Genomic DNA, 72,089 nt, shown 5'->3' on the forward strand with positions numbered 1-72,089 from the left:
ATTTCCCTCTTCCCAAAATACAGAATTGTATTGTACCCACTTTTTTTTCAATGTGATGAAGCTATTCAAGGATGTTTTGCCTGAGAATCTATCTGCATGAGGATTGATGGATACCTGGAAGTTTAGAGTATTGTTGGCATCTCTTGCTGTTCTCAATAGAAAAAAAGATAGTGAACGGCAGCCAAGAAATAAGGGATAAGGATTAGTTCTCTCACAGTCAGAGAAAAACAACTTGATATTAGACCTGTCTGTTGCTAAAATAAGAAATAGATGGAAACTGGGCTTGCTGCCCAAATAGAGGACCATCTAGCTTCTTGCATAGTTCAGGTGTGAGAAAGTGTACACAACTACAAATTTTGATATCATTGTAAATAGAATTGCATTTGATACACTGCAGTTTCTGGAATTCTTTTGTAATGACTTACCTTTTTCTACAATAAATTATTTACCAGAAGTTCCTGGATTCCTGTATGCCTATTAACTTGGTTTCATCTTAGTCTGCCCAGGAGAAACTTGACACAGAGCTCCAAACACATGTCAGACAAAAAAAAATAATGGTGTAATACAATGGAGTTCACAGATCACCAATCTTTTAATTAGAGATTATAGCTTAGTCGTTCAAAGATCTAGACATTCAGCTGTCGTGCAACAGATACCAATTACAGAAATCAAACTTTCTTGACAAGCATCTTCCCTTTTTAAAGCTTATATTAACTTCTGGGATCTGATTATCTCTCCCAAACACATGCAATGAGTATGTTAAATTCTTCATGCACTATGCAATTTGTGTGCATGTTGCTGCTGAGCATACAATATGTAGAATAGTAACCTATAAAAATCTGTACTTGAGTAAATATTTTTCTTAAGCCAATTACAGAAGACCCTTAAGGTGAAATATGTAAGACCAGCTTCTTCTTTCTTCCATTCAATCCCCATTTAGCCTAATGAAATACTTAGCATTTCAGACATGATACCCTTCTAATTACCAAAGAATATACATGTTAATTGTTGCAATGAAAGCAACAAAGAATCTTGTGACACCTAAAGCTTAACAAATGTGCACGTCATAAAAATTGTAAGGACTAAGTTGATCACCATAAAATGTGATTCCTGTCCCTGCCATTTAAAAACAGGATAGCAGGATATTTGTGTGGGAAAAGAATAATATACTCTATTTTGAGGCAGATCATGGGAGATTAAATAGAGTGTGCAAAAGAATCGCAAGATCTTGTAACAATATGTTTGCTAAGATTGGATAGCAGTTTTAATGCAATATAGGATGGTGAGAAGCCATGTGATGGTTGCTGTTGTTCAGTTGTGTCCGACTCTTTGCAACCCATGGACCATAGCAGGCCAAGCCCCCTGTCCTCCACTATCTCCCTGATAGTGCCCACTGCATCAATAACACTATCTAAACATCTCATCTTCTGCTGTCCCCTTCTCCTTTTGCCTTCAATGTTTCCCAACATCAATCTTTTCCAATGAGTCCTCTCTTCTCATTTGGTGGCCCAAGTATTTGAGCTTCAGTATGGTACCTATGAGGTAGAAATCCTCAGATACTGTTCCTTAAAATCCTTATCTTTGTCAACTACTTGATGAAGAAGGCATGTTCAAGTTCTTTTTAATATCATCACTATATGACCAGGCACCTTAACCATTGTTCTTCCCATCTAGAACAAAAAGATGGGGAAATGGACTTTTCACCTTTTCCAATGGCAACAAACCTTAACTCCAGCCCAGATTCTCAGAGACAATCGAAATAGAATTGTCGATGATAGAGACAGGTCCCAATGGAATACTCCCTTAAGTGTTCAAAATTTTAGAACCTACTCATTAATACCCCATAATTAAACACAAGTAAATAGATAGCAAAATTTGCTTAACATAAATTCCATGTTCCTGCCTTTAAACCCTGACCATCAGATATGAGAAGATGTCAGGCTTACTCATATAAGGAATGTGAGATCTGATTGTGAAATCTAAGCTCAACACTGAAAACCACATAGGATACCTTTCACAAATCCTTCACTACAAACACTCTTTTTATAACAAGCAAAGCTCATGTAAAACAGTTCTTTACCAGCCCACATCCCCACCCAGCTGACTACAGCATTTCCTAATTAGGTTGCATTCAATCTGTATAATGGCCTGTTAGTAATAGATGTGGTACTAGAGGGTAATCTCCACTGATATTATTCACTTCCTAGGAATGTAGGGCAGAAGCTGCTTTCCAAGCTCAGACTAAGAACAATGAAAGAAAAGCTGATTAATAAAATGGCTTTGTATATACACTGGATGTGACCATGCCATTGTCTATTTTACAAGCTGGTAATTGATGATGGTAATGAAGATGATGATATCAAATGCATTGTTTTAATGTTGTGATGAGCTTCAAGTATCATTTGACAAGTTCTGGCAACAAAGAACTGGAATTGCTTGCTGCATTACAGACTTGGATGTCTGCATGACTTCCTCTTACATTTTTTTTACAACAAAAGCAAAAAAAAAAAGTTCTAGTATAAATAATTGCCAGCAAAATTCTTATATATTCTAATTCATATTAAAAACAGCATATGGCTCTATTCATTCCAGATGCAGAATGCTTTCAATTAACACGAAAATCTCCAGATACTAAAAATATCTACCTATCTATCTATCTATCTATCTATCTACACATGACACACCTGGGCTCATGCCTTATCAAAAACAATTGCTTTTTTTAATCAAATCTTTTAAGCTCAATCAGAGGAAAATAATCTATTCTAGGTACTTAATTCCTGTAAGTACTGTTGGGGAAGCAATAACTATGCAGTACCCAGCCTGATAAAACTCTTGCATCATACTTTCTCTTTCATATTTTCCTGAAAAAGATCATTTGGGGAAAGTGTATAAAAAGTTAAGATGGCAGCCATGACATTGATGCACATCAAAAGGTGGGGGGGATTCAATCATGTGGTTGAGGATGCCCTTCTGACTTTTTAAAGCTTCTTTCCTCCATCCCTGTAAATACTGTGAAATGCTACTGGTTCACTTGAACTGATAGTAAAAAAATGTTTTAAAAAAGTTTTTAAAAAAGGTTCCGACGATCGCACATCAGTCAGCTGATTTCTTCCTCCCCCCCCCCACGCTGTTCTACTTATCTTCCCAAGCCTCCTTTTGGTATGTAATGTGCATGCGCACACAGTGTGCATTTGGTGCAAACTGTATATGCGTGCACGCAGCGCGCACTTGGTGCATAGCGTACATGCGCTGCCAGCGAACCGGCAGCAAACCGGTTCAGATTTCACCACTGTTCCTATCCCTATATGCTGAGATTATCTCTGGTCATTCCTTGGAAGATCTTTTTCTTTGGTTAGTTTTAACTTTGTCAGTTTGTTATGATTTTTTTATTTATTTTCACGGGCTTTCCCTGTGTTTTTTAAAAAATGCATCACATCTATTTAGGTAATATATATTTTGAAAACGCTATAAGAAACCTTTCGTGTTTTTAGGGTCCCAGCTACAACAGAGACTCAACTGCTGGTGTTGGTGATACTGACATGGTGAAGATGTTGAGTTCAGCAACTTAAGGTTATAATTAAATATGGAAAATCTTCATGTCCAGGGAGGCTGTAAATCCCATGGCTGTTTGGTCTTTCCAGGGTTGGTCTGAAGCCTGTTCTCCCATATCCAAATTCCAACAGCTTCCAGGCACTGGGAAACCACCTTAGCTTCACCCAGTTGGCCCAGGGCCAATGTACAGTTTAGGTACATCTGTGTACTGATAATACCATATCCCATGACGGGATAGCTTTATGTTAAATAGAAAGGGAAAGATGGTGGAGTTCTAGGGCACCCATATGGCAGGGGCTTGATCTCTGTCCTACCAATATTGAATTTATTTTTTATTTTTATTTTATTTATTTTATTTGTCAAGCATATATAAGGTAACAGTTAAAAGTATAAACATAATTTGAACACATGAAAAGGATACGAGTCAAAAGGAACATTAGGACAGGGATGGTAGGCACGCTGGTGCGCTTACGCACGTCCCTTATAGACATTTTAGGAATGGGGTGAGGTCAACAGTAGACAGTCTAAGGTTAAAGTTTGGGGGTTTAGGGAAGAAACCACAGAGTCAGGTAGTGCATTCCAGGCACTGACCACTCTGTTACTGAAGTCATATTTTCTGCAATCGAGTTTGGAGCAGTTTACCTTGATTTTGTATCTATTATTTGTTCGTGTATTGTTGTGGTTGAAGCTGAAGTAAGCATTGACAGGTAGGACATTGTGGCAGATAATTTTATGTACTATGCTTAGGTCAGACCGAAGTCGGCGTAGTTCTAAGTTGTCTAAGCCCAAAATTTCAAGTCTGGTGGCATAAGATATTTTATTGCGGGTAGAGGAATGGAGGACTCTTCTTGTGAAATACCTCAGGACTCTCTCAATTGTATTAATGTCCAATGTGCAGTGTGGGTTCCAGACAGATGAGCTGTATTCGAAAATTGGTCTAGCAAATGTTTTGTATGCTTTAGTTAGTAGTACAATATTACCAAAGAAGCTACGCAAGATTAAGTTAACAACTCTTAATGCCTTTTTGGCAACGTTGTTACAGTGGGCTCTGGCACTTAGATCTCTAGAAATGAGTACTCCAAGGATATATTGAATCAGCCTCAGAGGAAGGAAGAGAATTATTGAAGAACAGTACTTCCAGGTCCCCTCAATTGGTCCAGAAGAATACTATGATTGAGTATATTGAAGGCTGTTGAGCAATCATGGAGGATCAGGATGGCTGTACTATCCAAATCACTCTGAGCCCACCAAAAGTCATTGGTAAGTGCAGTCAATGCCATCTCATTACTATAATCAGATCTGAATCCCGACTAAAATGAATCCAGACTCTCTTTGTCCCAGAGGCCTCTGCACATGTAAACTGACCTCCTTCTCCATAACCTTCCCCAAACAGGGAAGGTTAGAAGTTGGATGAAAATTGTCCATAACTGTTGGATCCAGCAAAGGCCTCTTAGGAATGATAAGAACTATAAACATTTGTTATAGGTTTAGAACATTGAAATAAAGTCATCAGAGCAATGAACAAACAAACTGTGCAAAATTTTTGTGGTTTATAGTTATTTTTGTCTACTGTTATTACTCAACAGAGGAAAAAACAGGCATAATTTTTCATCATAATCAAGTAGATTGTATAAAGAATTTCTTTTCTTCAAGACAAGGGGACACAGCCAAGTCTTTAGTATCGCACATATGGCAGAGAAGCAATTGTTGGCTTTGTTGAAACCAGCACAGCAAAGAAGCAAATGTATAAAGTCAAACCAAAAGGACACAAGAAGAGGGGGGGGGGTGTAGGATCCTATCATACAGTAACTGTGCTGCTTGCTTGTTGTCCTGGCCTTAAAACCACCTCCTTTTAAAAAAATGCAGTCTTTATGATCAGTGGGGGGTAATGTCCATTCAGTAGCTATCAGTTTGTAGAAGAATCTGAATTCTTTGTGGAAGAAAGATTTCTTATGCAACTCAGGTCCCAAATGGAACTCTGCATGCTGATTAAATTAAGACCAAGATGTTTCCTATTTAGAAAGGGCTTGAGGGAACTGTAAACCTGCCTTCCTTGATTTGGGATAGATCTGGAACATAGATTACTGGAGCAATGGGTACATTACAATTTTGACTTACTTTTTTGTCTGTTTAAATCAGCTTCAAGAAAGCCAATAGGTAGTTAGGACAGGCCTGGTGAGTGCCTCCTTTGGTCTTCCATGGCTTAAGGATATAGCCCAGACTGGTTCAAACAATTATTTTGGGCTAGCTATTGCCCTGCTACACAACCACCATGGTTCTTTTCTTTCCATGCTGGGACATATGCTTTTTAGCAATTAGCAAAGTCTCAGAAAAAAATAATAATTTGCATGTTTTCCCTATGTTGTGTATTTGGGGTTCTTTGTGTTTCTTTGTAAGTATCTACTTGCTCCCAACTAAAACTTTACTACTGAAAGATTAAATGGATGATGGAGTCAAAGCAAGCCATACACCCACAGACCTTGTGTACTTATAGGATATGAGACAAAATGCTTCTTACTGCCATTGAAAGTTGGAACAATCAGTCAATCTGTCCTGAAGGAGGTTTATTTTGAGTTCAGAAGATGATAATTATACAGTATCTGCGCATACATGTTTTAATGTATTATGTATCCCTAGGAAACAACCTGGTATGAGTTTTAACATACATCCAACTCATCTCTTAACAAGTCCAGAAGTCCAAGCTTCAGTGTTCTTATGGGGAAATATCTTTTACATGAAAACAGTGTACCCATTGGTTTCCATGCAGGGAAAAATATGCATGAAACTGCCTTTGGAGCTAAAGACACTGAGTGATAAATACTATTTCAAAGTAATGATTAATTTTGGACTGAAACAAGTTGGCATTTGGTACATGCAAGGAAGCAACTTTGGAAACATAGCATTTACTATAAAAGCAGAAGAAATTGACTAGCCCACTGGATATTGAGGCCTTTCACGACATTCACTCTGTCTGGAAATCATGCACTCCAGCAGAGAATTGCGAGATGGCCTCGGCCTATGGTTACTTCTGCTACAGAACCAGTTTTACTACAGTTGAGGATTCACCAAACCACCCAACATCCATTCATCCTGAAATGGGAAGAGGGTCTTTAGGAATGCCAATTTACACTGTAATCCATAAATATGTAAACAGTAAAGACTGAAGTATAAATGGCTCAAACATTTGAAGGCCACATCAACCGGTAATTTGGAAGCTGCAGTATTTGAGGGCACCAAGTTGGGAAAGGTAAGTAAATTTTGAACAATGAAAAGGCATTTCCCCATTTTTCTGACAATATTTTGAATTGCAATAGTGTAATTCAAAATAAGAAATCGCTAGGAGATTAATGGTAATATAAGATTCTAAAAAGTGGTTCACAGCCTTCCAGAGAGTTTTCATACTGTGTGTTAGGTATTCAGTTTAATATATTTCAGAGAGGGGTTTCTTTTAAATAATCAGAGCCAACCACATGAATAAACTTTGTATTATTTTTAATAGTTTTAAATATAAAAAGAATGAAAATGAAATCCAGATTGGGATTTTCTGTTTTTAAAATGGCATGAGAAGATATCTATCAGCCTAGAGAAGTACAACAAATTTTATATCCAAATGAAAAAACGTGCAAGCAGTTTGTCAGAGGAAGTTTGACACATTTTCTAAATGGCTTTTATTTTCTGTTTGTCATATCCTAATACAATTTCCTTGGGAAGCTCAGATTTTCCTCACACTCAAGTTATTTATAGCTGACACAAGCAGGCTTTTTAACCAGGCCAAATCAGCAGCACTGAATCTCTTGGAGCTAATTTGCCCTTTTCTACAACATGCTCCTTTTATGTTGGGCTTTAGAAGCAAAATTATCAGAGAAGAAACTTGTGCTGTTCTAAGAGACCAACTTCAAACAAAGTACCTTGGTGATTTCCTATCTTGTCCTTGGCCCAAAACCCAAGCTTATTTGATAAAAAGCAGCTTTATGTAGTACATATATTCTTTATGTGTTATGCTGACTACATAAACTGAAAGAAGAAAAATGAATAATTGACTTAAGCAGATGGAAGCAGATACCAACATCTCTAGTTCTATGAAGCATTCAATTGGAGAACAATTATGAAAGTTAGTGATGAATTTTGAATACAATATATAGTTCATCACAAGGCATTTCCTATTTCCCCTGTGAGCAATTTCCACAGCATATTTTAGGATTCATCTATTTTTGTGAGATATAGGCAGATGTTCTCGTCTTGTGGCAAAATATTAAATTAGGTTGCTTGTAAGGATCTGTCTACATTATACTATCAATTTACTTAATGAAAAACCTTTCATAATGCAGTTTGGGCAACCAGCAGCTCATAGATACATACAACTACATAATCCTTTTTTGTTTTGGTTTGGTTTTTGCAGTTCAAAGTGTGTTGCCAAAGTTTAACCTGAAGCCAGGTTTAACCTGAAGAAAACATTTACTTTCAACTTTTATTGCAATATACTTTATTAGAAATATCTTGAATGCACAACAATGTAACGCCATGTATAATCATGTATACTATTTTTCTTTAGAGTCAAAGAACATTATTAGAGTATTTAATATCCATTAATGAGATATTCATCTGCATTATGCTTTTAAAAGAATGAGAAGCATTTTGAGAATGCTATATAAGGAGGTGGCTTTAGATGTTATTAGAAGTAAAGCAAGGAACTTTCCTGTGACTGTCTCCATTTTTCATTTCATTATTACAATAATCTCTGTAAAAAAATCTTTCACAAGACATAAAGTTTGCTTATTTCTCTTCAGATAGCTAAAGTACATAAAATTGAATTTTGATGCTCTCGTGTGTCTGCTTATTGATATTCTGATAAACGCCAAAGCTAGTTTTAAAATTCTTTGTTAAGAGCCCCCCCCCATGGAATTTTATTTGTACATATTGTTGCAGGTTTAGGGTGATGCAAAATGAAGTTGTACCTTCAAACTGGGAAGCCAACTAACATTAGCTCATATCAGTGTCTCTGAACCGATTATAACATATTTATATTCTCTTAGCACAATTAAAAACATTTTTAAATTATTTTAATTCATGTTAATTTTTTGCAGTGAGGAGAATGAACTATATTTCAAACATAAAAGTCAAATATGTATCTATATGTGGGAAAAATACTGTTTCACGTCTGAGGTAAAAGAAGTTACGTGTATTTTATTCCTGATGCTTGCACTTGGCATGAATATGTTATGTGGAAATGTTTTTTTTAAAAAAATCTCTTAGTCTAAATAAGACTTGCAGCGTATTTTATATTTTCATTCCATTGCCATTTGGCACTGGATTGCCATTGCCAAAGGTAACATATTTTGAAAAATAAACTTTAATAAAACTGTCAAAAGTGTAGTCTAGGTGTTTGCCAATAGAAATTTCTGAGAGTATGTCATTGGAAAAAATTAAAGAATGTTAGCTAAGAAGTATTCACAGTATTTATAAAAAATTCTAACACTTTTAATGCATCTTCTATCCAGTAACCTGCTAGAAATATCTAGGAAGAAATATCTATTCCTTCCTTCCTTCCTTTCCTTTATTTTCCCTTTCCTTTTTTTCCATTCTGGTGAAGCTAATGTTATTCCTCTTAAATTGGCACTATTTCCTTTGCCATTTCAAAAATGACCAGGCCATTTTTAAAACAGATCTATATGAATGCCAATGTTTATAAAATTGCATGTGTCAAAAGCTTGATTCAGCATTAACTATGGTGAATGTTTCTCCATGAAGTGTGTCTCCAATAAATACAAAGTGTTTTTTCTTTAAATCCCAACCATTTCTGAATATTTTCCAGGCATACTATTAGGGAGCCAAAACTATTCACATAATGGAAGCCTAAAACACACTACATTTTAAAGAAAACATGTAGAAAGAAAATTTATATGTAAGAATTGATTTACTTGCTCGGTTGATATATGTGCACCTGCCAGAATCATAGGGGCATGGGAGAGCTCTTACATTATAATAAATATTAATATTTTATTTATTTTATATTTGAATTTATATACTGCCCTTCTCCCCCTAGGGACTCATATGAATATGAATATGACCCAATTGTTTATCTCAACCAACTAGCTAAGAATGTTGTCAAGTGCCTGGAGGCTACTAGGGGTTGGAAACAGGGGTGGGTTGCTACCGGTTCACCCTGGATTGGGCGAACCAGTAGCGGCAGGGGCGGGAGACTCCGCCACCCACCCAGATGTCTCTGCGCAAGCACGCGCATGCCTGCAAACCGGTAGTGGCCAAAATTGAAACCCACTACTAGTTGGAAACTGGGGGAGGGGGGCTGGAGAGGAATAGGCTCCGGCTCAGCTGTGGGTTCTTGAGCTACTCTGCTTAGGGAGTGGGGTTACCTTTGGGGCTGAATGGGCTGCACTTTTTTTATTAAGGCCTGGTGCCCAATGTGGGAGGGTTCCTAGCCTCTCAGCTCCTGTTTAAAGAGCCTTGGTAGTATAGTGGTCTAAAGCAGCCTGTTATTAAGACCAACTGCCTGCAATTACTGCCTTCCATCCTTTCTAAGGTACGTAAATTGAGGACCCAGTTGTGGGGGCAATAAACTGACTTTGTATAAATATACAAAAGGATGAAGGCTATTGCTTAGCACATTGTAAGCCGCTCTGAGTCTCCGGAGAAGGGCGGCATATAAATCAAATAAAAAGTGGCATTTATAGCTAGTGAAGTCTTTGACAGATCCATCTTGTGCCCATTCCTGAATCTCTTGACTCTCTTTAGAGTAATTCATGCCTTAGTCATCTCATCTGTAGACTATTCCAGAGAACTTTACATTGAGTTGCCTTTGAATATCCCTTGGAAGCTTGCAGGTGTGGCAATGCAAGTAGTGATGGACAAATATTGCTATGCTCATCTCTTTCAGGTTTTGTCAAATGTAAGCTGCACTGGTTACTTATAGGTAACTCAAGGTACTGATTAACATTCATACAGTATTACATTACATAGGGCCTAATTATCTAAGAGACCATGTATTCCCATGGTTCTTTCCCACTAGATACAATCAGAGATTTGCATGCTCTGGATTCCATCAATTAAATTGTCATTTAGCAGGATTCAGGAAATGTGCCTTCTCTGTAGTAGCACTTGCCCTTTGCAAGAGCAACCCAGACGAGATTTAAACTGTTCTTATTCTGTCTGTCTTAAAAGAGTCTTCAAAGCATGGCTCTTTTTCCAGGTCTTAAACTAGAGGGATTGTCAGACCCCTTTAAATTGGGTGCTAAGTGAAAAAGAGGGTGTATCCTCTGGATAACTAGTGCCATTTTTGATGTTATGAGGTCTCTTTTTAATTTGTAAACAACCCAGAGTAGTTCTGAAGTTAGGCAACCCTAGAATTGTATTTGGTTAAAAAAAATATGAATGATTGAGAATTTCAAGTACTATTCAAGTTTCATTTTGTGAATTGATTCAAAAATATGAAAGTGAATGTTTTCTTCAAGTATTTTTTTAAATCAAGTGCAAGCAAACTATCAATACAGTTGGAGTCATACCTATATTATTTATAACTTACTTTAATTGTTTGCATCAAAATCATACCAATATTTATTTATGCATTGAGATGTTTTCATAATGTAAAGGCAAGATATGAAACAGAATTTAAGATGGAAAGCATGGTGGTTGTGTGAATGTGATTAAATCTAGCAATTCTACTATTGTATCACTATCACTACACTAGTGGTGTCAAACTCATGTCATCACTGCGGCGTATCGGGATTTTTTCCTTTGCTAAACTGAGGTGGGGGCATGGCCAGCATGTGAAGCATCTGGCCTGGAGTCTGACAGTGGTGGTTGTATGCATCAGAATCCAGCTAAAACTTTATGTTCATGGAATGTATTTGAAGTTTCTTCCCCTGATTTTAAGTATTACTTAGGTTTGGATCATGAGTCTTTCCCCAAAAGAAGGCATGACAGAGCAAGTCAAGAACATTACTGGAATATTGGTAATTGCTTCCAACTGGTACTGAGTTGAGAACTTTTAAAGTAAGGAGAGATTGGCCAATACTACATTCCATTGCATGTCAATAACCAAGGGAGAAAGGAATATGCCTGCAAGATCCCAGCTACCCACCTAAAAGATAAAAACCTTTGAAGGACTATCCTCTTGGGTATGTCTAGTTTAATGAACAGAAGTAGTAGGAGTGACATGATAGCAGTGTTCCAATATCTCAGGGGCTGCCACAAAGAAGAGGGAGTCAAACTATTCTCCAAAGCACCTGAGGATAGGACAAGAAGCAATGGGTGGAAAATAATCAAGGAGAGAAGCAACTTAGAACTAAGAAGAAATTTCCTGAGTCAGAACAATTAATCAGTGGAACAACTTGCCTCCAGAAGTTGTGAATGCTTCAACACTGGAAGTTTTTAAGAAGAGATTGGACAACCATTTGTCTGAAATGGTATACTGCCTGAGCAGGGGGTTGGACTAGAAGACCTCCAAGGTCCCTTCCAACTCAGTTATTCCATACCATTCCATTCTCATTTTCTCAAACTTGTGGGTGTGAAGGTTTCTAATAGTGTAGAAGTAGTTAAGAGGCAATTTCCAACGTGATTAGAGGCTGCTATTCTATTGTACTCTCCCTAGCAGGATCCTCAAGCTCTCCTACCGCCCAGTTCGTCCCAGAAGTAAAGACTTCACTAGCCCAGAACCCAATGACGTCACTCCACCTCTGGCCACTCAGTCCTGTAGTAGCGCGGTGCCGGGGTCGTCCTCCCTCTGCATCCACACAACCCCTAGGCCACGCCGCTCGCTCCTAAGGCAAGCGGAGGCAGCGCCTCGCTTGCTGCCAACTGAGCCGACCTGCCTCTCTTCAGAAAGGCCGGGACCTCGGCTCCTTCTGCATTCTTTCAGCGGGGCTGCTCTTGCTGACGAGGCGAGAAGAGGCAACCTCCTTCGAAGCCTGCAGCAGCCGCCGCCGCCGCCTCGTCTCCCATTCCCTTTTCTGGGTAAGGCTGGCGTCGAGACCGCACAGTTTCCCCGTCAGGGGGCGACGCAGCTACTAGAGAGTGAAGGGAGGAGAGAGAGGAGGAGAAAGCGCCGCTGAAGGCGGGCGCTCCTAGGTGACAAGCGGTCACAGGTGCTGCGGCCGCCTTGAAACACAGGAGAGGCGCCTCCGTGCCCCAACCAGCTGCCGTCGCCGCCGCCGTCTCTGCCTGCCTCCGGGTGGCAGCTGCCGCCGCTGTTGCAGTTCCTGCTGCTGAGCCGGCGCATGCAGGAAGGTTAGCGCGAGCTCGGGATCTACTCGCGCGCGTGCTCGCGCGCTCGAGAAAGCGAGTGGCCGAGGGTGAGTGAAGCCTGTAAGTTGCTTGGTGCTCCCGCCGCCGCTGCAGCTGTTCGTTTCTCTGGACTGGTGCAACTGGCTCTCTTTGCAGTCTGCGCGACTGTCCCTTGGATGTACATATATATATTTGCCCGCCGCTTTGCTGTTGCCGCACGGCTGTAGCTCAACCGGCAGGGAGAAAGAGAAAGAGAAAGGGGGAAAAAAAAAAGAGAGAGAGAGAGAACGAGTAGGGGCTTCGCAGGTCGCGCGCGCCCACCGCGAACGGGTTCAAGACATGGCAAGGCGCTGAATTGACTGGCTGGGAGGGACGAGGACCAGACGGGTTCTCTCCTCCGCCCCTCATCCCCCCAATCCGGCCTGGTAGGATATGCTTTTTGACAACCCACATTTCTTGGCGTGTGCAACCGAGAACGAGGAGGGCGCGGGGAGCCGCCCAGTGCTTGTAAGGATGGAGGTTGCTTTGTGTGCGAGATCGGTTGGTTCCGACGTTGGGCATAACGAGAAGGAATCGGCAGGGTCGGAGGGGAACGAGTTAGTAATTAGCTGAGGAGACACCAGAGCAAAGGGGGGAGGCGGGGGGGAGTGGCAGAATAAGCACGAATTTTGCAGAATAAGCACGAATTTTGCATAGAGAGTTATGGACAGATGTATTGCCAGAATGCGCTTCCCCGCTTGGGGTTTGTTTTTTTTTTTAAGCCGTATTTGATTTTTAGCCGTGGAGGGCACGTGGTTGGGAATGGCTACGCTATCTGTTCACAGCCTAATGGGGAGATCTGATATTGTGTTTATGTGTGTAGTTTTCCAAACCGCACTTCCCTTCCTTATGTGGAGCTAATGTGCGTGCACTTTTCACATCCAGATTTATAATGGCTTGTGACAGCTGATGGTATCCAGGGGAAAAAATGAAAATAAAATCAGTGACTAACTAGGAGATAAAGAGCCTGAGGCAATATGTATTGTCCACGCTATCTTATTTGAAAATTCCGTGAGTTTAGTTAGGAGTTTAATCTGAAAGAGACTGATTAAAATCATCTAGGGTGGCTTTCAACCGGGGAAAGATATATTACATTGAGCCATAATAGGATGAGCTTTATTTTTGCCTCTCATGATGCATGAGCTCAATAATAATGTTGGACAAGAAAGTGATGTTTAGAATTCTGTGTGAACCAAGCCATAGCTCAGCAAACCTTGATTGGGGAATGAAACTTAGCTTAGTCATATATCTGTAAATTAGTTACCAGCCACTATGCTGGAAAGTGCTAGAGATCAGCATTTATGCTCTACAGAGAAACATGCTTACTATGGATGACAGGTCCCACTGCAGCAGGACTGCTTTTCTGTAATAAAACAAAGAACAAAGAGAGAATGAGAGAATGTTATAACAAAGTTTACTAAGAGCCTCAAGTGAACACCTTCATCCCCGTTTTGGATGAAGAATCATCTTCCAATGGACAAAGCCGTTGATGTGTTTGAAAGATATCAGGCATGAGGCCACTGTTGTACAGTGCTGCAGTTTCTTGGAATATTATACTTTTCCCCTAGATTTGTTCCATTCTCACAGCATGGAGATATTGGATTGATGTGGAATTCTTATTTTTTAAGCATCTGGGTAGGAAAAAAAAAACAGGGTTAGCTCTGTCTCTTGACCTCACTTGCAAACTAAATATTCCTTGCAAAACTACATTACAATTCTTTCCTTCAAAAATATTTTATTGAATTTTTTAAAAATCCACACTGTAACTTTTGAAAGAGTGTTCATTTTGCCTTCTTTCTTTTTTTAACTCTGGCTTTCTGGGTGGACAAGTTTAAAAATAAATGTCTGCTCAAACACTGGATTATTGTATAGTCAAGCAGCTGTGACCTTAACTGCCTCAAAGGAAAGGACAGAGAGCACAGAAAACTGAAAGTGAGCACATGGTCCAAATCCTGTAAGATAAAACTCAGAGCTCATAAACCTAGAGAGATACCATATTTCTTCAGCTAAAGGAGCTGCCATATATTTTTTCAACCCTGCTGTGAAGGTGGATATCAATTTGAAAGGAAGTTTGAAATGAAAGGGGGTGTTGCCTTAGCTGAGTTCTGCTCACTGTTCTTTTCATGAGCTTCGTAGTAAGGATATTTCTTCTCTCTTGTATTTTCAGCTGTTACTTATGGGCATTTCAAAAAGTGAAGTTTGGATTCGCTTGTCCTTAAATATCAATGTAAAATCTGCATGAGCTCAGTTGAAGGCTTTTATCTTTTGCTGTCTATCTTGCATTAACATATTTGCAAGTGGACCTAATGGTCAAAAGGCACTCATGAAACAGAAGTGTCTTTTGGGCCCAACATTCTATCTTCAGCTTGACTCGGACAGATACTCTTGGAAAGCTCATGAATAGATAGCTATTCTGCTTCTAGGCAAAGAAGTTCTACTCAGTGATCATGCTTTACAGTGTTGCAAATGCCACCCAGAGTTGCTTCTTGTGGGATGGATCATGGATGGTCATATAAATGTGATTAATAAAATAAATAGCTGTTCAAGACCTATAAAGCCTATAATCCGAGGTATTTGTGCTACTGCCAGAAGACATCTGATTTGAAATTTTGGAAAGTTTCTTGAGAAATATAATCCCACAGGTGAGGCTTGAGCATTAGCGGCGTGACCTTGGCAACTTTGTATTACCAATGTAAATTAAAGGTGTGCTTGAACCCCATAATTGACTGGTGTAAGAATAAAGATGGTCTTACAGCAAGCACAGAAATCTAGAGGTAGCTTGGGCAGTAATGAAAGAAACCTGGATTTCTAATTCAGCAATACTTAGGAGGTCACAGGTTTCTTATCACTTTTATATAAGAATGCTAGGCCCTAAACATTAAGCATAGGGACTTGTGCACTCCAGAGAGAGGCATCCACAGCATCCAATGGTTTCATCAAAATGACCAAAATAGTATTGTAATTCAAGTTTCTATCCCTTATGAACATTAGAGATAATGCATATAAAAGGCATCACAACGTTCATCATGTGCCTTCTAATGGATACCTATGTTCTTAGCAGTTCTCAAACATTTCATTCTCAGAACTCCTTTACATACTTAACAATGATTGAATTTTGGTTTATATGAGTTATATCTACCACTATTGTACTACTGAATTAGAAATTAAAATTGAGAAATGTTAACATATTTATTTGGCTTTGTATACCCCCTCCCCCCCACCCCAGAAAGAGTCTCTGATATCCCCAAGGGAACTGCTGCACTAGACCTTAGCTGAGACTTTGGGGAATTGGAATTCAGCAACCTCTGAGAGTCACAGGATCTTCATTCCCAGTTTATTGAATCCCATATATTAATTGAGTTGGAACATACAGTACTTCATTACATCTGTAGTATTTTACTTTGTGTCATCTGAAAAATAATGATGTGTGTTCTTAAAGCTGTTTGTGATTTTCTTGCATCTAGGTTTAGCCCTATATTTTTTCCAACTTCGTAATTGCTTTTAGATGCAATATTTAATTATAGATGGGATGCAGCAATTAAATTGTCAGAGTGTCATCCTGTCAGAGTATGGGTTAATTTTATTCAATCGCCTATGGCAACTTCTCTACATTAACCCTCTGTTCTTGACAATTTAGTAGCTAGGCTTGCATTTATAGAGATGGCAAACACATTCATACAAATTACTCTGAATTGGAGGCTGTCAGTTAAAACAGAGGATAGGAACAATAATGCATCTGGTAGATGGATCATTCTGTGCTCTTAAAGGAATATGTCAATTCAATTGTATGTGCAGGTCAAGACTTGATCTGCTTTATTAGTTTTATCCACTCTTCCATAATTCATCATTGTCCATCAGAAAAGGCAAAATCAAATTTTAATGTGATGTTGAATCAAAAGAATAAGTAAAAATTGTCAAGTGTTCACAAGATACTGTGCCATAGTTCTCAATATAATAGGTTTGAAGAAAATCAGTAGATTAATGCATTAATCAGTTAAGTCAGGGGTATCAAACTCGCAGCATCACATTGTCGTCACGTGACGTATGGTGACTTTTTCCCCCTTCGCTAAAACCGGGGTAGGCATGGCCAGCGCATGACACATCTGGCCCACGGATCGCGAGTTTGACACCTGGGTTAGGCCTCAGAAAGAGGAATGGCAGCTGCGAAGATAGGAAAGCATTATAAACAACTCATAGTAGTCTTCCTCAGCTTATGCCCGCTGGATAGGTTGAGGCCTATATCTCCAAAAATCCCCAATTAGCGTGGCCAGTGGCTATAATTCTGAAAAAGTGAGTCCCATACATGATAGCAGTTTGAAGAATGCTATCCTATGATAGTGTACTCTGTGAACCCTAGCAAAGAGCAGATGTTTGGGACAAATGTACATGATTTTTATTCCAGTATTGACTATCACTAGAATTATTAAAGGAACAAAAGTTTTGATAAAGCAATTAAAAAAAAACTGGCCTGCATCAGGAAATAATTCATTGAAATAAAGGAAGCTGTATATGGATGATCATAAAGTACCAAGGGTGTTCACAGGAAGGCAGGGACTGTTATCTGAAAGATGATGTGTTTGGCATCACAATAGAAGCCCTGCCCCTTTTGTATGTGCAGGTAACACTAATACAGGTAGAAAAGTGTTGATGTTTAGATTGCGCCATTGAATCTATCTCCCTTCTGCAGATTTTGACAATCCTTACCTCCACAGATGCCACTATAAACTATATATTGGGTTTATTTATGTTGAATCCTTAATAACCTTTTTATTCAAATATGGGGGATGAACTTCGTCTGTGTAGTTAATTTATGGCTTGCATTGCACAAATCTAGAAATTGGATTACTTGAATACTGTAAACCATGGTTTGTTTAATTATGGGTTAATATGTTGCAGGAACACAACTTATATATCATTCTGCTATGTTCTACTGTCTTGAAATCCTAACAAATAGTAAGAGTAGTCTAAGAAAAGGGATTGAGGGCTGTATGAGAGCCTTATATCTGGAGCAATGAGCGGTCCTAGCTGTCCTAACTTTCATGTCCTAACTATAGTGGAGCTGAGTTCAATCTGAGCTGAAGAGGAGGACTTGCAGCATCAGAATGGAAAAAAATAAGCGGAATGTAGTCAATGGGCCTATTTAACTCAATCAAATTTGCTGCTGTCTCAATAGCAATTGCAATAGTAGCACTTAGACTTATATACCGCTTCATAGTGTATTTCAACCCTATCTAAGCAAGTTTATAAACTTGCTTAGTCAGCATATTGCCCCCAACAATCTGGGTCCTCATTTTACTGACCTTGGAAGTATGGAAGGCTAAGGCAACCATGAGCCCCATCAGGATCAAACTCGAGGCTGTGGGCAGAGTTTTCTTGAAATACTGTATTTTAACCAGGGTTCAAGATTATGTTCTACTACAGTCCAACTGAATTGCAGCAATATATAAATTTCATAAATAAATGCTGTAGAACTTTAATATGCATACTAACTACAGCACATGTCAAAAATCCGAAATAAATTTATTAGCTTTGAAAAAATGAAAGTGTTTTTCTTTCCTTCTTTGAGTTGCTTATTTGGTGGTAGGAAACGATAATTCATTCCATGGTTCCTCAGCATTTGTCATATAACAATAGGAGATGAAAGAGTAAAGCAATTTATAATTGTTTTCATGTTTGGGAAGTACTAGAATACAGCAATGATGAAAGCAAGAAAATTAAAACGAACCGACTAAACACATTAACTTAAAAACTCTACCCTTGCTAATTAAAACCAACAAATTTTAAAATGTGTTTAGGGAGGCAACTTTTTTCTTGTTCCAAGTGTGCCTATATTTCTTTTGTTTTTTTAAAACTCTTCCTGATTTAGATTAGGTATTATATTGTCTTCTGAAATGAAGGCTTCTCAGTTAGATCTGATAAGGCTATATCTGACTTTTCACGTGTGTATATAAAGCACAATAGTCTTATCATATTTTTGCCTAGCAAGTTGTGAAAATCTAATCCTTATGATTAGTTTGTGGTTTTATATATGATGTAAATCTAGAAAGCTGAATTGAATAACCATGGTTGAGTTAATTCTGCAAACAGATTCTACTTGGGAACCAGCTATAAAATGTTTTTCTTCCTCTTTATAATTAATTGTTCCAATGTAATTCATGGAACAATTCCATCATCTTTTCTGGAGTCCTAGCTAAGTGGAATGTAGAAGTACCCATTTTAAATGTGATTAAAGTGAATCAAATTACTTCTTTGCCAACTTTATTGCTATTTTTGTACTTTCAGAGATTAAAAAAAGGGAGCTTGATTCAAGGAAGGTGTCAAAGAATTCCCAAAATTGCAGACATGGATATCTTTTAAACATGATTAATCAACCAGTAAAGAAATGTAAGAGTGTAATCTCAGTAAGCAGTGAATATGAAAACAATATTATAGGGTTTTCCTTTGATAGTTTTTAATAAACGATTTAGTATAGGAATTTTTTCTGCAATGTTATGTCTAATATGGAACAAGTAAATCCCTTTAATTTCAGAGTACTTGTATTTTAGATTTTGGTGCTAGTTTCTATTTTGTGTGAATGTATTCAAATCAATGTTGACTCTTGGAAATTTCCTAGAGGAGTCCCTGCAGTTTCCTTGGCAAGCATATCAGAAGTGGTTTGCCATTGTCTGCCTCCTATGGTTGAGAGAATGTGACTGACCCAAAGTCATCTAGTAAAACTATTACTATGTAGGGTAATATGATATAAATTACTTCATGCCTAAAGCAGGACTAGAACTCATAGTCTCCTCATTTCTAGCCTTGTACCTTAACTTTTACACCAAACTCACTCTCTAGTTTCTATTATGCTGTGATCATAATCATATTTATAAAATGTGAACCTCTTTAATTGTAGTAGAAATTCTATATTGCCTGCTTAGGTTTGTAGATATCCTGATATTTAGGAAATAACTATTTTAACATTATTTAGCTTTTAAGGGTTAGTAAAACTATTCTGTGTAGGGTAATACGATATAAATGACCAAGCTGTTTTTGCTAAGAAAATTTACTTCAGGATATTCTCACTGTTACTGTAAGGGAAGACAGAGAGATATTAGTAACAGACGGAATATCAAAAGGCAAGGGCTGTGTTACATTGCCAAGAAAATATCTCTTTTGGGAGCATAGATTTACATGCATACCAAACATAATTTCATGTATTATTCTCTATAATTATAGAGGCAATAGCAGTTACAAACTCTTAATCTCAGTGTGTGAAATTGGTACCATACTGAAATCTAATTACCTTTTACTCGTTTCATATCATGAATTTTGTCAGCTCTGAAAACCTCAGACCAAAAGCATTAGGATCTCTTTAAAAGGCTTTTATGAAATCTTAAATAATTTCTACACTAAGATTTATTTCAAAGAGATTGTATGTGATCTATTTTGGGGAGGCCCACTCTTTGCTGCTTGATTCCTCTGAGAGCTGTTCTAGTGTGAATTGCAAGCCTCTGTTTTTGACCAGTGTAGTGGCCAGAGGGGGGTCTGCTTAGCTCCAAGAATGGTTGGGGGACTACAAAGGAAAATTATTGGCATCACCATTTTGTGGACTTCTCAGGTCACCCAGTTTAGGTAAGCATCATCTATGTGCTAATTTAATCAACAAGAGCACTAGAAGTGGCATTGTAAGTGGCTATTCTACAGTTTCGGATTCTATTCTCAAATGATCTGTCAAATTTCAAGTGAAAACACCGAAAGAATCGATTATTGGGATGGCATTGTACTGTGGTTAAGGAAAGGGAAACAACTGAAAAAGAAATAATTTTTTCCCAACCCCTTTCATGGTAACAAAGCTATGTACAACTTTAAAGATAAAATTAAGTGGGATCTTTATTATGAAATTTACAATGGAAGCCCTTTTTCTTAATAACATATGTGCAGTATCCAGTTTCGTGATGATAAAAGAAAGCATTTGGTACCTGCCCTTCATGGGCTCCATAAGTACCTGAGGTATTGATTGCCCGCTATTAAAAATATATTTCTCTATTGAGCCCTAGAGCCCCATATCTGCATATAGAAAATACTTCAGCTATGCCACTACCGTATATGTTTTCTCCCTCTGTTGCTGGTAGGCATCGAAAAATGCACTTCAGTTTAATGAGTTATGCTGTCTGAATTTCAGAACCAAACCAGCACTGACTTTCTGACTTTGGAACACAGCTTGACATGCATCTGATATACATATCCAGACACATCTGGATATTCAGCTCTTAAAAGGAATTCTCAGATGCCATTCTCCATTATTAATCCATAGTAAGGTTGGCATTTTACATGCGGTTTATAAACTCTACTATATTCTGCACAAGAGGCAAATTGATCCTGACTAGGTGTCTCAGTGGCTAAGACACTGAGCTTGGCGATCAGAAAGGTCGGCAGTTCGAATCCCTAGTACAGGTCTCCTGCATGAGCAGGGGGTTGGACTAGATGACCTCCAAAAGATCCCTTCCAGCTCTGTTACTGTTACTGAGTCTCTCTGCATACACATTTCACATATTGTCTATATGGAAATCTATGAGAGAATTAGATGAACATTATTTTAAATCCTTACCACAGTTGTTGATTATCGTTTTGCATTTGATGTAAATCCCCTACTTTTGCCAATAGCTCAAATTAAGTTCAATAGATAATGTGATTTAACTTTGAATCCCAACTGCCTTTAATTCAATTTATTCTCTGGGCAAACAACTTAGAGGTGGGATGTTTTAGAAGACAGAAACATATACTATTATTTTGTCTAAAGTTTTCGGGATACACATTTCAATACACCCTGTGAAGTGTCTGCTTTTACTTAGAGAGATCCAGAAACTAGGTAATAGCTTGCTGCCAGTACTACCAGTGGTAAATTAAATTCCCAATTGGAAATGGTTTTTAACTGTTATTAAATTCAAATTATAATACTAACAGGAAGTTTTCCATTCGGAAACAATGTAGGACTTTGATAGGAATATTCTTTGTTCTGATGAACTTTTATTTAATTCTGTTGTTAATTTTTTAGTTAGCAATTATAAGTTCCTCATTATTTCAAATGTTTATTTCTCAGCCCTGCTCCAGATAAATTTGTTGGGACTATAACTTTCTGAGGTGCCTGGGGTTATTCATATTGGCCAGGAATTCTGAAGGTTGCTGTTCCAACACATATGCAGTGTTCATAAGTTGTCTTCTGTGCACAGTGCTGGTCATGCATAAGACAATCAGATTCCTCCTTGTTGACACTTGGGTATGCATTAACATTGTCTCCTAATATTTATTTTATTTATTTATTTATGTAATTTATATGCCGCCCTTCTCCCAAAGGACTCAGGGCGGCTTACAAGAAGGAACAAAAAAAAATTACATAAACATCAAGGTCAATTTAAAATTAGTTAAAATTAATTAAAAATTTAATTAAAATTATTAAAAAATCTCCCCTACAGATTCAGCCCATTTGGTGAAAAAGCGACGTCTTCAATTCGCGGCAGAAGGAGAGGAGGTCAGGGGCTGTCCTGAGGCCGGTGGGCAGCCCATTCCAGAGGGTCAGCGCTCCCACAGAGAACGCTGTCCCCCTGGGGGCTGACATTGACTTTCTCATTGCCCAGAGTAATATTTGAAAAAGCTATAGTTACTGGGTGCATAGCATTGGTTTCTGGTTCATGTGCTGCTGTCGAAGTTCAGTTGTGCTCTAGCTAATGACCACAATGTGATTGTTGAACTTTCCATAGGCGGCTGTGGCTTACAATTCTACAAAAATACATGGAAACTCAGAGCTACATGGATGTATTTATGTTCATGAATACATAGATTCTCCAATAATTAAGAAATTAAATGCTGGGCACATATTATTTGGGCACAATGGACCAGATATTGAGAAAGCATTTGAGTAACAATTTAAAAAATACTAATATTTTTGTCCTGTGCTCCTCTGGTAGCAACATAATGCTAACTTGTCGTAAACATAAATGATTAATAAAGTATTAAAATGTTTTCTGATTTAAATAGTAAAAAGCAATGGCATCTTGTTTTATTGACTATAGCACTGGTATCTCTTGTTTTATCTTTAGAATATTCCTGTAATTGCTGATGTTAATAATGTTTATGTTGACATTGCAATATACAGCTGGAATATAAGTTGGAAAATACAATTAAAAATAATATGCTATTATTATATTAGTGTCAAATATTATTATAGTGTCAAATATAGAATGCAATAGTGACGGATAATTTTCTGTACTATATAAATATATATCCCTGAAAATACTTCTCTCTCTTTGAATAATTTTTCTGAATAATCCTATGCTTTAAATAATTCTTTGAAGACTTCTGCCCCTTGAGTTGAATAATTCACTCAGTTAAATAATCTTATTTCAACCTATTTTAGGGTACATAATGCAATTCAGAGAATAGTTGGACCGTTCTGTTTCAGACTGGTCCAACTATTAGAAAATGTTATGCAGGTAGTCCTCGATTTACAACTATAACGGAAGCTGGAATTTTTGTCATATCTCATGATGGTTGTAAGATGAGGCACCCATGTGACTAACCTGATTTTATGACATTTTTGCAGTGGTAGGATGGATGGATGGATAGATTTGTTTATAAAATTTATTGGCTGCCCATCTTACCACAGGGTAACTCTGGGCAGCTTACAATAATAAATCTTACAATCATGGTCGTTAAGCAAACTCAATGTCCAAAATAGGTGTTTTTTGCTGGAAGTAATCACCAGTTTCCATCCCCAAAAAAATGTGTAAATCACATTTGAGACCACAGGATGCTGCAAATGACTATAAATGAGGGCCGGTTGCTGAGCACCCAAAATGCAATCACTTATGGGGTTGGGGGTTGGGTGGAGAGCAGCTGTCAGAATTTTGAATCCAAGTTGCAAGTACATTTTGGAAATCTGTCAGAACTTTGAATGGCTGCTCAGTGACCAGTCACAAGTTGAGGATTACCTTTAATAAGATAGAGATAGAATCTGCTAAAACAAATAGCCAAGACTTCTGGAAGGTAGACTTTTTCCTAGGAACTCAGAATATAGAATGGAAGGTTGTTTATATGACAAATATTTATACTGCCAAAGGATGATGAACATGCAGAAAGGTAGCCTATTCTTTCAGAAATATGCCCAAACATCATTTTCTAAGTCTTTCCTCCAGTGATTCTAGATTATTGTACAGTGTTAATAAAAAAGCTAGTTCTTGAACTGTAGTGCTCTGTCTGTGGAATGATGTTCACAAAAAGTTTTGCCTGATTTCAAATGAGTCAATGAACTCTTCAAATAAATGGTTAAATAGTTTGTTAAAGAAGCAGAGATTTATCTTTATAATGTTATTTGCCAAAGCTGAGCTAATCTTAACTCTTCTAACCTGAGCCTAGCTACAATAGAATAGATAAATGATCACAAATGTATCTTATTAAACTTTCCCTTATTTTATTAAACACATATCCCATTTTCTATTTCATGGCACCAAAGGCAAGGAAATCCTAATGGATTATAAATTCCAATATATGAATAATGTTCTTGCAATGTTCTGTGGTTTAGAACAAATTCTTGATGTAGTTTATTGTGTCTCAATCTCTACCTTGCAGGATACTATCTGATGAAATTAATGAGTCTCCTTGAAAAATGTAAAAAGCTCGAATATATTTTTGAGCTAAATATATGGGAGAGTGGACATTAACATAAATAAAAGATCCACAGAGGTCACTGGAAGAGATTTAATTTCAACTCACTTAAACCTCAGCTAATTTAAAATGCATTAAAAATGTTTAAATCATATGCTTTCATTCAGCCCGTTTCCAGCAGTCGTAGTGGGTAGTCAACAAAACAAGCAAGCAAAAACGAAACAAAACAAGACGGAACTTTTTCTTAGTTTACCATGGTAAATTGACTCAGTTAAATAACATAAATCTAGTCCTGAAAAGATTAGCTACATGAATTACATGCCAAAACAATCCGGTGCTTCGTCAGTTGTCAATGTCAATTCCTGAAAATACTCAGTGTTTTTGGCCTCCTAGTTTATTTTGGCTTGAAAATAAAGGAAATCCTTTTGCATTTGGGAATCTACCAAAATTACTAGTTATACCTAATTGCCTGATGTGATATATTCAAGATCAAATATTTATATAATTGGAAATACCTTATTGCTTTTTAGTACTATATTAGAGGTCAAATATTACTATGTACTGAATATTAAAAATGAAATGAATTTTTAAGAAAATAATATGGGGTTAGGAAAAAAAATAAAAAAATGTTTCTTTCTAAAAAAAAAACCTCCTAAAAAAGATTTCTCACATTTGTCTGCATTGTCACTTCATTAAAATGCCTGGGAAAATTCCCATTTGCCATGGTATCTTTTTGTTTAATCAGCTTTTAACATTGACATACAGGCCAATCAAATGCATGTTTGCTTACAAATTAATCTCACTGTGCTCATGGCTCCTATTCACAGTAATTGTACTCAAAACAGCAGTAGAGTCTTTAAACTACAATCTTCTGGTGGGAATGGAATGTTGCATGATGTGTAATTATATTTTGTTCACTTAACCAAGTTACTCTCAAATTTTATGGTGCCATGATCCCCCTAAAATAATACAGGAATTTATATGGAGCCCCCTTTTCCCATGAATACAATTTACCAATACACTGGATACCACATAGGAATCAGCACAGCCTCAGTCTATTTAAGGTGATCCCTCCCTAAAAGGAAGAGTTGACAGATCACAGACAAAAGTCTTGGGCAACATCCACTTTCCTAATTCCAGATGAAACAAGAACTAGAGGTATTTCTTCCACAAACTGGGTGCATATTTACAGAATCCTCATTCCAAAAAAAGAGCAGACTCAGGACAGCCACTTCTCCCATTCGGGGTAACTGAAATAACAGCATGAACAGTTTCTCTATTTAGGGATACAGGAGTTGGAAGAAAATCAACGTGGCTGCCCATTGGGGATGGTAATGTGAGAGCTGTGCCAAAGGACAAGTGGCCTGGAGAGGGCCAGCTGAGATGGGCTAAAGTGTGTAGAATTTTTTTTTTCAATGTACTATATAACATTTTCATCGGTGTCACATTGGAAAGCACACTAACAACAATAGCATTAATACTAATAAAGTAATATTTAAATAATAATAATGATACAGTGATGATGATGAAGAAGAAAAAAAGTGCAAAATAAACTCACTAAATTTTCACATCTTTGCTCTCACACACACACATTTCTGTTTTTCCACTAATGATCCTTCTTCAGGACTTAGTTAAATGCGAGGAGGAGGGGACTTTCCAGTGCCTGTTTCTTTTTATACAATCTCATTATCTTGTGTGTTGTCGTCATCCTCATCGTTTCTGAGAATTCTGTTGCATAAGAGAGAGGGGGGGCGATAGGGAGAGAGGGGGGAGACAGAGAGAGAGAGAGAGAGAGATGTCAAAAGGGTTTTGTGGTTTCCTGTGCTTTTTAACAACCAGTTCTCTGCCCTAATGACCAGCTAGGTAGGCGTAGCTAAGGGAGTCATGTGACTGGGTGGGGGAGAGATGTCAAGTTGGCAATGCCCACCTGGGTTTTGTGGCTCCCGGTGTTTTGTTTTCTGTGGAAACGGGTCCAAATGGCTCTCTCAGTGTTTAAGGGTTGCAGACCCCTGCCCTAGGATATTGTATGACCAAATGCACAAGTCCAAGCAACATGGGTATGGTGTGTATACATGACAACATGGACTTATGTGCAGTTTCATATTTGGATGGAGGCAGGCTTAGCCTCTCTACTAACCTTTCCTGGATGATGTTGCTGAGACTGTTTCTAGCCCAATGGTCTAGAAGAGCGTTGAGGCTAGAAGGAAGGCTGAGCAGCTGAGGAAGAAGCAAGAATCATTCAGCATCACCTATGTGGGTGGAAGGACAGCTGAGCCAACAGCTGAGCAATGATGAAGCACATTCCCCTATTGGCTCTGGCAGCTGCATTTTCCCCACCCACTGAATTTGCTCACAACCTCTTAGGGGTCATGGCTCACAGTATGGGAACCTGTGGCTTAATTTTACAAGGTTTGGATATATTTGTGGCTTTGATCGCCAAATACCCTACAAGGTTGGAGCTCTGGCTCCCACGTATATCTATGAACACATACCTTTTTATATTTTCTGTGTTTCACTCACAGACACATCTTAACCTCCTCTCTCTCCCCCAGAAACCCATCACCAAATTTTAGTTTCTTGTGAACATTAGCTGTACAGTGGGAAAAGAAGGCAGAGCTCTTGTATCCACAACTATCAGCAATGCTGTTGAGGGACTGAGAACAGTAGTTTGTAATTTTATCTTGTGATATGTATGACATGTAAATTCTGGATTTCAGCTATAGGCATAAAAGCTCTACTTGGAAACATGACATAAAAACAAGACAGAGTTTACAGGATTTGGGATGGAGATGAGCCTGAGTGGCGTAGGAGGCTAATGCCTCCTACTAAGGCAGCATTTAACATCCAGCTGCCTGCAATTACTGCGAGTTCAATTCTCACCAGGCTCAAGGTCGACTCAGCCTTCCATCCTTTCTAAGGTGGGTAAAATGACCCGGTTTGTGGGGGCAATAAATTGACTTTGTATAAAATATACAAAAATATGAAGGCTATTGCTTAACGCATTGTAAGCCGCCCTGAGTCTCCGGAGAAGGGCGGCATATAAAAATAAATAAATAAATAAATATAAATAAATAAATAAATAAATAAATAAATAAATAAATAAATAAATAAATAAATAAATAAATAAATAAATAAAAATAAAAAAAAACCATTCTATACTGCCTCACCAACATATTTGAAGTATGCCTGGAGGAGGTTAAGTGAACAACTTGTCTGCTTTGGGTGCCATTAATGTGACTAATTTGCTTTATACCCTCACACTCAGAGACTAACTGAATGAATAGTCACTGAACATAATTTTTCTGCATTGTTTTATAATCAAAATAATTTTATATGGCGTGACTGAAAAGCAGTATGAGGAATAAAAAATGTGGCTTGATTTTGGGTTATAATATTATATGAGCCTAACCATGTGGGGTTCAAGAAATCAGGGTTAAGCAAACCATGCCCTAACATAATGTGTCTATCTCTATGATGGTGAACCTATGGCATGCCCAAAGTGGCACGCGGAACCATGTTGCCTGGCACGTGTGGCGTTGCCCATTCCTCTTCCAGGTTTCTGGCACGCATGCACATGTGATGATCAGCTGGCCTTTGTGCATGTGGCAGTGCAGGAAACTGGAAGAGCTGATCTTCTGTTTTGCAGCGTGAGCATGCATGCAGGCCAGCTGATCTGCGCATGTGCATGTGCGGCAGTAACCGGAAGACTTGTTTGCCAGTGCGCATGCACATGCCAGAAACTGGAAGTACCTTATCCGGCGAGCCCATGCCCCCCGGGCAGTCCTCTTTCTGGTCATGACCCTGACGAGCATGCGAAGTGCTTCCTTTTCGGCACTTGGTGGCACGCGAGCGCTCTCTTTTTGGCAATAGTTATATATGTCCCATGGCAGGAACAGATACTGTACATGTTACTGAAAAGATATAATTGATATCGCAAGAGTGTAGCTGCCAGATTTGAGATGCAAAAATCTATGTGGTCAAGAGATGGCAGAAGTGCAGAGATAAAGAAAACTAATATTTTACTGCCATCTAGTGGTGTCTGATTTTTTTGCAAGCCCAGATTTGGAAACACTACTGTATTTCAGACTGATAACTTGGTACATTGACATCTTGGTCTTCTAAGATTTAGAACAGATGACCAACATTTATTTTCCAAGAACTGTAAATACTAATACTTTAAACTTAAAATTGCACACATTTGGGAGACTCAGGATTCCCCAAAAGGGAATGTTAGGCTGGAGATGCAGTGGTGGGTTTCAAAATTTTTTGCTAGCGGTTCGGTGGGTGTGGCTAGGGGGGGAGCATGTGACTGAGTGAGCGTGGCCAACTTGATTTCACACATGCCCACTCGGTCACATGATTCCCCCACCTAGCCACACCCATAGGAAAAGGTAGAAACATTTTGGAATTTCCACCTATCCACCCTCCCTTCGCCAGTTGCCCCCGTTTCCCCTCCTTTAGTGGCCCCGGCCTTAAACCCTCTTTCTCCCCCACCACTGCCTCTTTGTTCAGGCTGCTTACCTTCCATGGTGGCTGGTCCAGAGTCCGGAAGGCAAACTGACTGGAGTTTTTGGCGGCCCCCAGCCAGCCGTCACTGCTGGAAAGTGGCTGGCAAATAAACCTCCCAAAAAGTACCAGAGGTCGCGGAAAAAGCTGCTGCTGTCACTGCCACGTTCATGCATGCACATCCCATTGGACTTGCAAGGCAATGAGATGCGCGTGCGCGAAGAACATGGCAGCAACGAACATGGCAGGCGGGGCAAGCGAGCGGCAATCGGGACTAGTTTGGGGGTGTGGCCAGCCGGCCATTGCTACCGGTTTGGCAACCTTGGCCAAATTTCCACCAACAGTTTGCCCAAACCAAATCGAACCGGCTGAATACCACCTCTGTGGAGATGTAATATAACATATATTTGTAATGCAACATGTATATAAACACCAGGTTTAGAAAAGCATTATTACTACTGTCTTTCCACTGTCTACTTTCTACTGTCTACATTCCATAGCTCCTCTTTATAAAATAATTTAAATATTTCAATCAAATATTTTGATTTTATTCCCCAAAACCTTGAATATATGTCAGAGTCAATAGTCAGAATAACTATTTTCATTCTATTTTATTTCGTTACTTCTCCAGCTAGTAAAAAACTAATAAAGATCATCTTCTTTCACAGCCTTTCCAGCACAACCTTGCTTGTGTTCCTTTATTTATTTATTTATTTATTTATTTATTTATTTATTTATTTATTTATTTATTTATTTATTTATTTATTTATTAAATTTATATACCACCCTATTCCTGAGGGACTCAGGGCGGTGAACAGCGAACGATAAAAAATACATGTAATACAAATGTTAATTAAACAAAAACCAATTAAAATATACTAAACACTCTGGTCCTAGATAATTCAAGACATCCCAGTTTAAAATAAAATCGAAAGCAATATAAAGGGAAAGTTAGGCCAGGCCGGCCTGCTGAAACAGGAATGTTTTGAGGGCACGGCGGAAAGTGCGCAGATCCGGAATCTTCTGTATCTCTGGGGGGAGCTCGTTCCAGATGGTGGGTGCCCCCACAGAAAAGGCTCTCCCCCTGGGGGCCGCCAGTCGACACTGTTTGGCTGATGGCACCCTGAGAAGTCTCTCTCTATGGGAGCGTACTGGGCGGTGAGAGGCTATTGGTGGCAGAAGGCGGTCTCGTAAGTACCCCGGTCCTAAGCCATGGAGTGCTCTAAAGGTGGTAACTAAGACCTTGAAGCGCACCCGGAAGACCACAGGGAGCCAGTGCAGCTCGCGCAGGAGGGGAGCCACATGGGAGTGCCATGCTGCTCCCATAACTACCCGCGCGGCCGCATTCTGGACCAGCTGGAGCCTCCGGGTGCTCCTCAAGGGGAGCCCCATGTAGAGAGCATTACAGTAGTCCAGGCGTGAAGTGACGAGGGCATGAGTGACCGTATTTAACGAGTCCCGATCCAGAAAGGGACGCAACTGGCGAATCAGGCGAACCTGATAAAAAGACCTCCCGGCCATAGCCGTCAAGCCTTTGGTTGACTTCTTTGTGGAAGGGAGAAATGGAAAAGTAAAATGGTTGCATATTGTTTCTTTTTCTCCCATTAGAAGTTTTCACTGGATCTCAGACACTTCCATGAATGGAAGCATCACCTATGTTCATGAGAACATATTTCTATTTGTTGTTTTCAGAAGTCTCCACTCTGGTCCGCTTCCTAGAGGGCGCTATGCTCGAATGTGATTGGCTGCCACGTCTGACAGCTCAGTATAAAAGAGCTGTGGAATTTTCCCCGTTGCCATCAGCTGAGCGGGCTCTGTGTTAGCAGCCCCGTTTGGCAACCATTGTTAGAATAAAAGTGTTAGCTTTACTTTGCCGCCTCGCCTCCATTCTTGACCACCTGCGCACTGAATATAACACATTAATTTATATAAAAGATAAATATGTATACTTAAAATGTCTGCTCCATTTGTGTCTCTTTTCATTAGCCTAGATTAGTAGGATAAGAGAATGGCCAGTGGTTAGAGATATCCAACACAGTTTTGAAATGTTTTATAAGTTTTAACAATATTTAAAGGGTGACATTTCTGTCTTTCAAAGATGCAACACCTTCCTTTGGAAACATAATGCAATATTAAAAACATAATGCAATACTTTGGTGGGAAAGAACTTATTATTTAAGTCTGTGCTCAAATTATAGTGAGTGCTGATCTTGCTCCATGTAATTCAAGCAGTGGTTTAAAACCAAATACATTATTATGAGCAATTACTTATTCGCAAAAGTCATCTGGGACCAGCCACTCTTTTTAAGTATAATGTGCTGCATTGGGCTATTGGAAGGATCAAATACTGTGTGGTAGAAACAGGAAAAGACATTCATATATGCCTGAGTTTCCTGGAAGAAAAAAATAAACAAAACATCGTTACTAAACATTGTCAGGTATTTTACAAAAAGTGTTTACTTTTTATTTTAAAAGAATGCTTTAAAGTCAGGGGCAATATATTCATCATCCATGGATTGATTAAATCCAGGCAAACATAGAAACTATTGGTGAATAGGAAATGTCACTTATGGATTAAAGTTCAACCTGTTTTTAGATAGGTTGCCTTTCCACAAGAAAGCAGATCTGCAGCCTTGGAATATTTACCAATCCTCAGCTGTCACTAGGCTCAACAGCTATAACAAGCTATGGCAAGGAATACTTTTGCACAAATCTGCCAAGTGCACCAGCTATAACTGAGCTGCTTAGACTTAGCGATTAACCACACCTTCATTGCCTGCTTTCACTACAACCTACCCATGCTGTTTTGAAGATATCCTTCAAAAGTGTCCAGAGGTTGCTGTTTATAAAAAAAAAATGCAGTAACTAATCTACCAATCAATACAAAGCATAAGGTCATATTGCAGAGGAATCTGCAGAATCTTTTTTTCCCCCTAAGATGGTTAAAAAAAACACTACAATGTCACAATGCAAATTCTACCCTTATGTATATCCATGCAATGTCACAGCGCACATACAAAAATGTCACAATGCTGCAATGCTCATTTTGTTATTTGCCTCAGTTCCTCTGATAATATGATACAGGTTGTTAACTGCTTACCAGGGACAATTGTAAGTTGTTTGTCCTGAATGTTAAACTCTTTAAACAGTTTAGGGCCAGACTGACTAAGGGACTACCTCTCTGTTAAGTCCTTATTTGGTTTTTAAGATCTGATTTTTTGAAGATGCCCATTTTTCTGGTCCATCTTCCTGCTGAATTGCTTCCAGGCATAACACATGCTTTTGAAGGAGTTTCATTGGACTCTCTACTTTTATGTTTAGGAAAAATGTAAAGCAGCTTATCTTTTGCTAAGCTTTAATAGTTAGACAATTTTAGCATTTGTAATTAAGTTTTGACTTTATAGGTCAGTGATGGTTAACCTTTTTGGTGCCGAGTGCCCAAAGCACACGCATGAGTGCGCAAATGAATGCATGCATGGCCGAACCCCCAAAATGCAATGCAAGCACCTCCCCCATGCATGCGCCCCACCCCCGGGTGAGCCTTTCATATGCATGCATCCTGCCCCCCCAGTGCATGCGCCCTGGCCTCCCCGCCCCTTTTTGGCTTTCAGGTTGGTGCAGGAGGCTTGGAGCCTCCTCCACCAACCTGGAAGCCGAAATGGGGTGCCGTGCGAGGCCCTCCCGTGACCCATTTTGGGCCTGGAAAGACTTCTGCACCAAACTGCATCGCCACGCATGTCCCCCGGCCCCCCAGGCATGCACTCGTGTGTTCCCCGCATGTACCCCCCTCCCCACATGTGGGCAGAGATCTAAAGACCAAGTGGCCGGTTGGGGGCACGCGCAAATGTGTGGTAGAGCTGGGCTGGCATGCCATAAGTTCGCCATCATGGTTATAGATAGTCCTCGTTCAATGGCCTTTCCAAGTTACCGTAGCACCAAACAAGGGGGACATCCGGCTTTGCTCATAGTTGTGGCTGTTGCAGCATCCCCACAGTCATGTGATCTCAATTCAGGTACTTGGCAACCAACTCACAATTACAACAGTTGCGGTACAACAAAGTGGCGTACAACAAAGTGACAGTGGTCAAGTGATAGCCATTTGTGACCTTCATTGCTGGTTTCAGTGGGGGAAGCTGGCAGGAGGTTTCAAATGGCAAGATCACAAAACCTGCATAGGATTCCCCTAGCAATAGCAGCCGGGACTGTTGCAGCTGACGTTGTAAATTGTAACATGCTTTATGACAGCATCACTTAGTGACAGAATTGCTGGTCCCAATTACCATTTTTAAGTGAGGATTAGCTGTAATTTTAACTGTTTATATTCTTAATTTTATTTTATGTTTTGCGTACTCGCCAGAGTAGAAAGCTTCCTTCTTCTGGACCAAGCCACAGTTTTGATTTGTAATATCTCAGCACATAGGCAATGTAAGTAAGTAGCTTATTTTATTCTCCTGCTGTTTTGCATCTCGTCATCGTTCTGCTTCAATAATATCTAGGAGTCAGCAGTTTTGACTCACATTGAGAAATTACCAATGGTTATAAGCTGCTTTCACACACAATGCTAAGATTTTGGTTTGGTAGGTGAGTGAAGCCAGCCAGTTAAGGTTTAGAGAAAACTAATTTTAGCTTAACATGCTGTATAAATCCAGTTAATGTGGGTTATTTAGCAAACCATATTACTGAAAGCAATGTGTAATACCAGCTAAATTGTAATGTCTTATTTAACCTCTAAAAATTAAACTTGAGGACAAATAGCTAAATTGATGCTAGAAAATAAGTTAATTTATGATTATTCTTTTGAATTGCTGTGTTTTAGGAGGGAACATTTATATGTTTCTTTGTTAGATTTCTATCCTTTTCTTGAGCTCAAGTCAGATCCTCCTTCCACAGTTCTAACAAATTTCTCTGGCTATAGGAAAGTCAGGGGAATAAAACTTTGTGTTATTAGTATGAGAAGTAATAATGGTCTTTTGGTAAGAAAAAGAAGAGTTTCACATGTATTAGGATGAAGTTCTCAAACTACAATATCAAGTTCCCTTAAAATAGCACAGATTTGTGCAATGAATAAAACAAATGATGTAACTGGGGTCAGGTTTGGGCCTTTTTAATAAAATTTAATCTGTAAAGCAAATAATACAATGATAGTATTTTATAACTTGATAAAATAAACAGAAGGAATTTTATAAAATAAGCAATCCCCCAGTAATGTTCAAAATTATATTTTAGTGGGAAGTATGAGTTTGCTTATTTTGCTTAAATTCAAATCAGCTTCTCTTAAAATGCTGCCACTTGCAAAAGATGAGTAGGCTGTCAGTTCCTTTTGGCCCTCTGTCTGCCATGAAACTATACTGAGGTAACAATCACAGCTCATCCTACTCTTTCCCTTTCTCAGCCTTGCTTGGGACTTGCAAATCCCCTCCCCCTCCTCCCGCCTTTTGTCATTTCGTTTTTGCTGCAGGCTCCCCTCCCTTTTCCTTTGTAGAGGGAGCATCAGATCAGATAGTCAGAGCTTTGCATAGCTCTGCATGTCTTCCACACATTAAAGAGAGAGAGAGAGAGATGTTTTAAAAAACCAGAAACAAAAGAACACTCCCTTGCAACCTTAGTATAAAGTTGTATTTAGTCCATTTCTACATTGGACCGGTAACCTCTTTGAAATAGAACTGGATTACGATTGCTCCTGTCACATACTGGCCAAAACATGCAACAATGATCAGTACTATTCTTATTGCTAGGATGGATGACACACACTGTATATTGCACATATGATACCCAGACTGGTAATTCAGTCTATAACTTCTGTATCTTATTAAAAAGCAGCATGAGAAAGCCTTGAACGATCAGAGCCATAATGGGCAGCCGAAGCAAGCCGAATATCCAAGAGAATATTGACAATCATAGGAAAAGCTCTTTACTGGCGCTGAACAATTAATAGGCTTCCCTCAATTAATGTTCCTTGCCAGAAGTCAGCTGGGAAGGTTGCAAATCATGATCACATGGCAGTAAGATACTGCAACTGTCATAAATGCAAGCTGGTTGCCAGGTACCCAATTGTAATCATGTTGTAATTTAAGGACAAGTCATACGCCACTTTCTGAGGCTTTGAACATAACTTAAAATGTTACAACAAACAGATCATTAAATGTCTAGGTCCATGCTGGTGAACCTATGCCATGTGTGCCACAGGTGGCACTCAGGGCCCTCTCTGTCAGCACGCGAGCGTCGCCCCAGTTCAGCTCCGCCACGCATGTGCGCGTGCCTCCCGTCAGCCAGCTGGCTGTTAGGTCTCTGCCTTGCATGCTTGGGGGGCGGGGCATGTGCAGGGGCCACATGGTGCATGTGGGGGTACGCACATGCATGGGGTGGGGCGCATGCATGGGGGCCATGCATGCATTGCATTTTTGGGGTTCAGGCGCGCCCACACGCTTTGGACACTCAGTCCGGAAAAGGTTCACCATCATGGGCCTAGGTGAATAATTGACTAAACTCTGACTTGTACATACAGTAACCGCTCACTTGATTCCCTATTGCAAGTAATAATGCTCCACCACAGTAATTATATCAGTTGGATAAAAGTTGGTAGGAAGGTATAATTTTGGTAGGCAGTATGGAATGCTGTGATTATAGATAGAGTTCTTTACTTGCAATAAATTCTAAATTCACTTACTTGAAAATATTTTCAACTGAATTCAGTGTCTTTTTGATCCATATTTTTAAGAGGAATGTTGATATATAACAGCTCTTCAGTTCCTACTCTGCATTTTATACAAATACATGACTCAAAGCTATACAATTTGTAAACATCCACTAATTTCATAAAATATCCTGTTTATACATAGAATTATTTATTTCCTCCAACAGCAGATCGCTGGCTATTATTGAAAAACTTAATGTTAAAATAAACATAATTTCAAATATAACTCATTTTAAAGATGGGCAGCCAATAAATTTGATAAATAATACATTTGATAATGTAATAATGTAATGTAATGTAATAATGTAATGTAATAATAAAGTTGACTTTAAAAAGGCAACCACTTAGGACAGGACTTCAGAATCCCATGTTGATTCCTAGGTAAATAGATATTTGGACCATATTAAAAAAAAAAGAAATATAAAATAAATGTTGCCTTGTAGATTTATGAGCCTTGTTGATTTCTCTGATTATTCTTCCTGCTAAAGCCAGGCATAGTGCTGCGTAAGATGGAGTCAGTCTTTTTCTATTATAGTAGGCAGAATCCAAGGTAATAGCTTACAATGGGCAATGCTCAGATGACCTCAAGGAGGATTAAAAGAGGAAGAGGAGTCTAGAATTGCGTCTTGCTTCTCTTCTTTTGTGTCTCATCCTAGCCAAAGGTGATAGCTAAACATAAGGCTGTAGAATGTCACTATCACTTAGAACTTGCATTTCACACACCAGAAAATGTCAGTAGAACATTTTTATAACAGCTCTGATTACATCATTGAGGAATTGTTTGGTGACAGTAAACATAACTGTAAAAAGAGATACAGGTAGTCCTTGACTTACTACCACAATTGAGCCCAACATTTTTGTTGCTAAGCGAGACATTTGTTTAGTGAGTTTTGCCCCATTTTACTTTTTGCCACAGTTGGTAAGTGAATCACTGCAGTTCTTAAATTAGTAACACAGTTGTTTAAGTGACTCTGGCTTCCTCAGTGACTTTGCTTGTCAGAAGGTGGCGAAAAGTGATCTCACGATCCCAGGACACTGCAACAGTCATAAATATGAGTCTGTTACCAAGCATCTTAATTTTGATCATGTGGCTATGGGGATGCTGCAACGATCATGGATATGAAAACGGTCATAAATCACTTTTTTCAGTGCTGTCGTAACTTCGAACGGTCCCTAAATGAACTGTTGTAAGTCAAGAACTACCTGTAGTGAAGCAAGCTTAAATGCTGAGCTTCTTCATACAAGTAAGGTTTAATGTATTTACTTTTTTAAATGATAAACCTTAAACCTTTCTGTTTGATTGATCCCTGTTGGAAGGGGCTACTGAGTCCAGTCTGCCACTTCATTGAGGGGGTGTCAGCTACAGCATTTCTGGCAATCCAATTTATGCTTTTATACTTTCAGCAAAGGGGGAATGCATTCATTTCTTATCCTATTTATTTATTTATTTGTTTTCTGCCCCATCTGTTCTGCTTACAAAAGTTAGCTTACAGCAATACAAGTAGTCCTTGACTTACAATCGTAATTGAGCTTGCAATTGCGGTTATATGTCATGATGTCCATAAAGTGAATCCCCACATGACCATTCCTGATTTTATGTCCTTTTTTGCCATGGTCATTGAGTGAACCCATTGTTTGCTATGGGCCATTTTTTTTTTTGCCGGAAACCAGAAATAACCACCAGTTTCTAGAAAAAATATAAATTGCGACCACATGACTGTGGGATGCTGCAAATGGCCATAAATGTGGGCCAGTTGCTGCGTGTCCAAAATGTGGTCATTTGTCCAGAGGGGCAAATGTTAGAACTTTGAATCTGGGATATAGATAGATTTGGAGGGATCTGTTTAACTTTGACAGGTTTCTATGTAACTGGTTTATTAGTTAGGAACTACCTGTAAAATAAATGCCAGGGGAAAAAGGTAGTACAATGAACATAAAATTAAAATCAGTGTGATTAAAATCAGTTCCATTATGGAATTTAACTTATTAATAGGAAGATTTTCTTAGCATTCCTGAAATTGAATATCATTGTTATGTGTTCTTTACATAAAACTATAAAACAGAATTTGACAATTTTTTCTGAGCCCTCCAAAACCACAGATTTTTTTTTTAATTTGATTTATATGCTGCCCTTCTCTGGGGACTCAGGGCGGCTTACAATGCGTTAAGCAATAGCCTTCATACTTTTGTATATTTATACAAAGTCAGCTTATTGCCCCCACAAACTGGGTCCTCAATTTACCTACCTTAGAAAGGATGGAAGGCTGAGTCAACCTTGAGCCTGGTGAGATTCGAACTTACAGTAATTGCAGACAGCTGGTGTTAATCACAATGCTATCAGTCTGCTGAGCCACCAGGCCCTTATATTTGAAAAGTACTGTCATTTTCTTTTTAATTCAGTAAGTATAGTTATTTTTACCCATAAGAATTAGTTTCTGATCTGTTTATCATCTTCGTTGGCTTTGTCTGTGCTTGTTTCAATTTCTCTGAATACTTCTTAAAGTATAATGTCCAGAATAGGACATAATATATTACTCATGTTCCTCCAAAAATAAGACCAGGTCTTATTTTCTTTTGGGCCCCAAAATAAGCACTAGGGCTTATTTTAAGAGGGTATCTTTCCCCCCCCCCCCCATGTACAGGAGGCCCACTTCTTCTACATGCTCGCGGTGTGGCAGGAGGCTGCGTGGCATGCCAGTGCCGCCACCGCCACAAGGCTGGGGGGATGGAGCTGTCCTACGCATCTTGCACCTTTAGGCCCCCACATCCAGGCCACCTCGGGGATCCAGCAGCCCTATCCAGCAGGACCCTGCATGGCCACCGGCCCACTTCTGCTTGCTTGTGGCTGCAACAGAGCAGGAGGCCGAGCAACACACTGGTGCTGCAACCATGAGGCAGAGTGGTGGTGGAGCTGCCCCAAGAGCCTCACACTTACCTTAAGGCTCCCACAGCCAGGCCATTCACTCCCGACACCTCTCTTGCAGCTGTGGCACTAACACACTGCTCAGCCTCCTGCTCTGTTGTGGCCATGAGCAAGCAGAAGAAGTGGGCTGGTGGTCACGTGGACTTCTGCTGCACCTAGGTGTTGCTGCCGTGAGGCAGTTGTCAGCGCGTGGATGGCCTGTCTGCGGGGGCCCTGAGGTAAGCTGATATGGGGCACCACCCCACGTGGCCGCAGCACCACGAGCAACCAGATGGAGTGGGTGGGTGGCTGTTCTTAAGTAGGGCTTATTTTGGGGGGGTAGGGCTTATATTAGGCGCATGTGGAAAAACATGCTAGGGCTTATTTTCAGGGAAACAGAGTATTAAAACCCATAGTTAGGATTATGATCAAATATAGTTCAAAAATTCTTTTCACAGGTATTCTCTCCAGCTAGAAATTAAGATATAGTTTTCAGACTAGACACTTTATGAAAGCATAATCTTCCATAAGGTCTTTGAATAAAATGTGTTAATCTGAAAAAGTGCTACCAAACTACTTCAGATTTTTAGTTTTTACTCTATTATTTCAGCTCCCTTCTTTAACTTATCAATATAATTTTGAATTTTCTGCCTTCCAGAACAGTGTTTCTCAGCTTTGGCAACTTTAAAGTTCATGGACTTCAACTCCCAGAATTCCACAGCAAGCATTGAAGACCACACATCTTAAACTTGCCACAGTTGAGAAACGTTCTAGAACACTGTTTCTTAAAGTGTGGTCCTAGAACCCTTCATCATCCCCCAAGACTCTCTTAGGGGTCTGCAAGATCAAAATAGTTTGCCAGCCTACATTGAAAAATAATACAATATTTAAATCACTTCAAACAATCGTAAGAAGAAGTAGCAGAAAATGCATCAATTTTAATTTTTAGTATGGTAAATATCAATAAATATAATTCATAGAAAAACTCTTATGGAGCCTTAATAATTTTTATAAGTAGAAAGAGTCCCGAGAGGGAAAAAAATGTTTAAGAAACACTGTTCTACAACATTATCTATCCCACCTAAATTTCTGTCATCTACAAATATGATAAGCATTTCCTCCACCTCTTTTGTTCATATTGTTAAGTTCTTAAACTATCTTGGTCCTACAGTTCATATATTATATTCCAGTCTGATGAAAAACTGTTATCAAATACTTTTTATCCAGCCCTTGTATTTTAATAGTATTGAACAGAAAATCATGGGTTACTGTAATGGGTAAAAAGAATAACCTTGAGGAAGAAGAGAAAGAAATGCAACATAACAAGGGTTAGATTAAAAAAAAAAAAATCAGAGTCTCAGGCAGAATGCAATTTGAGTCAACATCTCAAGCAAGGATCTCCCTAATTTGCAAGACGATAAAGGAGGTGGGTGGGAGAGAAGCACATCTCAGCGTGCAAGATTCTGTTACTATATAGCCTTATAATAAAAGTAGTATTAGCTGATATGTTTTTGGTTTCCAAATTTGGCCTACCTTGGAAGGCGGACATGTACTTTATCAAATATCAAGAAATAGTGTGTCCACGGCATTTTCATTACCTCTATTGGAATAATAAATAAACAAGATTTAGTCTGACGAGGCTGGCCTTGACAAATTCCGTAGTTCCCCAGTTCTCCATTCCCTCCCTTTTCAAGATATGAACATTTGCCTTTTTCCAAGTCATCTGGTTTTTCTCCTGTTCTGCAAAATTTCTCAGAGAGAATACATAAAGATTCTGCCAAACTATCTGTAACCTAAGTGCAACCCATCCAATCCTGCATATTTAAACTCATTCAAGGTCAATAGATACTTCCTGATATTTCTAATCGTGCTTGAATTGGAATTCTGCCTTCCCAAATGCACAGTCTCTTCACAGAGAGGCTGAACCAAAATAGAAGCAGGCTTCTCAGATTCAAGAAGACAACTCCTGAAACATATGGAACAAATTCATTAGAATGCCATCTCATATCGTTACATCCCAGCATACAATTAATTTAGAAATCCCTTGTGTTGTGCTCTATTTCAAGAGGCATTCTGTCAAGCAACTGTGCTCTTGCAAACTATTCTCAGATTTAGTGCATATTGAAAGATTCAGGAAATCACATGGTAGTATCTCCTTAAGCATCCCTTTTTGAAAGTGTACTTGTGGAAATTTCCTAGTATAAAGTTTATTTCTGCTCTGTTCTAGGCCAGGAACTTAACCTATTTCATTGAGAGCCAGAACCTGAATCAATATCCATTGTGCCTCAGAATGGGCAGAGGGTGGAAACTAAAAAGAGAGAAGCTATTATTTTTTCCTTTTGAATCACAGGTGTGACTTACTCCTCCAACATCTAACTCTAATGAATAGTTACAGTACTAATTAGTACTTATATACTGCAGTTTGAGACTGATTTACATGTCAGGCCTCAAAGCTCAGTCAGTGTATCTATATTTTAAAAACATTTTTGTTTCTTTTCCTTAGTTTGCATATAATCTGGTGAAGAGCTTTGCAAAAACTGAACGCTTGTGCATCCTTTCTTCCATTTTGACTGATCCTCATTAAATTGGTTTGGAAAGTTATCATTCACAGAAAAGACAAAATCAGATGTCTTATATTTTTGTGGAGGCGCTGTTCTTTGCATAGAAACTTGTGATCTGGGAAACTCCTTTACAGTCGCACAGACAAAAAAGAGTGAGTTATTTGGCAATACTCATTACAAACATGGAAATCAGAAGACAGGGTTTACTTGGGATATTTAGGGTATTAACCTTTAATTATATAAAAGACTAACATGGATAAATAGAGTTGCCAAGCGGCACCCAACCATGACAATGTTGAATCAGGCCTTCTGTGATTCATCCATACAACCTTTTGTTGGATACATCATCCCCACCCATCAAATTGTTTCTTTAATGGTGCAAAATAGAGGAGGGATTCCATTTCTAGTCTGCTGCCATTATGTACATAAAAAAGATGAAACCTAACCAAAGACCACTCCATTTGGGATTGTTGATGCTAATTCTCATACTATTATTATCCATACAGTATTTGGTTTTTGTTGATGTTTAGTAAATATCAAGCTATATTTATGGTACCTGTAGGGAGTAATATGTGAGCTTGCTATGATCTGGATGTGGGGATTGATTGGGAGTGTGGTGGGCAAACTAAACTGGAAATTATCTATAGCAATTTTCAAACACATGTAAGGATCAGTAATAATCAACAATGTCTAACAAATGTGTTGTTTGGGTATTTTGTGCTATATGAAAATTGTGTTCTTCAGAAAAGCTTAAAATGTTGTAACTGGAAATTCGGACATAACTTTACTGCTGAACTTTAGCATAAATAGTAAAGATTAATAGAGCAGATATTTAAAAAAATAATAAATTGGGTTACTAAAATCCATTTTCTCCAATTTGTTTCATCTTATTATAGAAATATGGAATATTAAAATGAATAAGAAGCTTCCTAGTTTTCATTTAAAAATTTTCATATGTTGTGACTGCAAATGACAATTCCATTTTCCATCCAATAATGGAAAACTAAAGTACATAATCCATCATTCAGGGACAAATTGTATTTAAAACACAGAAAATATTAGTAGCAAAATTAACAATTCAGCAAAATGATTTGAAGAATCCTTTACTTAACAATTGGTCAACTCATATTTAGCCTCCCTTGTTTAATTATGGCAATAAGTTACCTCTGCTATGGACAATTTAAAATTAATATTACAGATGAATTTTTATATGCTGCCATGCTCTTATGTTTTTTTTTTAAAAATATGGATTTTTGCTCATTTTACTTTTTTATGTTTTTTTAATTGTGATCATGTCATATATACACATATTGTACACACATACACGAATACAGAGAGACACATACACACATATAAATGCTATATTAGGATTTTTAAGGGCAATTCTGTGGTGCAAAGGCTAACATAGATCAGTCCAGCTGCATGTGGCATGCAGAGGTGGAATTACTGAATTAAACCTCGAAGGCTAATATATAGAGTAAGAATAAACATTGGCTTACGTCAAATATAAGCAATAAACTAACTTAAAGATAATGGTTTGCATGTATTTTCTTGCTTGTCTTTTCACTAATTCAATGCACATTAGCAATATTTTGACTCTACTATGTTTTTATTTCTTGCTCTCTTTTTGTGAAGATATAAAACTGGTTTCATGCTTTCTGCACCAGCCATTATTTGCCCAGGTTTCTCAGATTTATATGCACATAGTTTTTCCACAAATAGTCTTACAGTACTAGTGTCCTTTCCTGGCAGCTATTACACAAACATTTATACTAATCTCATAACATTTGAAGAATAACTATTGATATTGGGCAAAGAAACTCTACAAAGCCATAATTTTCAGGTCTATCCAGTTTGTAATGGGTAAATGAAAAACTCACAAGTCCACTGAAAAAGTTCAACTCTCATCATTCCAGCTTCATAACATTTATACCAATTTCTGCTCGTTTACCTTAAATCCATCAACAAACTTGTAAATTTCCCACAGTAGGTTGAATAGCTACTCACAAATCATATAACGGGACTTTAGCAAAAGAAAATCCAAGTGTAAACTGGGTTATTTATAATATAATTTATAATATTTATAAGTTATTTATAATTCGTAAATTTTATTGATTGTTACATTCTGCACTCTGACATATTTGGATTATATAGCAAAAAATTCTGGAGGCTGCAATCCTCACATTCTCTATCATTTTAATATCTAAATATTAAAAAGAAATTGGTTGTTTTTTTGAAATGAAGAATAAAAACATTAAATAGGTGACATGTATACATACAGTCTTCCTTTCTAATGACTGTTTATTTGTTTCACTTGAGATAGAGAAAAAGACAGAGATAAAGACATGCAAGTTCAATTATTTATTTAAAATAAAGCTTGCAACTCTCCCCATTCAGATGATTGATGAACTAAAACTTCAAACCTATTGGTTACAATAAAACACAAGTTAGCATAGCTGTCTTAAAATCCACAGATGTAACTGAGATTTACAAATGTTCCAGAAGAATACCATAAATATTTTTAAATGGTCAAAATGACTAATTTCAAACTTACCTAGATCACACTAATAGTTTTTTTTTTCTTTCTAGGGGCTTGCCTTATTTCTAAATTTCTACATTCTGTTGCAAGCTTGGAAAAGAATTGTGTAAATCTAAACAATGAGTAACATAGCTTTTATTATCTAGCTGTGTTCTAAATTGTCATTGTAACCCTAGTTTTGTTAAGTGTGGATTTCATAACTGATTTCAGTATTTCAAATGAACATTTCTCCTAATAAATTAGTGAACCTTACACAATCTATAAGATAATTAACAAACTTATGTTCACAAATGTACAATTCTTTTGTTGTTGTATAAAACTTGTCATTGGTTCAGATTTTCCATATGAGATGATTTGAAATAGGTCAATGGAAGAAGCACTAAAGAGACAGGAGAGGATTATCAAAATATAAAATGGACTATTTAAATAATTTATAATACATTTTAATATGCGTTTATCACATATATTATTATTTCAATTTTGCCTCTTCTTCTCTTTCAGATCTACCGTCTACTGCAACGACACAAACTTTGCAACATTATAAAGACAACGAAAGGTGAGTATTTCCCATAAGCCAGTCTGTCACAAACAGTTGATTTCTTAAATTAAATAGCAATGGTACTTAAACTTATTTATATATATATATATATATATATATATATATATATATATATATATATATATATATATATATATTTATTTATTTATTTATTTATTTTAAATTTATATACCGCCCTTCTCCCTGAGGACTCAGGGCGGTGTACAGCCAGAATTAAAAAACATAAAATACAAATATTAAAAAACAATTAAAATATATATAAATTTGGCCCAAAATTAAAAATACAAACCAATTAAAACATTTAAAATTTCTTCTTAAGCCAGCCCGGCTTGCTGGAAAAAGTGGGTTTTAAGGGCACGGCAGAAGGCACTAAGGTCTTGGATTCTCCTTATCTCTGGGGGCAACTGATTCCAGAGGGTAGGTGCCCCCACAGAGAAGGCCTTCCCCCTGGGGGTCACCAGCCTACATTGATTGGCTGATGGCACCCTGAGGAGGCCCTCTCTGTGGGAGCGCACGGGACGATGGAAGGTCTTCGGTAGCAGCAGGCGGTCTCGAAGATAGCTAGGCCCGATGCCATGGAGCGCTTTAAAGGTGATAACCAGCACCTTGAAGTGCACCCGGAAGACCACTGAGAGCCAGTGCAGCTCGTGCAGGAGCGGTGTTACGTGGGAGCGCCATGCTGCTCCCGTCACTACCCGCGCTGCTGCATTCTGGACCAGTTGGAGCCTCCGGGTGCTCTTCAAGGGGAGCCCCATGTAGAGAGCGTTGCAGTAGTCAAGGCGAGAGGTGACGAGGGCATGAGTGACTGTGCACAGCACTCTCTGAGGAGTTTATAGTATCAGCATATTGCCCCCAACAATTTGGGTCTTCATTTTATCATCCTCAGAAGGATGGAAGGCTGAGTTATTCTTGAGCCAGTCAGATTGAACTCCTGGCTGTGGGCAGAGTTAGCTTGCAATACTGCATTCTAACCACTGTGCCACCTTGGCTCTTAAATTAAATACTTATTAAATACACACGTTTAAATACACATTTTTCCAAAAACATATTTTGAGGGCACAGAGAGGCACCTTCTGGAGAAGAGATGTGGATTTTGTTATACTTAAGAATATGTGTCCCAGGTTAATTTTAAAGGATCCAAACTGGGTCAGTCACCAGAGGTTTAGTCTTCCAAGCTTTCGGTTCCTGACAAGTGCCCTGAAGATGGGCTCCAGTATGAGCCCGAAAGCTTGAAAGATTAAATGTCTGGTCCCAGTGACCAACCCAGATCGGTGTTATACTTTTTTAAGCTGTTGGGTTCAAATTCTGAGCAATTACATATAGAACCATGATAGGATAGGTTTACTGCTTCTAAATGCATTTTATCAGAAAGATTTATATTCCAAATATCTCTAGAAACTCAAGCAATCTATTTCTTTACACTATGATTTGTCCCTTAAATAAGAATATGATTTAGGTATTTTGATCAGCTATTTGATTTTTTTTACCCATGACTGCAAGCAATCGGGTAGTAGTTGAGTAGTAGTCTTATAGTGCTGCCTACCACTTAAATTTTAGAAAATTTAGCGTAGAGTATGATTTTTAAATATTTTTGAAAACAATAAAATAAATCTTCACAGGAAACAATGGAAGCACAACTTTGTTTTTACCCATTGAGAAAAAGTTTTTTAAACAAATAAAATATGTTATCAGGCACTTAGCTAACAGGCATATCAGAAAACCCTCTTCAACATACTAGTCAATTAGCACATTTTTCAGCTTGACGTTACAGAAGCCAGAGAGCCACAGATTATGGTTCCTTCTATTTTCTATAGGCATTATCATCCCACCTTTTTCAAGAGATGAAATAATACCTGTGGTATATTTTGGATTTTTTTTAGCCGTATGGGAAGCATGGACAAAAAAAGCAACCATGATTTTTTGGGTTTTTTACTGCTTTTCAACTACAGGAATAATAATACAATCAGATCTGAGAACACGAAGAGTGCAGGCACACTCTTAACAAACCTTAACAAACCACTCCAAGCAATCTTAAATATCATGAGGGACCTTTGCATGATTGATTGATTCTTCTTAAAGTTTGTTATTTTTAGAATCTAACTCCAAACCCATAATTTAAAGATTTCTATTTCTTCCCTTATTTTTCACAGTATTCGTGTTTCACATATTACTACTAGAAAGACTATTGCCTAACAGCTTTGCTGTTACAGAAATAACCTTATCCTCCATAATCTTATCTACATTTTTGTTGCATTCCTCCTTAATCTCCTATTTGCATTTTTAGTACATGTACATATTTATCTGTTCCAACTTCTTTTCTTCAATCTCATTTGTTCTATCAGATCATGATTATTCTTGAGAGTGTTCTTGGTCTACCTATATTTCCCTGTGATTTCTCTTAAAAGAGCTCTCATTTCCGTTTTCTGGTTATATTCCTCTAGTTATTGACATTCTTGATTTACATATCTTTTCTTATTCTTTCTTGCTCGAAGATAAAACCCTGTTCCCAGTCATTGTGCATGCCTCTATCTCATTGCTCAAGCCTTTCATCCTCTCTTTGGTTATCATGATACCTTGTTGTGAAAGCCACTTGGATCTTCAAACATTGGGAATATTTTCTGTTCCCTTGCTTTTCACAATACAGTTCCTTCTTGAAGGCACTTGGCTTCACTCAATCCTGCAAAGTTTCATTTTTTCCTTATCCCCATGGTAGGTTACTCTTAGTTTCAGCATATTTTTCTTTCTTATACTTCGAATATTTTTAAATGAGTTATTTACAATAAATTCTGTTAAGAGCAACATTCTGAGAATTTTGAAGAATTGTCTTTTAATTTTATAGGGCTATAGTGTTGCAAAATTTAAGGGCTTCTGATTTAGAATATTCAGTTATTTTCTTTTTTCTATTGTTATATAATTGGAATACAATTTTATATATTTCTAGTATTTTTTGTTTCTTGAAAGAAAGTGCCTCTCTTCTATTTATTATGGGAAGAGTCACTTATACTTTTGTATGTATTAGAGTAACTACTACTTGTTTTGTGTCTTTCTTTATGAAATATATGACATTCAGAATAGGAAGTTAATTTGAATCCTTATTGAAATCGGCTTTCACAGCTTAAAATCCATTTGTTCGTTGAGGAAGCGATTATTTAATTGGTTACTATAACAAGGCTAGATTTCAATGGGTGGCTTTTAACTGATAATTTAATCATGGTTTCATTTTGTTAAATTGTTTTGCCCTAAAATTGGAAGCCAGCCACTAAAAGCAAATTTGGACAGGAACAAAACATGTCAGTAAGGTTTGAAACTACAGTTTTAATACTAAGATTATGATTTCAATATTTATACTTAATCTTCACTTGCAACCTAAGATTTCTGCATCTGTATGTTGATATGGATACACACACACCACACACAGGTATCAGGACAATTTACCCCAACTCATTAAACTCCCTGGATGAAGTATTACTTGAAACAGAATTTGCCACATTATACAAATAGGAAGTTAGGCCAGTATTTGAACTAATCATATTTGAACTAATCACCTGGATGAGTCAAAAGATTTCTAGGCATTTATTTAAACAGTTTTGTCTTTGACCTTTAAAACCTCAAATAGAAACATATTTCAACTTTGTGTTTCAAAGGCTAATAAACGTGAAGGTCCTTTTTGGCATAGATGTTTAAACGGAATGTCCTTAAGTTTGACCACTGAAGATAAGAATTCTATTCCATGATAGAACAAAAAAAATGAAACCACAATAGTAAATTTATTAAGATAGTTGTGTTTGGCAATTGTGTCTAAGGAGCCAAGTTAGAAAAAAGGCTAGTTAGCTCATATTTAGATTATTTTTTTTTATCTTGCTTAATGAAGAAAAGCTATTTTACAGAGGTAATCAGGCCAGAACTATTAAAAGTACCATTCATTGTTTGTGTAATAGAGATTGAATGTATTATAAAGAGTAAATACTAAGCTTTTTTCTTTTTTCTTTACAGGGTTGGGAGAGAAAACAACACCACATTCTAGCTCTCTCTGTCATCTTAAAGAAACATACTATTCATAAATACAACAAACAAAATTTTGTTTGTGAGACGGAATCCGTGGTAGTTATATGAATGTTTTTATAAATGATACTGCAATCAATAATGTAGCATAGATTTATACTAACACAAAAGAATTGGTTGGAGAAAAAGATTTTGTACATCTATAGTATTTTGACCCCTCTCCTTTTTTTTTTTTTTAACAAAGAAGACAAAGTCTTCTCTTTCCACATATAGTCAAAAGATGCCAGCCAAAACACCCATCTACTTGAAAGCTGACAATAATAAGAAAGGAAAGAAATTCAAGTTGAGGGACATTTTATCTCCAGATATGATCAGTCCACCCTTGGGTGACTTCCGCCACACAATTCACATTGGGAAAGAAGGACAACATGATGTGTTTGGAGACATCTCTTTTCTGAAAGGAAATTATGAGCTTCTACCTGGAAATGAGGGAGAAACAGCAGCCAGCCAATATGAAGGATGCAATGAATTCCTAAGGGCAAACAGCACTTCTGACTCAGTGTTTATTGAAACTCCTTCTCCCGTCCTTAAAAATGCCATATCGCTTCCTGCCATCGGTGGTTCTCAAGCCCTTATGTTGCCCTTGTTGTCACCAGTGACATTTAATTCAAAGCGGGACTCGTTGGGACCCCTGAGGAATCCCAGGCATAGTTGTGAGCCCGTAATGGAAGAAAAGTTGCAGGAGAAGAGCAAACACTTAGAGAATGGGAAAATATACAAAGATGACATCACATGGAAGCAGAAAGCGCCAGCATCGTATTATTCTAATGGAACAGGCAGCCATTCAACTAGCCATTCAGAACAATACACCAAATGGCAAACAGAGGAGTTCCTTGACAACCCCCATCTGTCATGTGATCAAACCAAGATGCAGCCTAAATCAGACGACCTTCTGTCAGACCTGGCAGAGCCCCTCCTTTCTTTGCAGCTTGACCTCGGACCCTCACTTTTGGATGAAGTACTCAGTGTAATGGACAAAAACAAATCATAGAACTTGCTGCTTTGTGCCCTCTCAGTTTTCTTCAAATAAATATATTTGAAATGTGCAGACATCATCCATCCAATGTCAAGCGATTAAAGTTGCAATCTAATGCATTGCTGATTTTTTTTTTCAGTAGTCTCACAGTGTTTTTTTGCTTATTCATAAAAAGGTGTCAAACCTCAACTGATCTGAATGAGCAAAATTAAGTAAATATTTAAATCTCAGCTATTGAGAATAAATGGAAAACAAATAGGCTTACCTTTGGATGGATTGTGCCCTTTTGTGTGTATATAAAGAAATTGGTTCTTTTTGCAATTGACATGTTTTCTAAAAACAAATGACTTTAAACTATTTTTTTACATATTTTTTAGCATGGCAAATGTTTTCAAATGAGTACATATTTTAATGACACAATTTTCAGCTGTATTAAAATGTTTCATTAAAACAAGAGATGTCAATGTAATATTTGAACTTATTCTGAAAATCAGAAAGTTTTTGATTCTCAAATATTCCGTGTATGCCAGGCAGATGTTTTATGAAATAAAAATAATTAGTTCAAAATTATTTGTAACTCCCCAGAATGATGAAATTCTTTTTACTAGTACTACTATAACTATTATTGTTATTATATTAGCAATGTTTTTTTTTCATTCTGGCTGCACTGTTATTGTTTAGTGTTAATGTATAGTTCTAAGCTGAAATGGGAATGGCTTTTTCTGTTCAACAATTAAGAATGTGTAGCCAATACAAACTGGTGCCACTAAAGTTAAGGGCGATTCCTGTGCAAGCTCTTACGCCAATACATTTTCAGTACTAGACAATCTGAAGAAATAAAGTGAAGTTAAAGCTGCATTATTTTATGAGCTGAAATCTATTTCTATGCACATTACACTTTTAACAACTTCTACAAACAGAAACTCTTGTGATTGCACCAGAGAACTGTTGTTTCTTTCCCTTTTTTTGAGAATCTGAGTATAAACTGTATATTTGTGTGCATTCACATAAAATCCATATTTTGATCTTTTAACTTTGTCCTATCGGTTATTAATATTGACAAATGTTTAAAATTTTGTGATGGATTCTTTTACATTTTAGAAGGAAGCACCAACTAGTTACAATGCTCAGAAGAGGTTGTGCTAGAGCAATTGGTATTCAGGGACTATTGTGATGGCCCTGAGTTGCGTAGATACTTTGTGCAATACAATAAAGAATAAATATGTAAAATTGTGTTTGTGACTGCTTTATAATTATGAAAGAATGGACTATTTCAAAATGTATCATTTAACGCACAGTATTCCCATTACATAGTTCTAACTAGTAGTAGTAGCAGCACTGTTTAGCAACTGCTATGACTTTAACCAGGTTAAGTATGATATATGAACAAAATGGATCTCTGTGTCATGAGCTATGTACACTAGTGTTATAATTAAAATAGTATCTTCATTTTTATTGCAGTTCAGATTTCCCTATTCTCTTAAGTTTTTCAATAGTGGAGTACAATTACATTGCATAATTGTAACCTTCCAAAACCTAGTGCCTTGCAGATGTGAATAGCTTTGATTCCCCATAATTCCCAGCCTATAAGTAGGCTTTTAAGTCTAAATCTCACAACAGGCTTCCTATCCCAATCAAATGGGACAGAACATTACTTTAACAAGATATGTTGCATGTCTTGTTAAAGTAATGGTGTACTGTATATACAGTTCTTTCTTAAAATTAGTGACTTCATTCATACAATACATTTAGCTGGATCGAGGTAGCAGGCTTGTTTACTGCACATGTTAAGTATGGTTGATCTTGACTTTTTTGTGTCTTGGAACCTTGAGTGAATCAAGTCCACTTGGTCAGGTTACTCAACAAACCCAGAAAATCAGTTGTCAGATTTAAGTGTTTTGCATATAACCTTCAGGTTCACCTAGCACAGGGCTGTCAGACTCCCGACCCACGGGTCACATGCTGCCCACGCCCAGTTTAGCGAAGGGGGGGAAAGTCCCAATACCCCACGTGACACTGCCGTGACGACATGAGTTTGACACCCCTGACCTAGCAGGATAATTTGCAGAAAAACTAACATTTTGAAAGTAACAAGATGTAGTGTATATTGTATTACTATACAGCAACTGCTATGACTTTAACCAAGTTAACCATGTTGTATGAATGGACCTGATTTCCAAGGAGAAGAAAGCAAAGCCCAAATAAAACACAGATGAACTCAATAAATGTGAACTTTCTACCTTTCTGTCAAGTCAGCAAATACATACTAAAAGTGTGTTGGAGGATTGGGGGAGGGGATCTGTGGGAATGGTTTCATCTTTGGCAGGGCCAGATAGTCTTTCAGAGTAGCTATAATGGAATCAGAAAGTACAATTTTCCAGGACCTGCACTGACCAGAAGTCTGATATTTTTGGCTGCACTGCAAGTTTGAGGTAATCTGTTATGTTGCCTTTAAGAAAATGCTATTCTTTGGAAAGGGAATCTCTCGCTAGAGAAATATATCAGGTGATCTTGCAATTAAGATAATACCTTTCTGTGTTTTGCATTCTTTGATTATTTCCCTTGCCACTTTACTGGATAGAGAAAACTATTTGGACAAAATAGCAACTGCTTCTACTTGAGCTCATCAAATGAGAATGCTGATGTTGTGAGAACCTGACTGTTTTCACAGCAGTAAACCACTCAAGAGACACTGCACGCACAAAAGAAAGAAGGCTGGTTTGAAATACATGGCAAAGGCAAGCCTTCTCATATAGCTTTTTTTCAAATGCGGATTTTGAAGTTTCCTGGCATGAAATAAGGAGTGTGATCTAAGATACTTATGCACTGTTATAACCCATTGGTATCATCCCAAACAGTTAAATATATGCGTAAATGCATTTCATTGGAACTGGTGATACTTTAATTTTCACCAATTCTTTTACTTTTAACTTCAGGGTAAAATAGATTGGAGTTGGCACCAAAGAAGTATTTAATAGGTTCCTTGGGAATAAAAATATTTGCCAGAGAAAGATACGCCTTTATTAGGACAAATCATCACACCTTAAAATTAGGAGCAAGAACAAAAGTTCTGCAGAAAACTTCTCAGCGATGAATCAGAAGTGTTGTATTTATCGCATAGGTGTCAAACTCTCCTGGTCACATTGCTGTCACATGACATATCACGATGTTTTTTCCCTTCATGGAGCTGGGGTGGGCATGGCCCACATGTAATGCATCCAGCCCGCAGGCTACCACTTTGACACCCCTGCTCTATCATATGGTGGACTGTACTATTTCAGTATAAGAAATTGTAATTGCTAATCAGGAATTCAGAGAGTTATAGTACCAAAACAACTGAAGCGCAGCAGTTTGGAGAAATAAGTAATAGGAGGCAATTGCCTTAAATACAACTGGATTGTAAATTGGAATTTAATTTACCTTCTTTAGCATTTGGAAGTATTTGAGCTCTGGTGCTAAACTTGGTCCTGAGGCTCGGATTGCACTGGAAATTCCTGATGCTTTCTCCATCTTGAAATTAATAAATAACCAGCCCTATACAGAGTGATGAATAAATCTTTCCACAGTTTAAGTAGAAAAGCGATGAAGCTGGATTATACATTCTTCATTGCAGTGGAATTCTATTTTAATCTAATTCTCATTAGACCTACTGTATGTTATTCATAATTTGAAATAATTGCCTTGCATGTTCATTGGACCTTTGACCAATAACATCAACCTGGATTTACAGATCTTGCTGGAGATAGACTGCAGTCTGGAGTACCTTTAATCAATATGTTATGGTTTTGTCCTATCCTTACCCTATTCTGGCAAGACGTAAAGCAACAAATTATCCTTGCCCTTGACTCAGCCTTAAAAATGGTGAGCTCTTGATTTGATCCTCAGCACATTCCATCAAAAATAGGAGGTTACAACAACATACTCAAAATGACAGGTTTATGGACTGCAATGGGAGTTAAGATAAATTGTTCCTTAGTGAAAGAAGCATTGATCCAATAGTCTTTGAAATTTTGAATGAGGATCTTCTAGAAACTGCAGTCAAAAAACAACATTAAATAGCATGCTGCTAGCACATTTTTAAATATATCTAAATTTCTCGATACTTGCTTCACTTTCTTCTTTCTAGTTATATTTCCCATTTAAATCTTTAATTGGATCAAGAGACGTAGATAAGACTATATATGATATTTGGGAGTCCTTTTGGTTAAATATCTTGTTTTCTATAAATAATGTCAACATATTTTTTTTAAAAAAAATATGGGGTGGGTTGGATTATTTTGCAAATAATATAGATTAACAATTCTCAACTTGGCAATTTTAAAATAGGTGAACCTCAATTTCCTGAATTCCCTAACCAGCATAGTTGGCAGGGAGGGAATTGAAATCTACTTCTCTTAAAGTTGCCAAAGTTAAGAAATGCTGATATAGATGTTTAAAGAAGGGACTTTCACCTGCTTTACTGTTGGTTCAAAACAGGGCAGAGGCCAAGGGAGAATAAGGCAAAGATATTTAGAAATCATATTCTAAGAATGGACAGAGATGCTAAATTACCCTTTACACAGTAATAAACTGAAAACCTTTCCTCACATGCAAGTAACTGTGGTAGCTGTGACCTTGTGACATTTCCTTCACCTGATCCCCAGCCCATATTGAAGCAGCCTTAAATCATCCATAGCTCTACCTTTGTTAAATTAGTGTTTTCCCCTTATGCCAGGGGTGTCAAACTTGTGTCGTCACAGCAGTGTTACCTGATGTATCGGGATTTTTCCCCCTTCGCTAAACTGGGCATGGGCCTGGCCAACACATGACACATCCGGCCCGTGGGCTGCAACTTTGACAGCCCTGCCTTATGCCAACATAAGCTTTCCTTGGATATCAGTAACTGCATTCTGTCAGCTATTCCTTAGTTACCCTTGGTGAGATCAGCATGGCTTCCATCAGCCATTTTAGATTGGTACAGGGATATATATCCCTTCCAAGCAGTCTCTGGGCATTATTCTTTCAAAATGGGGTCTCTCTTTGATTCCTTTCCCCCAGGTAGTTAGCCTAGATTATCTTAAACAACAACTGAGCAGCAGTGGCAGCAGAAACAGAAAGAGCCGAGATTCTTTCCTTGCTCCTTATTCAGCCCCACCTGTGCCTGTCAGCTATTTTTTTGGCTGCTTATGAACATTTCTGGAGCATGTTAAGCCTATATTTAAAAGGAGCCCAGTTACCTAATAATTGAGCTTCTTTTGAGTGCATCAACAAAAAAACTGCAAAACCAGAACAAGTTTTTGAAAGATTATTAAAACAGCCAGTCTAGTCATTGTCAAAACTCGTCTCCTTCCCCAAGCCCAGTTGTATCTCGCATGTAGAAGAGTGATTGGTGAATGTTTTCCAGCTGCCTGTTTGGTGGAAAGGCAGTGAAACAAAGCAGGGGGAATCCACCCAGTCCTGTTCTTAATGTGTCTTGTTCGCTGTTAAGGGCTTGTATTGTAATATCCTTGTATATGTGACAGATAAAGATCACCAGTGGAAACAGCAAATTTTAGGCTAATAATTTTCTGCTGGCTCAAGACCTATTGACCTTCTTGAACCATCAGAAAAATCTTTATGTTAATGTTAGAGAAAGAGAAGTCCACTTTTTCTAAAACTCAACACTCTTTCTTAGTTCCTTCAGAACAGAACTCTACTAAGAAGGTTCTGGGTGTCTAAGAAGGGTCACCTAAATAAGCTGAGCTCAAAGTGTGGGTAAAGAGCTAGTGCTTAAAAGCAAACAATCTTTTCATGCTATTTATTATCTTTCTCTTTTCAGTGCCATTTACTTCTTTTTCACATTTAATTGATAATTTAATATTGGCTGTCTCTGCCTCACCCACCCTCTCTCCCTCAAAAAAACCCGAACAAAACCCAAACACTTCAGGATCCCTGATGTAACAAAGCGGTAGGTTGAAATATAAGTATTCCATGTCAAAATGTGAAATAATTTTAATCAAAACCATAATGTGTTTTATGCACCAACTAAAAGCCCTTTACTTTATATAACCATTTTATATTTGACTTTGGTAAGCTGGTTAAGAAATATGCATTTACTCATATGGTTGATGAATAATTCCATTATTCGTGTATAAATATATAACATAGTAATTATATATGAATATAAATATACTATTCAGATATTAATAGCCATTTTGGTCTGGTAGTTAAGGCACCAGGCTAAAAAGTGGGAGATCATGAGATCAATAGCAATAGCACTTAGACTTATATACCGCTTCACAGTGCTCTACAGCCCTCTCTAAGCGGTTTACAGAGTCAGCATATTGCCCCCAACAATCTGGGCCCTCATTTTACTGATCTCGCAAGGTTGGAAGGCTGAGTCAACCTTGAGCTGGTGAGAATCGAACTGCCAAACTGCTGGCAGTTGGCAGTCAGCAGAAGTAGCCGGCAATACTGCATTCTAACCGCAGTGCCATCAGGGCATCAAATCTTGCTGTAGCCATGAAAGCCAGCTGGTTAACCTTGGACCAGTCACTCTCAACCCAACCACCATATAGATTATTGTTGTGGGGAAAATAAGAAGAGGAAGGTGTGTTGGACATGTTCACCGTCTTGAATTATTTGTAAAAATAAAGGTGGATACAAATATATTTTTAAAAATTATTTAAGGATCATACGATTTATCAGAGTGAACTCTTGCATAACTTCCCAGTTGATCTGGGCTGTGCAAAATAATTTATGGATTTCAGTGAATATTTAGTAATAATCAAATGACTTTTTATTTTAAGGTGAAAATTTCTCAGATAGGAAGCAATCCTTTGGTTCATTGCATAGACCAGGGGTGTCAAACTCACGGCATCACAGCAGCGTCACGTAATGTATTGGGACTTTTCCCCCCTTCGCTAAACCAGGGGGGGGGCAGAGCCAGCATGTGATGCATCCGGCCCGTGGGCCACAAGTTTAACATCCCTGGCATAGACAATCCCTCCAGAAGAATAACAAAGATAATATTGCTACATGTAGCTTACACTGTCTTTAGTTTTGCTGACCCACAAAGATAGAGAATGGTGCATGGTTTTCTTTAGACAATTAATTGGACAATATTCATGACACCACTTTCCATCATCTTATGGCCACAGGCTCTGCAGAAAATCCCCTGAGACAAGATGAGGAATGGTGACTTTGGACTGCAAACCTATCTCCTCTGAGGGAAGAGTAGGAATGACAAGGCAGGAATTCATTAGGGAAAAAAGTTTTAAGCTGTTCTTCCCTATTTTAGACCTCTGGGTCTAAAATTCCCTTTAATCCCAGCCTATCCATATCTGTAGTCTGAAGGGCACCAGATTGAGAAAGTTTAGTTTAAATTATAGCCAACCAGACCAGTGGTGGGTTGCTCCCGGTTCCTACCGGTTCTATAGAACCGGTAGTAAAACCGGCGGGAGGCTCCGCTCACCAACCCCGACGTCATCAAAATGCTTCTGCGCATGCACAGAAGAGTTTGTGCGCATGCAAACGAAGCAAGCGCACGCGCGGCCCTGTTGCAAACCAGTAGTAAAGGTAAGTAGAACCCACTCCTGAACTAGTCTGAATAGTGCAAACATGCTATCAAGGCATTAAAATCTAGCCTTGTTCCAAAATCTTGTAGGCCTCATTCTCTGTGCTGCACTTCAGGAAAGCTTAAGAGTAGAAGTGGACATTTCTAGTACATTTATTTGGAAGAACAAAGATGTGAATTGAGATTTAATCCCAAAGAAATGTGCACAGAGCAGAACATGGTTTATTTCAATAAACTCCTCTTCCTTCCCACAACCTGACTGAGTATCTTGATCTAGAAAGACCAAAACAGCCACATGGATAGGGTCCAATCTTTTCAGCTGGAGGCCTCAGTGCCAGGATTGTTTTATCAATGATCTGCAAGCTCTGGGTCTAAAAAGCAGGATTTAAAAAATTGATCTAAATAAATCAATACACGTGTTATTTCAGTAGGGTATAATTTGCCTTAATGTCAAAGGTAATTCACAAGTAATTGCTCCTCCACCACCAATTTTAAAGAGAATTGCTCTTTGTTACAGGGGTACCACTGGGGCTGTCAACAGTCAACACCCCTAATGCAGATCAAACCCAAACATTTATAAAATGGTCCGCAGCTGTGAACACTGGAAGGAACTGCCAGCATGGGTTCCAGGGAGACAGTTGTTTAAAACTAGCTGCAAAGCTTTGCTGAAATGAATAGTGCTTTTCTCGTTCATGAATCAAATATGTGTGCAGTGTATCCTCACTTATCTAAACAGCCTGGGGCCCTCCAAAGCAACCAGACAATTCACAAGCTGTGATAAATCTCAGAGTTATGTACACAGAAGTTACACAGCTGAGGAGGTACCTGGAACTCTGAAAATGTAACATACAACTGTTTCGTCTACCCCTGTATGTATACCTCACAGAACTGCAGTTGTATGTCCATGGACACTCATGTAGCTTCTATTCTGAAGACCATCTCTCCAATCCCAGCTATACCATTTCATTGGGGGGAAAAAAAACCCTAGATGATTGGTCCTCCCACCAAAAATCAGAGACAGATAAAAACGTACATGAAAGGCCAACTGAGATCTCATCTTTAGGATGCTTTTAACTAGGGCCTTTATTAAACCCTATTTCATTCATAGCATTTAATGCCTTCTCAACCATTCTTCCCTCTTTTTTCCTCTTCAGTGAAGAGAAGACAGAAGAGCTGCACAGGATTTTTCAGACATCCATCTCTGGATCCATAATGGAATTCTACCCAAGGGGCTTAATTAGTAAATCCAAATAGCTGCATTTGCACATTTAACTTTGTATTGAAATATTTTTTTTAAAAAAATCACAATGCATTGAAGGGAAAAAGTAGCCAAACAAGATGGGTTTATGTAACAGATTTAGCTCATCCCCTCAAATCTAAATAAATAAGACAAAACAGGCCCAAGGTTAACAATGCAACACATTTTAGCATGTTATAAAGCAGTTCTCCTTACTAGCATTTGTCCTGCATGGTTGCAAAATCTGTATGCTTTACAGTGTGAGGTTGCTTCAGTTCTCATAACGAAGTTTTATTTATTTATTTTATTTATTTATTATTATTTATTTGGGCTTAGACAACTTAGAGCTACGCCGACTTCAGTCTGACCTAAGCATAGTACATAAAATTATCTGCCACAATGTCCTTCCTGTCAATGACTACTTCAGCTTCAATCACAACAATACACGTGCAAATAGTAGATACAAAATCAAGGTAAACCGTTCCAAACTCGATTGCAGAAAATATGACTTCAGTAACAGAGTGGTCAATGCCTGGAATGCACTACCTGACTCAGTGGTTTCTTCCCTAAACCCCCAAAACTTTAACCTTAGACTGTCTACTGTTGACCTCACCCCATTCCTGAGAGGTCTGTAAGGGGCATGCATAAGCACACCAGCGTGCCTACCATCCCTGTCCTTATATTCCTTTTTACTTACTTTTTTCATGTATTCAAATTATGTTTATACTTTTACCTGTTATCTTATATATGTTTGACAAATAAACTTATGATTATGACTTATGATTATGAAGTTATCAAAGTGCACTATGTGATGAGGGGTTTGGGTTTTTCATTGGTCTGTGATCGAATCTGACTGAGGATCATGTTGAGCAACTGAGCTGGTCAAATGTACTGTAGGAATGGAGTTCAGTGTTTACACCTAGGTAAGTGGGCGCAGGGTTGCAGCTTTAATGTTTTTTAAAAAGACCTGATTTCATTGCAATATCAACTGCACAAATACACTCCATGACCAACAATATTAGGGAGACCCAATTTGTTTCCTACAAAAATTCATTGAAACTTGATGTTATTTAGCTCCGTTTCATATTACCTATGTTCACTAACTTGCACATTCAAATCTTGGATTTGTCAGTCAATACTAAAACATACAAGCATTAATAATATATAATTGTTTAAGTTTTTATTAACTGTTTCCCATCATGGATAGATTCTGAACTGTAATTCCAACACAACCGGAAGATACAAGATTTTAGAAGACTGTTCTGACTCACACATTGTAATGCCTTTTGAGTCTTAGCAATTGAGCTTCTGAACCTTTCTTTTTTTCCTCACTCCAAGAGTGTTTCCCACCCTCCCAAAAAAATTGCAGTGCTGAATTTTGGTACACAACTGCCCAAATCAACAGTGTAATGTCACACAAATGAAGGCAAATGGTTGATTTCCTTCCATTTTTTCAGAGGAAGGAATGGAACGTTTCAGTGGAAAATTTCCCAATAATTAAACTAGGCTTTAAATAAAATAAATTACTGTATAAATTAAATAATAACCAAAAAAAAAAAACCTTTCTCCTTTGTCTCCATGACCTACAAAAGGAAAAAATAAATCCAAGTCCAGTACTCCTCATCAAACCCACAGAAGCCTTTGCACCCACTTTAAGGGTGGCTCTTGCCTACCCAAAGTTCATCAATTTCATAGTTGGAAGTGCATTGTCAGTGAACCTATTACTTTGTACATCAGTAAGAATCAGAAGATTTCAGCAGTGTCCATGGGTAGGTAAGCATGTTTAAACAGACACAAGGAAACAGGAGTGTCTGCATGGATAATACAATCACAAAAGTCAAGTCAAGTTGGCAGTTGCATGTGCAGGGGTGAAATGCTACCGGTTCACTCCGGTTTGGGAAAACCGGTAGTGATAAAAACTACCAGTTCGGGCAAACCGGTAGTTTAAAAAAGCTACCGGTTCCTCCGAACTAGTATTTCCGACGATCAGCTGTGGCATGGGGTTTAGCTTTGCTAGAAAGCAGGAAATCCTGCTTTCTAGCAAAGCTAAATTGCGCGCCACAGCTGATCTCCCCCTGCTGGTCTACTTACCTTCCCAAGCCTCCTTTTGGTGCGTACTGCACATACACGCATGCACACACAGCATGTGTTTGGTGCACATTATGCATGTGCACACGGTGTGCACTTGGCGCACGGCGCACATGCGCAGCCAGCAAACTAGTAGCAAACCAGTTAGGATTTCACCACTGTGCACATACCATTATACATGAGACATAAAAAAAGAGGAAAATTTTGATTGTGAGGTCATAGTTGCCTTCTTGACTTTTTTGATTTCCCTGGACGCCCTTGCAAGTTATCATATTTTAGGCTGCCATGAGCTCCAATAACATTATTTATATATTTCATCTTATGATTTGATTTTAATGTAAAGCAACTTGTTTTGATTTGATTTGATTCACTTTAACACAACCATCCTACTTTTGTACAGTCCCTGCCCACCCCACCCAACCCCCATGTGACTGCAGTCATACAACTCAAACAGCAGATCAACAGCAGATCAAGCAGCTCTGGGCAATAAGCTCTTCTCTTCCCTCATTTCTTCTCTGTTTTATCTTATAAATCCTCCTGAATGTAAACCCATTTTGGAAGTCAGGAAATGAGGAATCTGAAAGGGTGCACACACCCTTTTTTTGCATAGGATAAGGATGTTTTGGATCATGGCCAGTATCTCCACTCTACCCTTTTGGGGGGGGGGTAATTTTGCTTTTAAATCCCATCAGACAAGGTGAATATATTGAACTTGGAGAAAGTGACTATTTTCTTAAACTATGGCTTCCAAAGTATGCATATTCCTTCCTTTGTTTCTTTTCTCAGATAATCTATTGCTGGGGATGGGAGAATGGAGAAGAGCAGATCACCTTTCCATGTTTGGACAGTAGTGAGCACAAGGAAGTAACTACTGACACGATCTCTGTGATAAATAATAAAATAACAGGTGCCAAGCACTGTCTATTTGAAGCACTGTCATACTTAACTTGGCTGTTACACAAAAACAGATGTCAAGGGAAGGTCAAATTTAGGGCAACTCAATTAAGTGTGAACAGGTGCCTCCAGACCACCATGAAATGCATTGCTTGGTTAGGTAGGATCCAGAGGTCTTCCACCACTATGGAGATTAGAGAATCTAAAGTTTTAAGAAATCTCAGTTTCACTCCCTTTGAACCTTTCTTGGAGGAAGGTAAATTGTTTGGAACAAATCTTTGTTCTCATGAATTTTCATGGGAGATTGTATTTGGCTCTCACTTAACATGAGCTTTTGCTAGGAAAGAAAGAGTGTGAATTACTCTGAGCTAGCTTAAACACATAACCTCAGACGTACCGATGACAACCCTTTGACTAAGTAAGGAAACAGATACCATGTGAACTATTGAGATCTAATTTATTGTTATGGGATATAATTATATAATTATAATTATATGGTGGCGCAGCAGACTAAAACACTGTTAAGTAACACCATCTGCCTGCAATTACTGCAAGTTCAAATCTCACCAGGCTCAAGATTGACTCAGCCTTCCATCCTTTCGAGGTAGGTAAAATGAGGACCCGGTTTGTGGGGGTAATAAGCTGACTTTGTATAAAAAAAAAACACCGCTGGGGGGGGCGAAAGCCCTACTAAGAAGGTATATACAAAAGTATGAAGGCTATTGCTTAATGCATTGTAAGCCGCCCTGAGTCTCCGGAGACGGGCGGCATATAAATCGAACCAATAAATAAATAAACAATAAATAAATATAATCTTGAAAGCCTGACAGATATTTTTTTTTTCTCTTCATTTTAAAGAGAATTGAATTTGGGCAATCTTGAGTTTCTTTCCCCCATCCTGTCTATCTGGGATTAGTAGATGTTTTCATAACAGTCATTTAATTCCTCAAGGCTATCTTTATACTCCTCTTTACCTGAGCTGAGATTATACGGGAATGGTGGAGTATAGTAGTCTAGTTTCCCAACAATTAGCTATGTTTCCATTCTTTTGTCTGTCAGATAAGAGGGAAAGTTGCTGCAACTGACACTCTGAAACATCACTGGATGTGATGGACTGCAATGAAGTGGCCGTTTCCCAGGAAGATAGAACATTCCAAGGAGGGGAGGGGAGAAAAGCAACAATACAATCCAGAGCTGGATCAGAGAAAGATATTTAGGATAGCTCTCCAGGATATACCTGTTAGGGTTGAAGTAGTACAGGTTTAGTCTGGCAAGATTCTGTCTTTATGAGCAAATAAAGAACTTAACTTTGACTGGATTGTTCAACGTCATTCTTGGGCTGGGTCTGACACTGGAGAATCCTTAAATTTTTCAATTCTTCAGCTTTCCAAAAGTTTGGGTTGGTGAAGAGTACATCCGTCTCTAATTTTGTTACCAATTTTTGACAAGCAAATTAAGCCAATTATTTGATCATCTTCAATTCAGTCAACCTTGGAATACTGAGAACAGCTGAAACACCAAGGGCTGATCAATGTTCCTTCCAGATGAACAATAGAAAAAGAGCATTTAGTTAATGTCGTCCTCACTGAATTGTAAACAGTTTTGGAATAACCAAAATGTCCTTACTTTACACAAAGTATATAGAAAACAATTTGCTAGTCTCATGTATACCTCCATGCACACCCACACTTCTTTCCAATACATGGTATGCATCTGTCAAACAAAGCACCTTGAGCTATGAGAAGAATTAACTGGCAACAGAGATCCCATTCCTTTTCTCTCTAAAAGCCACTGCAAATGTCAACGCCAAAAGCTTAGCAAGTTGGCATTTTTGGAACCAGCCCCTTTTCACGTTGACACTAACCATGGTTACTTGTTGCTGTAGCATCAGGAATGGAGCAACAGTCAGGATTGACCAGGACTGTTGTAGCAGTTTGCAGATCCCTGAACACAATAATCTAGGGAAATGAAATAGGAATGAAATTGACATGAGTTCTGTCTGTTTGTCTTTGGTCTTTAGCAGGAGATCAGCTGGCTACAAAGGTTAGGATGTTGTGCTTGGTTATTGTGTATGTAGAGGTATGTGAATGTCTATGTGTTTGAAAAATGGCCTTGAAATGGAAAGTCCCTTGAGAGATATTCCAAGGTATGAACCTGTATGGTGGGTTGGAGAACACAGCATAAGTTCAGAAGCCAATAAGTAGGATGCGGGAAGAGTTCCTGCCAATGGGGATACCATACCACATATAAACCATTGCCAATTATTCTCTGAAATTCACTTGTTTGCTTCAATTTCAACTAAACTGCTGCAAAGTTGGAAGATAATCAACTCAGCAGTTGTACCCAGCTGGCATTGTGTGAAGTCTGCCACAGATCTTGAATTGGCAAAGAATGATTGTGGAGAGGTTTTCTGGAAACTTTTCCGTATACTAGTTGTGCTTCTCAAATGGGAACAAAAATGCAAAGCTTGAAGTAAGATGAGTGACAACAGAAAACAGCATTCCTGAACTTGGGGCTCTTTAGACGGATTTTCTATGTGGTTGGAAATCCGGAGAGACCTCTGTTGCCACAGATTTCTGACGGTATACATGGTGGAAGGCTATCAAATGAAACATTAGTTGTCCCTGCTAATTGTGAGCTCAGCAGCTAGTAGGAAAAATATTAAAAGAATAGAGTAAGCACAAAAACAAGTCAATTTTGTTAAACAAATATCAATGGCAATCTTCCTAAATAAAAAATAAACATTGTAGGAATGGCAAAACTGTACCTCTGTTTTATTCATTGCTCCTTTACAAAATCCAATAAAAATCTTCCAGGGTACACATGGCGAAATATAAAACTGCATAAAATAATGTAATATATAAATAGTATAAAAACCTCCCACAAGATAAAAGTCAGGCAGCAGTTATAAATAGAACATAAAGTAACAACAACAATAATAGCACGACAATAGAAGCTATAAATATAAAATCCAGTTCTTAAAATGGAACTGGGAAAATGAGTTTGTAGTTTCATCTAGCATCCCATGGCTCTTCAAAGAGGTGCGAGATCTTTCTCTCTCTCTTAGTCACTTGTTCCGTAGATGGACACTCCAACAGGAAAAGCCCTCTCCTTTGAGGCTACTGGTTGCCTCATGCAGTGAAGGACCTTAGGGGAATGATCCTAAGGTCCTTGTAGGTAAATAACTTGCTTATCTCATTCCACAGTATGCAATAGTATGCATTGGTATTTCAATTTTGGAAAAAGTTGCAGGCTGTTTTTCTGGTTGATTTTTGTCCATATCAGGAAGGGTTGGGATAGGAGATGCAGAAGGTTGCAGGTTCAGTTCTTGGCATGTCCAAGTAAATTTTTTTTAAAACCCTCAAGCCTAACATTTGAAAAGCCACATCCAGTTGGTTTCAATCTTGCTAATTTAGAAGGAAGTGTGGTTTGAATTTGGCTCAAGGCAGCATCCTTTGGTTTGTGTGCCTTTGTTCTTCACTTTCTTCTGATCAGGATGTGGGATCAGAACAAACATAAAGAAGCCAGGATTATCCGTTGGCTTAAATGTGATTACTATAGTTCGCCAAATTTTCAAGAATCGGAGAAAACAAACGAGGAGATTATTTAAGAAAGGTTCCTCATTCTTCTGACTCTTCCATCCATGGACCCAGTCATATTCATCCTCAGGCCAGGAATAGGTAATTATTCCTCAACCAAATCATAGGATTGGTATAAATGCCTCTAAATGCCTTTGAAATCAGGACACATTTATTAAATATTTAATTGTAAACTGTCAAGAGTTTTCTGGTCAGTAATGTAACAAAATGAATGGATGGATGGATGGATGGATGGATGGATGGATGGATGGATGGATGGATGGATACCAATTCTAAATCAGGAGTCCCAAACTGTTGAACCCATCTACTCCTTCATGCAGTTTCAGATGGTTCATTGGCCTCCAAGCATTTATTATATGGAAATAATTTTTAAAACATACTATTTCAACTAATAATCAACAACAATAATGGATAGTCCCATTGACCATTGGAGGCCAAAGTGGTCATATCTATATCAAGATAGTTTTGGAAGGATTGCCTCTTATTCTTCTTTACCATTGGCAATTTATTGGCTTGGCTATCCATCTTCCTTCAACTTACAACCCTGCCTCTAAATTTTATGGTACTGTATAAAATCCTGAAAAGACAATAGATGTGACTGGCATAGTAAGAATAGAACCACTTTTTAAAGTATTATTTACATCTTCCAAGAGTAATTACAACAGTCCAAAAATGCCACAGTTGATATATTATTAGAGAAGAAGTTAAGGCCATTGATTGGTTTCAGAGCTGTTGTTTGGCTTCAAAGCTAAGCAGTCTGAGCAGCAGGCCATTACTGTACAGGTAATCTTTAACTTACAACAATTTGTGACTGTTCAAAGTTGTAACTGCACTGAAAAAAAAATGACTTATGACCATTTTTCACATTTACAACCATTGCAGCATCCCTGTGGTCACATGATCAAAATTCAGATGCTTGGCAACTGTTTCATACTTATGACCGTTGCAGTGTCCCGGGGTCATGTGATCAGCTTTTGCAACCTTCTGACAAGCAAAGTCAATGGGGAAGCCAGATTCACTTAACAACCGTGTTACTAATTTAACAACTGCAGTGATTCACTTAACAAACGTGGCAAGAAAGTCATAAACTGGGCAAAACTCACTTAACAACTGTCTCACTTAGCAATAGAAATTTTTGGGCTCAATTTGTGGTCATAAGTTGAGGAGTACATGTATATGGCAGGCTTCTGGAAAGTGCTCATCTATGGCTAGGCTATTGCTCCCAGTTATTAACCCAATATGCAGACCAAATATTTGCACCACCTAATAAAGGTGTTAATACCTGCACCAATTTACAAATGGCATTAATACCATTAAGGACTATCGGGTACAGGAATCTGGAAAACTGCAAGATGAAATGCACCTTGCTGACCACAAAGGGCTTTTCTTGGTCTGTTAAGTAACTTTCCTTGTGCACTTTATATACCAAAGCATTTCTTCTCTACTTTTTCCCCCTTTTTCTGACTCTTCGTGTATATGAACACACCTTTGACCAATTCTTGCTGGTAGGCAGTGGGTAGGAAAGAAATTTCACCACTGTGTATTCCAGCCAAGCATAGAAAGCAGCTGGCACTTCAAAGGTCTATCAAAGGCATGTCTGATGAATGATAACAGTGGAAGTTCTCAGAGTTGCTAACAAGAGTTGCATCTGCCGTACCACTTAGAGCAACCTATTACAAAACCATCAGGACTAATCATCGAATGACTGCCAAATACAGTAATAAAAGGGGGAAGCTGGTCATCCTTCCAATTTTTTGGTGTTACGTGTCAATCAAGTTCGCTTTCCCACCAGTGGTGGGATTCAAATTTTTTTACTACTGGTTCTGTGGGTGTGGCTTGGTGGGTGTGGCTTGGTGGGCATGGCATGGCATGGCATGGCATGGCTTGGTGGGCGTGGCAGGGGAAGGATATTGTAAAATCTCCATTCCCTCCCAATCAGTTGGGACTCGGGAGGCAAAGAATAGATGGAGGCGGGGACAGTCAGAGGTGGTATTTACCGGTTCTCTGAACTACTCAAAATTTCTGCTACCGGTTCTCCAGAACTGGTCAGAACCTGCTGAAATCCACCTCTGTTTCCCACTCTTGAAAAAACAGATAGTGCAAGTCCTAAAATAGATACAATGTGAAAAGTTTTAAACCATTACCTAAAACACTGGGAAATCCCAATTCTGCCCATGTATATATGGCTCTGCCCACTTCACTTCATCACTCATCATTCCATTAACTATGGCCTTCAATTCCCCATAAAATATTGTATGGCCTACCTGTAATTTAGCAACATCCCATCGTTACTCTGAATTATTTTTGAATCACATGTTTCAATCTCATTTCAAGAAGTGATTTGTTGCACCTAACTCAGTGATGGGTTTCAAAATTTTTTACTACCGGTTCTGTGGGTGTGGCTTGGTGGGCGTGGCATGGCTTGGTGGGCGTGGCTTGGTGGGTGTGGCAGGGGAAGGATACTGTAAAATCTCCATTCCCACCCCACTCCAGGAAAAGGGTACTGTAAAATCCCCATTTCCTCCTGATCACCTGGGACTTGGGAGGCAGAGAATAGATGGGGGCGGGGCCAGTCAGATTTTTACTACCGGTTCTCCAAACTACTCAAAATTTCCACTACCAGTTCTCCAGAACTGGTCAGAACCTGCTGAAACCCACCTCTGACCTAACTGAAATAACAGACACGTTAGCAACATCTTCATGGAACTGTAAACCATAAATGTCAGAATTCTGGTTTATTCGTAAAATCCTAGATGATGTACTGTATAATAGTTTATTAATTCCAATGCCTCCATAGCGACGTATGTGTCAGAAAAGTCAAAATGGTGGTTATAACTACCTGATCAAAACATGCAATGCAAATTTTTAAAAAGAGGTGTGGCTTTGATTGTATGATTGTGACTGTCATTTCATCTTTTCTTATCCTCCCTGCTCTTATGGGTTCACCAGATTCTCTCTCCTCTCGGTCAGCTTTAATCATCTTTCTTCCTTCCTTCCTTCCTTCCTTCCTTCCTTCCTTCCTTCCTTCCTTCCTTCCTTCCTTCCTTCCTTCCTTCTTTCCTTTCTTTCTTTCTTTCTTTCTTCCTTCCTTCTTTCTTTCCTTCCTTCTTTCTTTTTTTTCTTTTCTTCCTCCCTCCCTCCTCCTTCCCTTCCTTTCTTTCTTTCTTTCTTTCTTTCTTTCTTTCTTTCTTTCTGCCACAGACTCTGATTCATCAGGTCAAGATATTCCAGATATCAAGAACAAAGTACAACTTTAGATTTTAGGCTTTTTAAACAAACAATTTAAAGTAGGTGAAATTTTTTTAAAAAAAATTCTATCAGAATGGGCTACCTAGAAAATAAAACTTCATCCGATGCCTGTGCTTTGCCAGTAATCCGATCAGGAGAACAGGAATGGTTTGCTTCAAAAAGCAATGCACCAAGTTGTCATGCAAATTTCTGGTTGCCGCTGTTTTAGGGATCAGTTTTCTTTGGGAAAATTACCGGTGGGATATATGACCCCTCCCAGCCTTCAGAATTCAGAACTTTCTGCCTTGTGATGCTGTAAAAGTTAACACATGGGGAAAGAACAGCTAAGTATTAATTTAATTGCCATGATTTTTGCCAGTTTTCAGAAACCACTACAGGCACACAATCTCAGTTCTGGCGCAGCCTGTGAATGCTCAACCTGGGTGTATGCTTTGTGTCAAGCTAATTTCTAGTGCATTCCACATGTTGTATGAGTTGTCATACAGGAAACTAAATCTGGAAGCTGGGCTCAAACACTGGTTTCCTAAGAATTACACACATCCCATATCGCAAACATTGAGATTTTGGCTCACCTAGCTTAACTTCTTTGCTAGTTTCATACAGATCTAATGATTTCAACAGGATGGCTTATTGAATCAATCAGTTAGGTCATTCATACACACACTGAGCTAAAACCACATTATAGCTCTGTGTGCTGTGTGGCTCGTCAGAGCAGCCTTTAATGCCACACGTTTTGGATCTGGCTGACAATTGAAACCATAGATAGGCAAGCTTTGCCCCTCCAAAAAGGCAAACAATTGTTCTTTTATGAACTAGATGGGATTCATGATTAAGTTAAAAAGTATCTAGTAAACGCTAGTGCTGTGCAAGTGACTTGCGATAGAGCCATGTCACGAGAGCTGTCATGTGCAGGGTAAGCTCATGTGTCCTCACATTTCCAATATAGAAGTCTGAAGCATAACAGCAGCTGTAAAAACAACTCTACCCGAGCTTACATATCAGTGAGAAGTGCATTATCTTTGACTCCGAAATATCCTGCGCTGTATGATATTATTTCTAAGGTTGCGTATATAATGATTGACTTTCATTATAGGCAATTAACCACTCAGTCATTTCCTCAAATTGCACCAATTTTGCCAGATCTCGGCTTCAATAATGATCAAGGTTATCTACTTTCGATTTTCCTACAGAAATTCTAAGGAACGGTGGACTCCCATCTTGCAGAGACTTAAAATAAATGACCAGCTACCTTTAAAAATAAAAGCAGCACCAGTTTCCTTGGGCTCATGCCTTGGGGAAAAACAAAATCACAGCAGGCAATGTATTATCACAATTTGCCTTAGTCGAATAAGATTGTCTGTATTATGCTACTGGTAAAAAAAAAAAAAAAGCTTTGCCCACTTTGAGAACTGTCAATAAAAATGAATGAGTGAACATTTTCCAAAACTGGGCCTCCCGGTTTTCAGCAATTTGGGTACAGTTGAGCATGTTTGGATGGGAAAAGAAACCTCCAGCACTCTAGGCTGAGCTCCCATAAAGACAAATTCTATTGTACATTGGAATTAGAAATATAGGTAAGGAGGTCTACCGGCTATCCAAACCAGTGGTGAAATTCAAATTTTTTTACTACCGATCTGTGGGCGTGGCTTGGTGGGCGTGGCTTGGTGGGCGTGGCAGGGGAAGGATACTGCAAAATCTCCATTCCCACCCCACTCCAGGGGAAGGATACTGCAAGATCCCCATTCCCACCCCACTCCAGGGGAAGGATACTGCAAAATGTCAAGTCCCACACCACTCCTGGGGAAGGATACTGCAAAATCTCCATTCCCACCCCACTCCAGGGAAAGGATACTGCAAAATGTCCATTCCCACCCCACTCCTGGGGAAGGATGCTGCAAAATCTCCATTCCCACCCCACTCCAGGGAAAGGATACTGCAAAATCTCCATTCCCTCCCCACTCCTGTGGGAAAAATATTGCAAAATCTCCATTCCCACCCCACTCTGTGACCAGCCAGAGGTGGTATTTTCCAGTTCTCCGAACCACTCAAAATTTCCGCTACCAGTTCTCCAGAACCTGTCAGAACCTGCTGGATTTCACCCCTGATCCAAACCTACACGAAATTATAGAAATCTTGTTCACTTAATTTTCTTGCTAAGAAAACCTTTACCAGCTATTTTCTTCATTTTAAAGAGACAAGGCGCTCAACCCTTCCAAGACTGAGTGGCTGTGGTTTCCGGCATCCCGATACAGTCAGTTGACTCTATCACTGACTATTGGGGGCGAGTCTTTGGCCCCCTCGGAGAGGGCTCGCAATCTGGGAGTCCTCCTGGATATGCAGCATTCCTTGGAGGAACATCTGATGGCTGTAGCCAGGGGGACTTTTTGTCATGTTTGCCTGATCCGCCATTTGCGGCCCTTTCTTGATCGGGATTCCCTGTGTACAGTCACTCATGCCCTCGTCAGCTCTCGCCTGGACTACTGCAATGCTGTCTACATGGCGCTCCCCTTGAAGGGCACCCGGAGGCTCCAACTGGTCCAGAATGCGGCCGCGCGGGTAGTTACGGGAGCTGCATGGCGCTCCCATACAACACCTCTCCTGCGTGAGCTGCACTGGCTCCCAGTGGTCTTCTGGGTGTGCTTCAAGGTGTTGGTTATTACCTTTAAAGCGCTCCATGGCATAGGACCTAGATATCTTCGAGACCACCTGCTGCTACAGACGGCCTCCCATCGACCTGTGCGCTCCCACAGAGAGGGCCTCCTCGGGGTGCCATCAGCCAAACAGTGTAGGCTGGTGACCCCCAGGGGGAGGGCCTTCTCTGTGGGGGCACCTAACCTCTGGAATCAGCTGCCCCTAGAGATAAGGAGAATCCAAGACCTCAGTGCCTTCCGCTATGCCCTTAAAACTTTCTTTTTTCAGCAAGCCGGGCTGGCCTAACACTTTTTAAAATGTTTTTAATTGGTTTGTCATTGCTTTTAATTATGGGGCCAAATATATATGTGTGTCTTTTTAATTGTATTTTAATGTGTGTAGTTTATGTTTTTTACTTTGGCTGTACACCACCCTGAGTCCTCAGGGAGAAGAGCGGTATATAAATTCGATATAAAATAAAATAAAATAAATAAAAATCCAAGTTTTACACTGCAAGCAGCTAAAAGAGAACCTCTGTTTTATTCTCTTTTTCTCAACTGAACGAGACGTCATTCAAAGAGCTATCCATTTTAAACCCACTAATTCTTAAAATCAAATTATTTTAGAAGAGTTTAAGCGAAGATTATGCTTCTATTTCTCATGAAATTCAACAGAGGCTGCCTGGAACGTTGAATTAAAATGACAAGATTTCCTTTTCTCCCCTGATTGCAAAAAGCAAATGTAGCAAGAAAAAAAAAGTGGGAGGCAGACCTTTTTTTTATGCTCTCTTATTGGTCAACTGGAGAGCGTGTTGGGCAATACATTAGTGGTAGTATAAAACTGCTGCCAAGGATTAGAGGCTGGCAGTTGTTTGGAAGTGTCATCTATTTGTCATAAGCCGTTGCCTTTCATCCATCCCACTGTCTCTTCTTTCTCTCATTTGTAGGCGAAATCGTTGCAAAATCCCTTCGTCATTTGGAATTATTCTTTGGCTCTATTTTCAAATTTCTCTTTTTATCAAACCCTTGTGTTCTATCTGTTTATTGGACCAAGAAAGCAGAGTGCAGATTCTCTTAAAAGTATTTATTTATTTATTTAGGAGATTTATATTGCTAGCTATTCGCAGATGGCAACACAAGACGGCTTACAAAAATATAAAAACATCATATAAAAAACAATACAATTAATAAAAGAATCATATATAATAAAATAATAAAATAAAATAACCCACCACCCACCACCCCAGTGACAACACATCATATGAGCCATTTAATGGGCTCCATCCCACTCCATGTTTCCCAGGCCCGCTGGCAGAACCAGGTCTTCAGCGCCTTCTGGAAGAGTGTTAGAGTGGGGGCCATTCTAATCTCTGGGGGAATGATGTTCCAGAGAGCGGGAGCTACCACGGAGAAGGCTCTTCTTCTGGGTTCCACCAGGTGTATCTCCCTAGGGCCGTGATGGTGAACCTATGGCCCATGTTCCACCGGTGGCACGTGGAGCCATATCTGTGGGCACACATGTGTTGCCCTAGCTCAGCTCCAGATGAATGTGCACGCTGGCCAGCTAATTTTGGGCCTTCTGGGCCCACCA

At 38.6% G+C, this 72,089-nt stretch overlaps 1 protein-coding gene across 4 annotated transcripts; it reads left to right on the top strand.

The window, feature by feature from the left end:
• The first annotated feature begins 12,334 nt into the window (after positions 1-12,334).
• On the top strand, positions 12,335-50,497 carry CDC42EP3 (CDC42 effector protein 3). Of its 4 annotated transcripts, none has more exons than XM_034428143.3 (3): positions 12,335-12,519; positions 44,172-44,226; positions 48,223-50,497. In XM_034428143.3, the coding sequence occupies exon 3, from the start codon at positions 48,512-48,514 to the stop codon at positions 49,280-49,282; it is 771 nt and encodes a 256-aa protein (XP_034284034.1). In that variant the 5' UTR covers positions 12,335-12,519; positions 44,172-44,226; positions 48,223-48,511; the 3' UTR covers positions 49,283-50,497. The 4 variants fall into 4 exon arrangements, with proteins under 4 accessions (XP_034284034.1, XP_034284033.1, XP_034284031.1 ...); XM_034428142.3 differs by lacking the exon at positions 12,335-12,519 and adding an exon at positions 12,590-12,870; XM_034428140.3 differs by lacking the exon at positions 12,335-12,519 and adding an exon at positions 12,590-12,857.
• Positions 50,498-72,089: the final 21,592 nt, after the last annotated feature.

The sequence above is a fragment of the Pantherophis guttatus genome, chromosome 1 (assembly GCF_059756535.1).
Source record: "Pantherophis guttatus breed Tessera chromosome 1, ASM5975653v1, whole genome shotgun sequence".
Classification (NCBI taxonomy): domain Eukaryota; kingdom Metazoa; phylum Chordata; class Lepidosauria; order Squamata; family Colubridae; genus Pantherophis; species Pantherophis guttatus.

Bases quoted from the DNA above. Each gene is read 5' to 3' on its own strand.
- CDC42EP3 (XM_034428143.3), top strand. From the start codon at position 48,512: ATGCCAGCCAAAACACCCATCTACTTGAAAGCTGACAATAATAAGAAA.